At 37.6% G+C, this 62,615-nt stretch overlaps 5 protein-coding genes and 1 long non-coding RNA gene across 9 annotated transcripts; 1 reads left to right on the plus strand and 5 right to left on the minus strand.

Annotated features, from left to right (window-relative positions):
* Nucleotides 1-1,686: 1,686 nt before the first annotated feature.
* LOC121237720 lies at nt 1,687-6,674 on the minus strand. The gene is made up of 2 exons (XR_005934959.1): nt 6,285-6,674; nt 1,687-2,006 (listed from the first exon to the last, which is right to left on the minus strand). It is a non-coding gene; the product is annotated as an uncharacterized LOC121237720 (long non-coding RNA).
* Nucleotides 6,675-11,755: 5,081 nt separating this feature from the next.
* On the minus strand, nt 11,756-14,446 carry LOC121236659 (pentatricopeptide repeat-containing protein At1g71420). The gene has a single exon (XM_041133095.1). The coding sequence runs from the start codon at nt 14,444-14,446 to the stop codon at nt 12,251-12,253; it is 2,196 nt and encodes a 731-aa protein (XP_040989029.1). The 3' UTR covers nt 11,756-12,250.
* Nucleotides 14,447-21,340: 6,894 nt separating this feature from the next.
* Nucleotides 21,341-30,908, plus strand: LOC121236896 (LRR receptor-like serine/threonine-protein kinase FEI 1). Of its 2 annotated transcripts, none has more exons than XM_041133400.1 (13): nt 21,341-21,568; nt 21,962-22,097; nt 23,040-23,111; nt 23,280-23,351; nt 26,599-26,670; nt 27,012-27,083; nt 27,190-27,261; nt 27,591-27,685; nt 28,065-28,232; nt 28,350-28,682; nt 29,564-29,809; nt 29,939-30,072; nt 30,290-30,908. In XM_041133400.1, exons 1-13 carry the CDS (start codon nt 21,472-21,474, stop codon nt 30,506-30,508), a joined length of 1,788 nt encoding a protein of 595 aa, XP_040989334.1. In that variant the 5' UTR covers nt 21,341-21,471; the 3' UTR covers nt 30,509-30,908. The 2 variants fall into 2 exon arrangements, with proteins under 2 accessions (XP_040989334.1, XP_040989335.1); XM_041133401.1 differs by having other exon boundaries at nt 28,350-28,604.
* Nucleotides 30,909-31,372: 464 nt separating this feature from the next.
* Nucleotides 31,373-34,626, minus strand: LOC121236899 (ubiquinol oxidase 2, mitochondrial-like). Of its 2 annotated transcripts, XR_005934830.1 has the most exons (5): nt 34,079-34,626; nt 33,468-33,596; nt 32,725-33,213; nt 32,434-32,579; nt 31,373-31,681 (listed from the first exon to the last, which is right to left on the minus strand). XR_005934830.1 is itself a non-coding variant. In XM_041133402.1 (4 exons), exons 1-4 carry the CDS (start codon nt 34,466-34,468, stop codon nt 32,520-32,522), a joined length of 1,068 nt encoding a protein of 355 aa, XP_040989336.1. In that variant the 5' UTR covers nt 34,469-34,626; the 3' UTR covers nt 32,321-32,519. The 2 variants fall into 2 exon arrangements, 1 of the variants encoding a protein (XP_040989336.1); XM_041133402.1 differs by lacking the exon at nt 31,373-31,681 and having other exon boundaries at nt 32,321-32,579.
* Nucleotides 34,627-36,252: 1,626 nt separating this feature from the next.
* Nucleotides 36,253-42,677, minus strand: LOC121237776 (SH3 domain-containing protein 1-like). Of its 2 annotated transcripts, XM_041134654.1 has the most exons (10): nt 42,448-42,676; nt 41,257-41,370; nt 41,052-41,121; nt 40,816-40,973; nt 40,163-40,264; nt 39,889-40,089; nt 39,550-39,612; nt 39,257-39,409; nt 37,417-37,491; nt 36,253-36,598 (listed from the first exon to the last, which is right to left on the minus strand). In XM_041134654.1, the coding sequence occupies exons 1-10, from the start codon at nt 42,505-42,507 to the stop codon at nt 36,461-36,463; spliced, it is 1,134 nt and encodes a 377-aa protein (XP_040990588.1). In that variant the 5' UTR covers nt 42,508-42,676; the 3' UTR covers nt 36,253-36,460. The 2 variants fall into 2 exon arrangements, with proteins under 2 accessions (XP_040990588.1, XP_040990587.1); XM_041134653.1 differs by having other exon boundaries at nt 40,816-41,121; nt 42,448-42,677.
* A 741-nt stretch (nt 42,678-43,418) lies between these two features.
* LOC121236660 (aspartic proteinase CDR1-like) lies at nt 43,419-44,765 on the minus strand. Its single transcript, XM_041133096.1, has one exon. It carries the CDS (start codon nt 44,763-44,765, stop codon nt 43,419-43,421), a length of 1,347 nt encoding a protein of 448 aa, XP_040989030.1.
* Nucleotides 44,766-62,615: the final 17,850 nt, after the last annotated feature.

The following is a 62,615-nucleotide window of genomic DNA, read 5'->3' on the forward strand; positions in this document are numbered from 1 at the left end:
GCATTGATAAGCGACCCTCTTGGGCCTCTCCAAATTACAAGTTCTCTTTCTGCTACCTGGGCTTGGATCGAGCCCATAGTAACATTCTGTTCACATTGTCATATTTTAATTGGTTATTATGTGGCGGACATGTGACAATTACTGAAAGTTGGATCGACTCCCAAAAATAGTCCAAAAATGTTCAGGATTGATACAAGAAAAGCCAAGATCGAGAGCACGGTTTTTATCTTAGCTTTTGTGTCAATTTTGAGTTTTTGCTGCTCATCGTACTCACATATAATACATTATATTTATCTATTTTTCAATTGGATTGTTCTAACTTACTCCTTACTTTTTATTTGAACATCTACCTTTTTTAAAAAGAAAAATTCTACTCATCATCTACACACCACATACCACATAAATTTTTTTATTTTTTATTTTATTTTATTTCTTACCAAATGTGTTATCTATAGATGACGAGAAGATGAAATTAATTAGTTTATGAAGAATACAATAAAAAAAAAATTAAAAAAAAAAATTAAAAAAAGTATGATATGTAGTATGTGAAGGTAATAAGTAACAAAACTCGGTCGGAAAATATTAAAGTGGGGGAAAAGGAATGTCGACAGTTGTCCCTTTGATCATAACCTAGCAGATTCAAACAAGCCTCCAAAAGTTTCCTTTTTTTGTATATTGTTGGATTTAACACCAATGCTATATAACTGCCTATCAATTTGGATTAACTCTCATTATAATTTTTTTTAATCAATGGTTAATAGAAAATGTCATGTCAAACGTAGTAAGATAAGAGTGAGATAAGTATATAATATATACCATTTTCCCCTTTATTATTATTATTTTTTTATTGGCAACGGGTTTTCAGAACAAAGTCCCGACTAAAAATACACAAAATACTCGTAGGACATTTATATCTACTAGGCTAGCCCCTTCAAACCCAACATCCCTTGTATCATAGTAATGGTCAGGGTTCGAAAGTTGGCAGAGAGGAGAGAGAGGCTGGCTCTTTCTAGAATTCCACTCCTAAAAGTAATAAGAGAGCATTAGTAAGAGGGATGTTCCAGTTGTGACAAGAATATGTTTCAACAACTTGCAGTTGATAGCCAGGGAATTAATATGTATACGAGTACTATCTACTCTAGATGCAATACTCGTTGAAAACCTATTTTCTCATTCATGCCAATGTTTGATTCCTCCAAATGCAGGAAGATTCCTAGCAATCTGATCATTTCTACCATGAAAGTGTGGAGTTGATGTTTCACTAAATTTCCTTGAGTCAAGCTATAACAACCATTGGTGGACTTCATGAGTTAGTCTCCATTGTTGTCTGACATAAATGGACTTCCCCTACTTTGCCCTTTTTTTTTTTTATGTTGAAACTTATTCTCATGAACTAACACCACATTCTTACTTCAGCCTATAAATCTTGAGTAACTGCAACTCAAAATATTGCCAGAGCTTTTCAATCAAGACAACATGGTTTCCTTTGCTCTTCACCTAAAGGTATAGAATTACCGCCTATTGTCAGTCTCTTAATAATAACATAGATGGACTGTGCGGATCCAATTTCAATGCATTGACCAGAGTTACATGGATGCTTTAGTGTAGATACAACATTCCGCTGAAAAATAATATTAGACTACAGTGCTGTAGAGTTGCTTATTAATATTCAGATGTGGAGTTAACTAGATCGAACAAGCTTATAGTCTATATTATTCAATAGCATCTACTGGAAACATGCACTAATCATACTTCAGGCATTTCATAGTCAATATCCACACTACGAAAACATATGCTAAAATACTTTCATGCTTTTGGTTCATTTAACACAAGTTCTGGAAGCACACATGGAGAGCATCTTTTATTGATTTGTTCTTTCAGTTTTGTACCTTTGCCCTCTTTTTCTCCAACAAAAGATATAATCAACTTGAGTCACTTGGAGGCTTTTCCTTTGGATGTTTGGAGGCATAGTGATCACCAAGTTGGTTCTGATTTGCTAGTTGCACCTGAAAATACAATTCACCACAAAAGCATAGCTTACCAAAACAGCACTAACAAGAACTCCAAATATACATGCAAGTTACATGCATAAATATATTATAAACATAATGCTACTACCACAAGCACTGATGGAGTGGATGCATATGATTACACTATAAGTTCACATTTCCCTAATAATGTTGCAACACCTACCATTCCATAAACAGATCACCATTTCTAAGAAACCACCAACATTTCCTGTTTCATCAAGAAAAGAATATCCGGTTTGATGCAAAGGTGGTTTTTCACTAAAAATCAAAACTATGGTTAAAGTGCAATTAAGGACATTAAATATCGTACTCCTTAAGTACACGTGGCAAAAATTTAATGGTATGCCAAATTTTCCCAGTGATCAAACACCAACAACCTTAAATTGAGAAGAACCCAAAATATTTAGGAAAAAAAACTTCAGAAAAGAAAACATGCTTAAACTTTCTGCTAGTAGCCAAGATCAACGATGCATTTTTGCAGGGCAATGGCAATGACAGTGTGATCCGAGGTGCAGATATTGTAGGCCTGGTTTCGTGAGAGTAGCAAGTTTGACCAATTTCTTATAAATCTATCTTATTCCTGAGATAAATCACTGCAGTGAGAGAGAAAGAAGGGGGGGGGGGAGAGCTCCATACTACAAGGGAAACTAGACAGCCTAATTTCTCATTAGTTTCCACTCACTTTCAGTCTCCACATCGCAAGGTGCTTCATCAGTTAGAAATTTATCATACGAAAACTTTCTAGAAAATACTTGTCTTTAATCAGACCATTTAGCAACTTCTGAAAACTTTAGAGATACATTTTTCAACTCAGTGTAGGACTTTCTTGCTCATAACAGATGTATAAATGTCAACGGAATTAATGAAATATGCACTTATTTTTTAATGAAGTGGAATATCACCAAGGTAGGACCCTTCGGACCCAAACCTAGGGAGCAAACCCCAGAATTACGACCCCACCCGCCTAAACCATGAATAAGATAATCCAAGGGAACTCCTAGTGTAGAATTGAGTCCAGGAGATCTGACACGAAATTAATAAAATGAGAAACACGTGAACTCTTTTCCCATATATGTTATGACGTGTAAGAAAGATGCCCAGTTTTTATAACAGTTCCGATTTGAACTGGTCGGGCTGTTGTTGAGGCCTTAACAGACACCAATAGCATTTTACCACATCACATATTCCACATAAACCAAAAGAGGTGCATCACATTGAAATATGAATTCTGTAGAACCAAAACGTGTAAGTCCCAGTCGTTCCTCGCGTTCCTTAACCTCAACCTCATCACCTCACACCTCATCACCTCACTCTTCTCTTGTCATCGTCGCCCACCGCCGCTCTGTCACCCTCCAGTAATTTCGCCTTCGCCCACCATCTCCGACGCCCACATGCAAACTCTTCTAGCATTCCAAACCCAACCGAACCCAAGACTACAAAAGCCGAAAGGCACTCCCTTTCTCGTTGCAATCAAACCTGACCTTGATGGCAACATTTTTTCCATTGCATAATTCTCTACCTCTTTGATCTTCTTTCCCAACTCGGGAGAAAAATCTCAATATTATCAAATGGGGGATCAGATTGCGAGAGCAGAGGAGTTCCAGAAAAAAGTAGAAAAGAAGCTCAACGGTTGGGGTTTGTTCGGTTCCAAATATGAAGACGCCGCCGAACTCTTCGATAAATCTGCCACTTCCTTCAAGCTCGCCAAATCCTATACAATTTTAAATAATATATCATACAATAATTTTGTCTTCCTTTTTTCCTTTGCTTGTTTACGGGTAAAGAATCGGGAGAAAAATAATAGGAATGGAAAGTTTTGATCTTGGTGACAAATTGGTCGTATTTCAAGTTTACTCCCTTAACCCATTAATTTTTTTTGTTGGCGATAGTAATGAACCAATTTTGGACATTAATCATTGATATTCGTTTATTTTTTGGGAAACTTTTGATTTTCCATGCGAGAATCAGGAGAGGGGGCCAGGAGCAATGGAAGCAACGACAAAGAGGGGGGGGGGGGGGCAGAGAGAGTGGTGGAGAGGGGGGCAGAGAGGGTTGCGTTCCTTGTGTGTGTTATGTGCAAGAGGATGAAGAAGGGACAGGGGATGAGTCACTGTGCGTGATCTCTTGCAGTGGGGGCACATGGTAGCTAAGGTGAGAAGCCTATGTGGCACTCACTCATTGGAGGGCTGTTCTTTGGAGATCAACAGCCTGACCGGCCAGAAGATTAACTCTTTTGATAATGCCATATTACACAACTCTTTTGATAATGCCATATTACACAACTTTCCAGAAGGAAGAGCACAATAATCCCCAGTGCCCATTTAGATTTTTAGACAGGGCAGGAAACAATAAAGAAAGGACAAAAAAAAACTATGGAGTGATTTGGATTCAGAGATGAGTTGAGATTGGTTGAGATGGTTTGTGAATAGTAGAATAAAAGTTGAATTATTTATTATATTTTGTGTAGGAATTTGGAAAAGTTGTTTTGGGATTTGAAAAAGTTGAATTGTTTATTATATCTTGTGTGAAAATTTGAAAAAATTGTAATAATGAGATGAGATGAATTAAAATGAGTTGAGGTAAGTTTTGAATGTAAACGAGGCCTATAATAATGAAAAGATGTACATCAAAAAAAGATATCCTGCCCTAACCTAATGACCCACAATATTCTATCATCAAGAACCAATGAGTTCCATCTTTCTGTCATCTAAAAATGTCATTTTCCTTAATCAAGTCGGTAAGGCCACAACTTAACTAGTTTTCATGACTTTCTTGGGTGGGCGGGGGGGGGGGGGGGGGGGGGGGGGGGGGGGGGGGGGGGGGGGGGGGGGGGGGCAGAGAGAGTGGTGGAGAGGGGGCAGAGAGGGTTGCGTTCCTTGTGTGTGTTATGTGCAAGAGGATGAAGAGGGGACGGGGGATGAGTCACTGTGCGTGATCTCTTGCAGCAGTGGGGGCACATGGTAGCTAAGGTGAGAAGCCTATGTGGCACTCACTCATTGGAGGGCTGTTCTTTGGAGATCAACAGCCTGACCGGCCAGAAGATTAACTCTTTTGATAATGCCATATTACACAACTCTTTTGATAATGCCATATTACACAACTTTCCAGAAGGAAGAGCACAATAATCCCCAGTGCCCATTTAGATTTTTAGACAGGGCAGGAAACAATAAAGAAAGGAAAAAAAAAAACTATGGAGTGATTTGGATTCAGAGATGAGTTGAGATTGGTTGAGATGGTTTGTGAATAGTAGAATAAAAGTTGAATTATTTATTATATTTTGTGTAGGAATTTGGAAAGTTGTTTTGGGATTTGAAAAAATTGAATTGTTTATTATATCTTGTGTGAAAATTTGAAAAAATTGTAATAATGAGATGAGATGAATTAAAATGAGTTGAGGTAAGTTTTGAATGTAAACGAGGCCTATAATAATGAAAAGATGTACATCAAAAAAAGATATCCTGCCCTAACCTAATGACCCACAATATTCTATCATCAAGAACCAATGAGTTCCATCTTTCTGTCATCTAAAAATGTCATTTTCCTTAATCAAGTCGGTAAGGCCACAACTTAACTAGTTTTCATGACTTTCTTGTATCCATATATTGTTCCTAACTTGTAATTAGGTGTTATCTTTCGTATACTTCCTGTGTACTTAGGCTACGCAGTCACATGATTCAGTAAAACTTCATTTTACATACGAAAAAGGGCTACAGTTGCTCCAGTAGTTTAACTTTTTATTTTCTTATGATTCGAGGATATAAGCTTTTAAAAAGAGTTGTTTCTTCAAAAGGAATTTCATCGATCTGACTTGGTCGTATCGCAAATCAATAATAATAATAATGGAATACTTCTACGACGAAATTGATAAAATGAACTGCAAAATATTGCAACCAAAGTTTGACTGCTCGAACATAATTTTCGTCTTAATTACCGCCTGTTATGGTCTATTACTTCACCATTCAAGCTTACATATTTCATGCCCGTAGAAACATTTGAGGCAAGCCCCAAGACATGGTGACAAGAGAACAAGCGAAATCACAAGGTCAAACATTTAATTTTTTTTTTTTTTCTTTTCAGCAAAATCTTCTCGTTGTCTAGAAAGCCAAATGGAGAAATCCCTTTTTTCGTAATTTTTTTTTTTTAAATCAACCTCTGAATGAAATTAATGTAAGCCAACCCCATAACAATCAAATCAGATTTTCTTCCCGAATCCCCCAAGTTCTACTTCCACATATTAGAATGAACCAAAGATACCTTACAGATTGGGCAGGTGACTTTAAGGGCAACGGCTCTGGCCTCAAGCTGAGATCCCTTTGCCTTCTGATTCCTCTCCGCATTTCGTTTCTGCGCTTCGATTTTCTGCTTTCCCCTCGTCATCGCCTTCTCGTCCTCCTCCCCCTACTCCTTCGTGTCTCTCTCTCTATCTATCACTCTGATCGAGAATTAGCAGGCCGGAAAAAAAGAAACTTTTCCCGTGTGGCGATGGAACCCACAGTCCTACTCAGTTTTGCCACGTGCACCGCTTTTACACGCGGTGATTTTGTTTAAATGGAATTTTTTGTGGTGTGTACTTTCAACTTTGGGACTTTGATGACCACAAGGTCCACAAGTTCATCGTTTTCTTTTTGGCGGCAGAAAACAAAAATTCTATCTGCAGAAGACAAAAAAAAAACTCTTTCCACATTCTACTTATACGATTCACTGCAACAATTTTTATTATATAAAATAACTGATTTAAGTTCATTTGGCACATAAATACAATCAATTTAACTGATTTTATCTCATATCATCTCATCATCATTTTTTTAAATTTTCATATAAAATATAATATATAATTTATTTTTTTAAATTTTAAAATAATAATAATATTAAAAAATAATATTCTAACAATATTTTATTCAACTCATTTAAAATTATCTCATCTCATTATCCAAACGAGTCATAGCCAATTACATTAGTGAAATACATAAGAAATACACAAATAGTTCTTCTATATACGGTCATTAGATATAACTAGCGTGCAGTCGTCCATGCCACATCAGATTTAAAATGAATTATTCCTCTCTCATCAGCTCGGTCTTTCTCTATCACCAGCTCCAGTAGCTCGGTATGTTCCTCTCATAAGCTCGGTCTCTCTCATCAAATGTCTCCACGTCAGTCACGTTTCAGTTCTTCTATATACAGTCGGTAGATATAACCGGCATACAGTCGTCCATGCCACGTCAGATTTAAAATGAATTCTTCCTCTCTCATCAGCTCTCTCTCATCAGCTCGGTCTCTCCCTCTCATCAGCTCCAGCAGCTCGGCCTCTCCCTCTCCTCAGCTCTCTCTCATCAGCTCGGTCTCTTTCTCATCAAGTATCTCTACGCCAGCCACGTTTGCACGTCGTTTGCACCAGGCGCTTGCAATAAGCGTTTTTAATATACAAAAGTAACTATATGTAGCAGAACTCTTTTAAATAAGCTTTATTGTATTGTTTTAAGAAATTAATATGTTATTTTAATTTAGGTTGTGTTTAATATTTTAAAATTAGCCATAGTTTTACTCAGATAAATATATTAGCCCACAAATTTGATTTCACATAAAATATTTAAAGGGTTTAATTATATTATTTAGTATTAATTTTATAATTAGATTTTGGTAGTAAATTGTAAGTGTTTAATCTTTTATTTTAAACACTTTAAACCTATTATATGAAATAAGTCTTTGAAGGCTTTAAATTAAATATGATTAAGAATATTTTATGAACTGCTATTGTTTAAGAAATTTACGACTTCCTGTTACATTATATGTTAATAGTATTAAATTATGATTTCAATAATAGTTTATATATAGAGGAGTTTTAAATATGATTTAGTTCTTTTTCAAATGAATTTAAGTTATTTTGCTATATTATAATAAGTTAAGAATATAGTTAATGATGATAGTATTTATTAGATTTATGATAACTAAATAATATTAAAGCTATTTATGTAGTATGTATTTAAGTAAATAGAGAATTTTAACAAGTACTTTTAGAAATTTAGTAACGTTTAGTATTATGTATAGGTGACGATTGATATTGGTTAAGCACGGTTGTAGAAAGATTCAAAAAAATTAAAAAATTCAGGTAAGCAAGGTTCCTATACTAGACTTTGCATAAAAAGAAATAAACTGAAAATAACTTTATAAAAAATATGCATGTTATGTTTTAAAAAGAAATGTGAAAATAATATCAGTTATGTGATCTGCATTATTCATGGAAGTTGTAAAAATATAAAATATTTTCTGGCATGATTAGTGTAGATATAAGTAATATTTTGACATGTTGCTTTTTGAATTGTGCAAAAGAGTGAATATGAAGTCTGTAAATTTGCACATGTTATATGAAGATATTTTGAATCAATTTTTGCTTATGTGAAAATAATATGAATATGCTCAACACTTTGTTTGGTATGATATGCATCTAAAAAATTTTTTACATAACTTTCTGATTTTGTATCTGATTTTGTTTCTGATTCTGATACGATAGCTCTAATTCTGTTATATGGTTGGTACCAACATCTCTGTATGAGTGCACCCACTTTGGAAATAAAATGATTTTTTTTACGTGTTATTTCTTATGTGCACACTCAGGTCTCCAAGAATGAACAAGGAAAAATTCACATTTTGATACCGCTTGGTTTGGCCATCGGAGATGGCACAATCCTACCACGGATGTAAAATGTGGTATATGATATAATATGATATGGTGATATGATATAATAAGATGAAGATGTTCAGTCATGTTATAATAAAGTGTATTTGAATATGAACAGTTTGAAAAGTTTGAAAAGTCATTCTAATATTCTGATAACACATTTTTTAGATCTATATATTGGAACTGAAATGATTTGTTTATGCATTCTGAATTATCTAAAAATGCTCATGTTTATATATTAGTGTACGTTCTCTGATTACTAAGTTGTTGATAACTTATCCCTATCTCCACAATATTTTCAAATATTTTGAATGTTTCAACCGATGATTAAGAATCAAAAACATGTATAGAACTACATGAGCATAGTGAATTAAGTATAAAGAGAGTACTTTGGTTATTAGAGAATTATATTCAGTAATTTTGTTTTGCTCTGTCAATTTGATATTTTGGAAGGTTGATATTTATTTTGAGATTTTGTGGTGTTTAGAATAATATATTGGAGTGGTTGATTTAAAACAAAGTTTTATGTGTCTTTGAAAATTTAGAGTCTATGACTATATGATTGAAATATGATTTTATTAAAGTGGCAATAAGTAATTATCCGACCCATGTAGGACTAGGGCATTACAACATTACTCATTACTTAATCTTTTATTAAAATTTTAGAATTTTTCTTTAAATATCTATTTTGATAGATTCCACCAATTTATAAAGTCAAGATTATTTACAAAGAACTCTGAAATTATTTGCGATCTTCTTAAACAAAAATTTACAATATGTTTTTCTTGTCAAGTTATGTTATATATAGTCATTTTTATGTATTCATTACATATTTTATTGATATAATTAGTCAAAATAATTATTTTATATTAAAAAAAAATGATGCAACCAATCACTCAACTCAAGAAATAAGTAAAAATAACTTCAAATAGAGTTTTTATTTTTGGAAAGCATAGTGAATGAGAATGGGCATTTTGGTAATTAACTCTACCTTGTACATGCCAGATTACCGGAGGGATAAATCTCTTCCCACTTGAGAAAAACAGAGGAGAGAGAGAGAGAGAGAGAGAGAGAGAGAGAGAGTCGGGCGGCTGCTCACCAAGGAAAGGCTGGACGTGGCGGTGGGTCTGGGTGGAGATCGACAGCGGCACGGCTGGGGTCGACGGAGACGGAGCCCGAGAGAGCGACGTGCGGTAGAGTATACAGCGGCCACTGAGTATGGAGAAAAGAGAAACGCTGTGCGTCGGAGCTGGGCTGAGAAAACGCAGATCCCAGCTGAGCATCGTCAGCTTGTTCTTGGCTTCGTGGCGGTGCAATATATGGTGCGTGGGGATCCTTTGGTCTGGCGGCTTGATGGTCCGTTGGTGGCTATTTGTTTGTGGTGGCAGTGACAGAGTGGAGGTCGTGGGGTGGAGGTTGAGCAGTTCACGGTCGTTGCGAGTCTCTCTTTCGGTGGTTTTTTGGCATGATGATAACGATGGTTTCCGTTTGACGTGGGGAAGATGTGGGTTGTTGGGTTCAACGATGGTGGTGATGGGTGCGACGGATCTGAGGTGGTTGACGGCGGATTGGTGGTTTGCAGTTGGCAGTGGTGCTTGGTTGTAGCGTTGGGTGTTCGTGGTCCACGTGTGGCTGGCTGGTTCACGAAAAACACTGCAGCGCAAGGTGGTTTGTCGCAATTTTCTTACGGGTTGGGGCGATTCAACATGGACGAGGAACCGCTGTGGTTTGCGTTCACGGTGGAGGAAAGGAGCGCTACTCTGTTTTCTATGGTGTAAAGCAGGGGTTGTTGCGGTAGTTCGGGTATGGGTGGCAGCGTGGTGATTGAGCTACGATGGCGACGTGCGGTCATCTGGCGTGTAAGGGCAGTGACAGCAGAGAGATGTGGAGAGAAAAACCGAGAGGAACGGAACACAGAGGGGGAAAGAGAGACGTTGGAGCTGGGTAGGCTTGGGCGGTAGAAATCTCAAATCACAGATAAGAAAAGAGAGAGGGTGAAACAATTTCGAGAGGGCTGTTGGGCAGAGAGGTAGAGGGAAACCTGGGTGAGTGGCAACTGTGGCATAAATGGGGAGAGAAACAGGGAGAAGCGAGAGACGGAGAGGAGTAAAATTCGTGAGGGAAGAAACTGTTGGGGGGTGGGGAGGGAAAAGAAAGGAAGAAGACTTACCAACAAAACGGCGTCGTTTTCTTTCAAAGGCTATTTTTCTTGTGCCTGGTCTGCTTAGGCCCTGGGCGTGGGGTATTACAAAGAGAAATGCTTCGGGAACTAAAAAATGTTCTGAATGGGATTTGTTTTTTTTTTTTTACCGAATGATTAAAAAAATATTTTTTAATAATGTTGTGAATTTTTTATTTTTTTAAATATTTATGATGATTAAAAAAATACATGAAAAAAAAAGAAAAAAAATTATACTATTCGGGATATTTTTTGGGCCCCAAATTTGGGACCCATAGCAGTACTCTATTACAAATGCTATATAAAATTTTCATTTTATCTCATCATTACAATTTTTTCAAATTTACGTACAAAATATAATAAACAATTCAATTTTTTCAAATCTCAATTCAATTTTTTTAAATTTTAAAACAATAATTATATTAAAAAATAATATTTTAAACTTTTGTCTAAAATAAAAAATTTTCATCTCACTATCCAAACCTAGGTGTTCAAATTCCTCACGCTCCGTTTAAAAATAATAGTCTACTATGATAAATTTAATTTTTTTGGATTCCAAATTTCTCTTACTTTTTTTAAAACAAAAAGCAAAAATTATTTTTAGCTCACTATCCATATATAAAAATTATATTCCTTTAGCAATTATTCCCTACAGCAAATCACTCGAGAAGGAAATACGTTACAAGTATTAATTCTCTGTCAAATTCCTTTTTTGGTATCTCACCTCTTCTTAGGTGATTCCTATTATATGAAAATCTCAAGGGCCCGGGAACAAATGGCACTCCAAACTCTGGCCCCACGGGCAATCAAATCATGTGCGACCTTTTTTTTCTACTTTTGTAATGCAATGCTATGAAGGTGGGCTTGTAAGATGACGTTCTTCCTAATAAATTTAATCATCACTAATCACATCTATTAATTATGTGATGTATGTTAAGTGAATGACACGTGACATCACTTAAAATATGTCACATTTAATAACAATATTCAAGATGAAGGAACAAATATAATGTTGCAGCAGCATGCCGTCTTGCAAGTAATTCTGTCACAGCGAAGAATGTTCCCCAAAATCACGTCAAGATCATTGCCAACAGTTGTGCAATCTGGATGAGCGCAGGACGATGCTTCACAAACAACCTTCAGCAAGAACTCATAGTCATGGTTTCTGCCACTCCATGGACTGAGAATGGAACTGATACGGCAATCATGTCCTGCTTTGGACCAATCACTCGAAGAACCAAAGTTTATCATCGAGGAAGTCACAACATGACTATTTTCCATTAATGCCTATGGAATCGATGAACCATGCAGGCATAAACAAGTGAAAACTTCAAAGATTTGAGTCTGCAAGGCTAGTCGTGGCTACCAGTAGTCGCGGCATGAGCACAATCCATGTTTAAAATGATGAAAGCGGTTTGAGTCTCTGAGAACAATCTCTTTTTGGAGTAGATCTGACGCTAACTTCATGAAATTATGGCAATCAACACAAATTCTGATGTTCTTGTTTATTCTTATTACTTTTCCACCACAACACAATTCGCCATCATTCATTATGGCAAAGGCCAATGCTAGCTTCTCACTGTGATGGTACAGTTGCTCCTCTTTGTGCTCCTCTTCTATGTCATGCAGTGTCAGGCTTGTCTCTGGCACATAACCCATTGCCTTTAACTGCCCAATCAGTCCTTCAAGCTGCCTGCATATCGCCACCCTTTCTGGATGAGATCGGCCTCCAGAGGCAAATTCATGCACGCGATTCCCAATCTCAACCCAGCTTAATCCGGGCTCTTTTCTCACACCAAAGCCTTTCATTTCATTTCTAATTTGGCTAGCCTTATCGAAATTGCTGCCAGAGGAATATATGTTCGACATTTGCACATAGCTTATTGAATTTCCAGGCTCCAACTCCTTCAGTTTATCTCCTGCTAACTTGGCTAACCTTGTCTCACCATGTTTCCTACATGATCCAAGAAGTGCACTCCAAACTACAGAATCAGGCTCCATCGGCATTCTATTTATAAGTCTTTGAGCCTCAAGAACTCTCCCAGCTCGTCCAAAAATGTCTACCATGCAAGCATAGTGATCAAGTTGAGGAACAATGCCATAATTCCCAAACATAGTGTCAAATATTTTGATTCCTTCATCTATGAGCTCAGCATGGCTGCAAGCTGAGAGCAGAGTAACAAAGGTCGTAGGATCAGGTTTGACATTCATTTGTGAAAAGAGTTGCAATGCTTCTCTAGCTTTCCCATGCAAGGCATATGCCTTTAGCATTGAGTTCCAAGAAATCAAATCACGAGACCTAATTTCATTGAAAGCTTTCTCAGACAAAGCAATGGAGCCACACCTAGCATACGCATGGATCAAGGCATTTGCAAGTATAGTGTCACCTTCAAACCCAGCTTTAATGACTAGTGAATGAACTGTCAAGGCATGTCGCTCAGTCACGAGGCCCGCACAAGCTTTCAAGACAATTGAGAAAGTATACCAATCTGGAGCAAAGTCCTCTCGTCGCAACTGACGAAACAAGAAGAGAGCTTCTTCTGGTTTCCGTTCTGCAAATGCCGTTATAATACCAGTCCATGAAACAATATCTCGACTACAACTTGTCTCCATGAACAGCCTATAACTGTCGATAATATCTCCTCGGAGATCTGTGTAAGATTTAACCAATGCAGTTTTTACTTCAATTTCTAAGAGAAACCCAGTCTTGATCACGAGAGAATGCAACTGAAAGCAAAGTATGAGACTCGTATCAACGTCATTCCCAGTGCTACCACACAAGGAAGAAAAGACACTGAGAAGCGTGGCACGATCAAACCCCATTCCCTCACGGTGCATTCTCATAAAAAGACTGATAGCTTCGGGTCCAAGCCCGCGAAACTGAAATCCTGCAATCATTGAATTCCAAGAAATAAGATTCCGGAACTCTATGGTCTTGAACACATTCCAAGCCTCGTCCCTATCATAAATATAAACACCACCACGACCACAACTCTTGCAATACATGGTAACAAGAGCATTCGAAACGTAAACACAAGCATCCAAAGACATTTTCAACGCAAGTGCATGTACCTGCCCACCACGGTCTTTATCCCGCTCCCCACAGGAACTAAGTACACTTGCCAACGCAAACTCATTCGGGCGGCAGTCCCCCAACATTCCTGAAAATAGACGAAAACACTCGTCGGCTCGCCCGTATTGCGCGTACCCAGAAATGAGAGCAGTCCAAGAAATAAGGTTTCTCCTGGGCATTTCATCAAATAGACAGTGAGCATAATTCAAGTAGCCACATTTACAATACATGTTGATGAGATGGTTGGTGACGAAGAGGTCAGGCGGGTTGGCGGGACTGTAGAATAGCAAGTGGCGGTGCAAAGATATGCCTTCTTCGAGGCATTGGTGGCGAGAACATGCGTGGAAGAGAGTGGCATAGACTTGGTGGGAGTGGGGCGGTGCTAGGGTGTAGAACAGTGAGAGAGCTTCTAAGAGGTGGCTGCGTGTGTCGAGCACACGCACCTTCTCGAGCAGATTGTTGGCTCCTGCCTCGAGACCATGCATTGTGGTAATATGGGCCGATCCGAAGTGTCGGAATGAAACATACCACCCGCGAATGGTCGGACGTGGCATCACGGAATCTCACAACAACGATTCTGTCTTCGATTGCAGAGCACTTGTTAATTGGCATATCGCTTTGCTTGGTTGTTTAGAAACCTCGGGAAAAATGATTTCGAAATTTACTTCTGCATTACAGGCATTAAGTTGAGACTTTCTGTAGATTATATGAGAATCTGAATGGAGTTGCCATGGAACATGGAGTGTCGACAAAGGTCGAGCGAGTCAAGGGTTGTCAAGTGCCATGGATTTTCCAATTTTAATGAGAGCTTATAAATTTCGCTAAAGCCGTCGAGCTAATTCCACTTCTAAAAACTTAAAAAAGGGTAAACGATTTACTCAAGGAAAAAGAGACCGAATGATATTTGTAATCTTATTTTGTATTTTTTTTTTTAAAATAGATAAATGTGATATTTACATAAAAAAAAATAATTTTAATGGTTGATCTTAATTTTTGTTATCAAATGACGTTCATGGAATTTACATAGCATTATAAATATATATATATATATATATATATATATATATACACACACTAGGGAATGGCTCTAGGTATGTTAGCTCTTAGGTGTACCTAACATAATGATTTGAATAAAAAATGTGAAAAAATCAGTAGTTTATTTATCTGAAAAAAAATATAAAATTAAAGAAATACAAAAAAATAAGATTAAAAAAAATATAAACTTCAGCAAAGTATGAGTATTTGTCTACATTTATATTGGATTATCTATTTACTCTCTATATAATAATAAAATTTTATTATTTTAAAAAAATTGAAACAAAAAGAAACGAAAATAAGTACACTGTCATAACAAAAATGACATGAAAAAAAGATATCAATTCATGTGTGCTGCGTGGCTATGAATGGCCTTTTAGTAAAACATGATCATTCATTAAATTCTACAATAAGGCTACACGTCAAATGATCAAGGGTTTTAAAGACATTTTGGTAAAACAATATCATTTATTAAATCTATAAATGAGCTACGCGTCAAATGATCAAGGGTTTTAAGGGCCTTTTGGTAAAATAAAACTTAATAGACTTAACGGAAAAATAATAAAAGTTAACAGAAAAAAATAAAAATTACTATTCACAGTTAGATAGCCACTCATTATAATAGAGTAGATATCGTATTGCTAATCTACATTGTTAAGATATATATCGTGGTGCTAATCTACTCTCTTTCTGCTTTTATTGAACATGTTATTTATGTTGATCAGTTATCTTGTACTCAAATTTTAGTTTTCTAGTACCTCTTTGCAATGAAGTCCAAACTTTCTATAAATAATAATAATAATAATAATAATAATAAAATCTATCTATTTTTATTAGTTTAAGCATTTGGAACAAGTGATAATTTTACATGGTATCAGAGCATATGTATTGAGTTCGAATCCTAACTCAATAATCTACATCATTTAATTAAATATTTCATGTTGGATTTACTCATTGAGAAAGAGTTTGACTCACATGTGATGGAGAATATTAAAATAGGCTGACTATTGTTAGGGTAAGTGATAATTTCACATATATAAAATAGGTTGACTATTGTTTATGTTGTTTTTCTTTTTTGTTCTCAGCGAAGTAGAACATTCATAGATAAATTAATGATTACAAGATACAAGATTTAATGGGGTGAGAGTTCTCTACAGTCTTCTCATTTCAACATATTACAACATGAAAAAGAAAAAAAGAGATCTGGAGTCAAAGCCAAAAGTATGGCTCCCACCCATTTTTTGCAAGGGGAGACTGTTTGGTAACCATTTTTATATAATCTAATAAACAAATTATAAAATTGTGACTAGAAGCGGCGGTAAAGGATTGTGTGCTGCAACTTGTTGGTTTAGACTGGTTGAAAGAAACTTTCATGTTCACTTTCACTCGATCCATAGTTAGGAAAAGCATAAACATAGCGTAGCAACCAAAAATTGTGACAAATCACTGGCAGGGGCCGTTAATGGCCGTGGTAGCTTGTACAGACTATGTGCCACATCTAAAGTGAAGAGAACAGTTAAATCTGGAAGATTCGATATCTCTGGTTCTGAAACTACCGCGTGTGGCACGTGGAAGGTGATATTGGAAGATATATCAAGATTCCAAGGCTCATATAGGAGATGAAAATGAGTTTTGGTGTGAGAAAAAGCTCGTCATGCCAAGTAGGAGCAGCTTGTAAGTGTTATTTTGTCGTACAAATGAGTCATAGAGAAATTATTAATATTTTGAAACCAAAGTTGCTGCCATCAAAAACAGGATTGGTCATGTTCTAAGGCTGCTCCATCATGCATGCACATCACTTTTCTTTATGTGACAACAAGTCCATTTGAGCAGGCTAGAGAACTCGAGAGAAGAGATATTAATGTAGGAGAAAAGCTATTAGTAACCGGCTAGGGGAATCGTGGAGAAACCGCATCCCACGTGGTAGAAATGCAAAACGTCACTGTTTTCTCTTTTACCAAAATCACGAATTCATTTTCCCATTTCAGACTTTCATGATTTCATCCCTTCGTCTTCTCCACAAGCACGATTCGCCCATTTCTTCCAGTCATTCCATAGCTCTTCGTTCTCCAAAACCCACAACAGCTCATACCCTTAAAGTAGAGAAGAGCAAGGTGGTGCTGTTGGGCTGGAAGATCCAGCTTGCCTCATTGGTGAGCTTGTGGAGGACCTCGTTGATGTCAGTGCGAGGGGAGAGGTGGTAGCCGCTGTGCTTTCGCAAGCTGTGAAAGATGTTGGTGGTAATGGCCCTCCTCTACCTCTTCCTCATCTTCGTCTTCTCCTTCTTACTATCTGTCCTTCCCACTGCTCCCAATTTCCAACATATCTCTTCATGATCCCAGCATGGTCTTTCATTTGTTGTGCCCCACCACTCGCGATGGGGGAAGGGGAGATGACGTGAACGACTAGAGGAAAAGGAATCGTCGAAGATGGGCAATGTTTGCTGGCAGCAAGGGGCAGGGATGGCCGCTGAAGAAAAGAGGCGATTTCTGAGATTGAGAGTAAGGGATAAGGATGACGTATTGTAGCTTTGATATTTGTGAAAATATGACACATGAAATGGTTCTGGAAAAATCCATTACTCATCTCGTTTGCAGCAAATGAAAGTCGAGTTTTGGGGGAAACTATTGATGAGATTGCGAAATATCGTGGCAGGTATGGGATGGCTTGTCGAGTTATGATGGTGGTTGGAATCAGACTTGGTTGGCCAATGCTGCCAAAGCGAAGAATAGGCATTCAAATGGACAAGGGCGCTGGCCTATGAAGGAAGAACCCGTCATCACCCTACAACCATATCGAGTTGATCTTGTTCGAAAGGAAGAACCTGTGAAGAAAGAGCCCAAGACCCAGTTGGCAACTAGCAAGTCTAAGAAGTCTCAAGCTCTATGTAGTGGTGCTTCATCTTGAGTGGCAGTTTTAGAACTGGCAATTGAATTGGCAGTTTTAGAACCTGTTATGTAGTTGATTTGGGTTGCATTTGTCTTATTTCAAATTATGGTTAGTTCAATCTTCAGTGATATTTTTGTTGGATATTTTTGGTTGAAAAAACTATTAATTCAAGAGTTATATATACAAGACCTCTCTCTGCTTCTTTTCTCCTAGCCACGCCAACGAATCTCTGCTTTTTCTCCTACACGAAGATGAAGATCTATCTTTTTTCTTCAACTTGTGTTATTTCTTCTGTTTGTTGTTTTGTGTTTTTGAAATGAGTTGAAGATAACTACAGTGGACTTGATGTTTTTAACTACAAGAAGAACCTGCATTTTTTTTATTTTTCAGCTAATGTGTCAAGTCAGTTCCCTCTTAGTTTCTTATGCGGATTGTATCTAGAAGAATTATTAATATAGCTACATCAAACCAAGTAATTCTTTCAAAAAACAGATGCCAAAAAAATCAGAAAGAGTTATTCAAAGAGAGGACTTTTGATTAAAATCGGCATCTTCAGGGCATCATTGTAAAGCGGTTCAGTTCGGCTGCCAGACTTTGAGCATCTACTGTAGTTCGTGGCTCCCACGTTCGGAAAGCATTGCTGATGGGAAGAAACAATGGTATTTTCTTTGCTTAGCACCGGCTGACAAGTTTCCTGCTTTATCGAAGTGAACCTAAAGCACCAGCAAAGGAAAGTGATTCTCAAGTTCTTCCCGCAACGAAGAGCATTGCTTAACCGTAGTAAGAACTAGATTATTCATTCAATTAAGACCGATTTCACTTTCACTTATACACGAAGGAAATGGAAATTAGGCTTTAAAGGCAGACTGGACAGGAAGTCGAGCTAGCTAACCTTTCGAGAGGAAGGAAATACCTACACCTAAGGACTTGCTTTTCGGAAGTAACCAAACAGGTGTCATCAATAGAATAGATTATAAAACAATTTATACGGATGGATTTGATTACAACGGAAAGTCATTTAAAAAAATAAAGTTCCAGAGTCATAAATTTTTTTTATAAAAATAAATTTATATACTGACGTAATTTTATATAATATATTATATATATTTTACAACAAAAATAACTCTATATTTTGACGTAATCTATCAAATAATATCAATTTATAAATTTAATTTTATAAAATTTATTTATAGCTTCAAAAAGTAAAAATTAATATATGTTCCAACAATTCCTCTTCCAAGAAATCATGTAACATGTCAAATGTCGATGCCAGTTAATGCATTTTGGCAGGATTAGCTTGCAATGTGAAATGGATGGGACCTGGAAATTGCTAAAAGCTTGACGTCCTCGGAAATTTGGCCTTGATTGAGTAGTGATATACAATATATTATATTTTTATAATATATTTTATAAAAATACTCTTTATTTAAAATGTAATTGTATAATATGTTGTAAAAAATATTATTTACAAATTATTTTCCATTTTCATTAATCCCTCTCGAGTTAAAGAAGATTGTCCTGAAGAGCTGTTTGATTTGACTTAAAAACAAAGTAGTACATGAAACTGATCTTGCTATTGAGGGAGAGCTGGCAAGAAGGGTCCAGCGTCGTAGAAAGTATAGATGGAGGAGGATCTGTACTTCCATGGAGATTGATTGTATTCTTCCATCCTTAGCAATTTTCATAGCTCTTTCCCAACTGTGAGTAAATTTTCCATCTTTAATTGCATAATTGCACATATCCCGCGAGACATAAAAGAGTATGATTCCATTATACATTTTACTTCATTTAATTAAATATATAATAGATTAGGCATACATATATATATATAAGGAGTTTCTATATATCAATCACTATTCACCTCTACACTTCACACCTGATAATTTTTTTTTTGTCTTCGTAGAATGTGAGGTGGGGAGATGAATGGTGACTTATGAAAATAATTATATATATATATATATATATGAAAAGATTAAGAATTCTAATACTTGCTTTATTTTTTTTCCTTTCTCATGTGGAATGAAAAAAATTATTCTTGAATAAAGGAAAAATAATTTTTCAAGCTAAAACAAATCTCAAAATAATTTTATTACATCATAAAACTTTTCACAGAATACAAAATATTTATAATAAAGTTTTATTCCTAAAATATTTTTAATTGACTTTATTATTTTCTTAAAAAATATAGTTCTTAATGGTGTTATTATTTTCATAAAACTAAAAATAAAAACTTATAAAATCTATGGGGCAGAAAACTGCCCATGCTTTTTCAGTTTTTCATTCCTATTTTTCTTTTTTTGTTGAGAAAAAAAAAAAAAAGTGGTCTTGGAGTTGGAGGCAGAGCGGGCACTGGGCACGCCGGCAGAGTTTCGTTCTAGAAAGAGAGGGGCCGGGGGCGTCGGTCGCACGTACGCAAGGTCTCGATTCGTACGTGCGAACCCGTGGATCTAATTGGTGGTGCTGATTCCTCCTCCCCCCCAGCCTTTTAACCAAGCATCTATTCCCCACACCCACGCACAGACGCGCTCACTGTTTCTCTCTTCGGAATCACTCAAACCTCAGATACTTCTTCAGACTGAGGAGTGAGAGGGGGCGGTTTCGTTCTTATCTGCTTTTTACAGTTCAACCTGCACCCCCCCCCCCCCTCTCTCTCTCTCTCTCTCTCTCTCTCTCTCTGCATCTCAGATCGAATCCACCGGTGCGTTCTGATCCTGCAATTTTATGTAACATTTTAGCTCAATTCCAGCTCAAGATTTCACCCCATTTACGCTAGTCGCCAATTCTTTATTTTGATTTTGATTTTTGAAGTTGTAAAGCTGGGTTTGACGTCAGTGTTTTGACTGAGGAAATGCACTGCTCCTTTTTTTTTTTTTTTTTTTTACTTTTGAATTGCTAGATTTTCCTCTTCTTCTTTTTTTCGCTAGAGTATCTCCAGCCCTGATGGAAGTTGGAGTTGTGCGCTTTAGAGCTTAATTGCTCTTAGGCTAAATTGACCAGTTACTACATGATTTTTAATATTTAATTTCTGTTGTGGCTGTTATTTGGAACGTTGGGTAGTTTGATTTTAGGCTTTTTTCCCCTAAAATTGTGAAATTCGTAAGTCTTACTTGTGTTTAGAAGGCTGTAAGAAGTGGGGAGTATGGATAATTGTATTGGTGGCTATAGTGTCCCTATCATTCGGAAGAAGTATTTGTTGCATTGGTATTTTTTATGTGAAAATGCTGTGTTAAAAATCTACTTCTTTTTAGTTTTCAATTTTACCTATAAAAAAAAAAATCTAGAATGGCATTCACTATAGATCTCTTTGTACTATCATATGAATTGGCCTGGCATGGTAGGGGGTGCGGATGATTGATATGAATCGGCAATATTGTTTTCAGTATTATTCTGCTTATCTTCCCGAATAGGTTTCATTGTTGCTATTGTAGCTAACGGTCCCTTTTCTTTTCTTCCACGTGCAGCTTTCTTTCTTTTGCGACTTCTAGATATATCATCACCAAGAGAACTATATGTTCACGGCAGGCATTCTAGAGTTTGGTGCGTTAGATGATTTGTAATAGCTATATTATGCTTGATCAGTGCCACTATGGGCTTCTGTTTGATGGAATGGCGAGGGCTGTGGCTTCTTTGTGTTCTACTGACTATTACCGTAACGAACAAAATTAGAGCCATCAGTCCTGATGGTATGGGGTTTGTGTATTTGTAATTTTTTTTCTTTCTTTTTCCATTTTATAACTTCCGAGTTAATTCTTCACATCTCAAAGTTGCAAAGTAATGATGATTTAATTATTACAATTTCATCTTCATTTAGTCAGAGTTTTGGTGCTTGTACTGGAAATGGTTTACTCTAGATTACTTCTCGTTTTTTATTGTGCCACTTGTCGAGTTTGGTGGAAGCCTCAGGTAGAAGTTATTTTGAATTAAGAGCTCAGTCGTAGTATTTGCTCTCACAATGCAAGTGTCATGCACACACATGATAATGCAGTTATAGACTTCACGAGTTCAAGCATTAGTTGATTTCTAGGTGGATTTATTCACCTTGTTTGTGTCATCTACGTCTGCTTTGTGATTTGTAGGTCAGGCACTTCTAAGTTTCAGGACAGCAGTGGTTAGTTCAGATGGAGTTCTTCTTCATTGGAGACCTGAAGATCCGGACCCATGCAATTGGAAGGGTGTGAAATGTGATCCAAAAACAAAGAGAGTAATATACTTGTGAGTTTTCATAATAATTTCCAAATCTGTATTCTATCTTTTGTTTTATTTTTATTTTCCTCCTCCTTTTTAACACATAATTAGTGATTGTTTTTTTGTTTCTTCTATGTCCAAAGTATGTGCCCTTAAAGCATTGCTTAACCTATCTCTTTTGTCTTTTTGATCAAAGCAATTACTTTGAAGTGCATGTCTACTAAATACAAACATTCTTACTTATAAAAAAATGTCTACTAACTTCTTTACATTTTGCTCTTGATAATCATGAGAAGCAGCTAATGAGCATTGGAGGAGGTGCTTGCAGTTTTAATGTGCTTTCTAGTAAACTCTTCCTTGACCATGTTTTGTATTTCTCTGTTATCAGGGCCAAAAAAGGAACAAGTTTTTTCCCATAGCTTTGTTATGTATCATAAATTCTTAAATCTTATTTTGAGAGTGACTTCATCCAAAGTGATCCAAGCTTGTCCTTTTCCATGTCAAACCTTGGATGTCATTCAAATGTATTTCCTTCATGCCAAGTCATCCAAGGGTGGCGTGGTTAATTCATTTAAACATTGGATGTCAATAACGTCATTTAAGATTGACTTTCCAATTGGTCATTATCTTCAAGGTTTTTAAGGCAAGGCATCGGGTACTACATGATTCCTATAATTGAAGAAACTATTTTTAGGGAGCTGATATTCTTAAACCTCTTTTGGATACCTTTCCTTTCTGCTTTTACTTCTGTAAGAATTTTAGTGGATCATGTAATGCATGATAAATTATGATGCATGAGATGGAAGATGTGAACATGGATACTCTTTTTTTGCCACATATACCTTTTTTCTTTTTTATCAGTAAGATGTGGACATGGATACCTTCTAAGAGATAGTTTAGAAACTGCATATGGAATGTATTGTCTTTGAAATAATGATACTAATTTTTTAATTCTTAATTATCTTCCAGGAGTATTCCTTATCACAAATTGAGTGGATCTCTATCTCCTGATCTTGGGAAGCTCGATCAATTGAAGATTTTGTATGTTTTTTTTGTCAGACCTCACCTTTTCTGCTTTTTAATGATATTTTTAGTTCTTGTAACAAAGCATTGTCAGACCTTGTTTTTGTTTGTTAGGCTATTATGCATGTTTGCTGCATGAAAATGTGTGAATACAGCTGCTGATACTATTATGATATCATGTTGTAGAGCTCTACATAACAACAACTTCTATGGTGCAATTCCTTCAGAGTTGGGAAATTGCTCACAATTACAGCGAATGTAAGTACCATCAATATTTCTCTCTACTAATATCTGCCTATGTTTATAAACTAATATCTTCCCTTTTCCTCCCCTGCCTGTTAGAGAATCGATGTTGTTTAGTTGTTTAATTCATGAACTGAAGATATTTTATCTCAATGTATGTATATACCATGCTTCTAGTTTTAGAATTGCTTGTCTATGTGCTGTTAATGCATCATTGATGTGCTACATCTATAGCATGAATGTAGAAAAGCAGTCTTCTGGATGCCTAGGACTGAGTCTATGGCCTCGTTTGTTTTCACAACTCCTCTCAACTCAACTCATCTAATCATTACAACTTTTCCAAACTCCCACACAAAATAAAATAAATAATTCAATTTTTACAAATTCCAAAACAAAAATAATATTAAAAAAATATATTTTAACAATATTTTATTTAACTTTTAACTTTAATCTCAACTCATCTCATCTGCAAAAACAAACAAGACCTATGAGTGCCATGCCAATCAAGAAGAGGGAATAGTAGTGGACCTAGCGGTTCCTTCCTTGAAAGTGAAAGGGAAATATGTATTTATTAAGAGAAATGATATATACAAGCCCCAAATGCACAAGCCTCGTGCAAGCCTTTTATAAAAAAGTGGATACCACCATGGAAAAGTGTGAAAATTCATTTTTCCTTGATGGGGCCCACATTTTTACAAAAGGCTTATACAAAGCTTGTACATTTGGGACTTGTACCTAGCATTACTCATTAATTAACTTATATGTATCACTAAACTAGCACACTTAGCTGTTGCTCTTGTGTATGTCCTGTATACTTGGGCTCTTGCCTATTCTTATGATCAATAAAATCTTGTTTACCAATACAAAAAAACTTGATAGGTAGTTTCAATTAAATCTGATGCATGTGAGGAAAATTTCCTTGCCAATGGAGGAGCTAGAATTTCTATCGGACTTTTTTGCCGATACGTGTATTTGAAATACGTATAAGCTATTTCTTTTGAAAGGGGGATTATTGTCCATCCCCTCTGGTCTCTTTATTCTATCAGTATAAACTTTGTTTATGAATAAAGAAAATATATATATATATATATATTTTTTTCACTTTTGAAAATGTAAGGTCTAAATTAAGTGGCTAAGGGAATGATTAAAAAGTATAATGAGCGTCGAAGGGTTTTGGTCTGTCCTTGAATTACCTCTAACATCCTTAGCATATACAAAGATGTTCTAATTATTGTAATTTGTAGTTTGATGTGGTGCTTATGGTTGGAGAGGAATGGGAGGTGTTTTGAAGACAAAGCACGCTTGATGGGAGAACTTAGGGAGTTTTTCTCTAATACTGAGTTTGTGGGCTGAGGCTCTTGTATTGAATGGAGATGATTTTCTCTATTTGCTTTAGTTTTTTTTTTTTCAGTTTCTTGAGTGTATGTAGGTATTTCCTCTTGTATACTGCCTATGTACTTGGGCTATGCCTATTCTTGGTAATAAAATCTCTTATTAATTATAAAAAAAAAAAAAATTGTAGCTTGTTAGTCTTGGCTAGTAAAGTGACTTGATGATTAATTGGTCTACCTAGTCTTGTATATTTACTAATGATAATGAAGTATTCTGCCTGGGACCTTCATGTCCTCAAGCCTCAAGGACACCATTGAGAGAACCTTGTCTGATCAATCCTTCCTCAGAACAAGAGGACCAATGCTACTATTTTATAGATCTGCCTAACCCGAAGGTTGTTTGCTTTCAGCTTTATATAGAGCCAACTCAACTTCTGATCCAGTGATTGGAAGTTTGGCAAGAACGGGCTAGGTCAGCCCAAACAAGGGTTTCAGTTCTACTGTTAATCTTTTTAAGCCCAATTTGACTTGGGCCATGTTCGAACACTTGGGCCATGTTCGGACAATTTGATCTCATCCCATCTCAAAACTTTTCATAATTTCTTTTCCAAGCATCACTCACACAAATCATTTTTCAATTTCAAATCGTCAACTTTTTCATTTAATCATTACCTAATCATTAAAATTTTCTCAAATTTTCAAACAAAATACAAAAAACAATACAACTTTTTCAAATTTTAAAACACTCAAGTGGTGAAGGCTTTGGTCCTGGGGTATCACTCCCTTTAAGGTCCAAGTTTCAACACCTCATGGGTGCAAACAATCTTTTGGGGTCACACCCCCGGGTGAAAAGCAGGCAATTTAACCAGTTCCGTGTAGGGAAACTTCCAAGGGTGCGGTGCACGGGACCGGAGTTTATTCTACAGGGGTGTATCTGAAGGGCCTTGTCTTGGAGAGGTTCCCCAACATAAAAAAAAAAATTTAAAAAAATTATATTCAAACAATATTTTAATTTTATAATATGTTTATTCAATTTTTTTTCTCTCATTTTCTAAAATCCAATTAAACATCTTAACTCAAACCATTTCACTACTATTTATAGAATTCTCATCTCATCTCATTACCTAAGCATGCCCGGGTAGGTTTGGGGAGAGATGAAATGAAAATTTTGTGAATAGTAGTAAGATAGTTTGTGAATAGTAGTAAGATAGTTTGAGTTGAGTATTGTTTGGGTTTTGGGAAAGGAGAAAGAAAAAGTTGGATAAAAAATATTATAAAGTTAAAATATTGTAAGAATATAGTTTCACAATATTATTTTTGTTTGGAAATTTGAAAAAATTGGAATTGCTTTTTATTTTTTATTTGAAAGTTTGAAAAATTATAATGATTAGTTAGAAAAAGTTGTAATAATTAGTTTGAAAATTTTGTATTTGAATTATGTTTGAGAATAAGATTGGACGAGATGAAATAAGATCAGGTGAGAATTTTGTGTCTCATCTGAAGCTCCAAACAAGCCCTCTTATCAATTTTGGCCTTAAAAGAATTTTTGGGCCCTTTTTATATTATCATCAAATGGCATCAATTCAATAACTGTATATATTTTTAAAAACCCATTAAGTGGCATCGATTTGCATATTATATTTTAAAAGCTCATAATATACTCACGTCAAAGGTCAGAATTCTGAGAACACTGTTCCACCGCCTGATGAGAGTCAGAATTCAGTTGCAGCTTCTGCCAGCTGAGCCAATGTTTGAAAATTCTGATGTTTGTTGACTCCAGTTGGGGGGCAGATTCTGGGTCAAGTCGGGTGCTGTGTAAATTTGAGCCCCCTAGTTTACATCTCAAGTGGTTACATGAACATCTTTTATTTGATAACTAGGTAGTCCTATTTGTTTCTTATTGAGAGAAAATGCTGATATGTCCTCTACAGATACTTGCAGGGTAATTACTTGAGTGGATCCATTCCCAGTGAATTGGGAGAGCTTCCGGAGCTTGAAACTTTGTGAGTTATTTTTATGTTGACTATTGCTTTTATTTTAACATTTGCTAAGTATAGAATATTTTTTTAACAAGTAATTCAAATTTCATTGAGAGCGGAAAGGGGTGAAGACCAAGGACATAGTGTGTATTTGATGGAAAGTATAGAATATTATTAATTGTGTACTTTTGTTTAATTGCTTGTCTAAACTATTCTTATAGTACAATTCTAAATATGGTTTCCACCTATTAAGAAAACAATATGAAACTTGTAGTAGAACTTAGCTGCAGTAAGCGTTAATTCCAAGATTAAATTTGTGTTTTACGAGTGAATTTCAGTTAAAGTTGTGTCTTCCAATGTTACAGGGATATTTCAAGCAACTCTCTGAGTGGATATATCCCTCGGTTACTTGGGAAGTTGGATAAGCTTATTTATTTGTGAGTGGCTCCTTTGTTCATACTAGTGATTCGTAATGGGTTTTCCTCGAAATATGCTATATTGGAACTAATAATTATTTCTGTGACGTGTTTGGAAATTCTGAAGCAATGTGTCAACTAATTTTCTAATTGGATCGATACCCTTGGATGGTGTGCTAATCAACTTTACAGAAAGCTCGTGAGTATTACTTCCTGATCTCATATATTTACAGTGTTTATTTATTTTTATTATATCATCAAGCAGCTCTCTGGCTTATAATTCAGGAGAAATTGCATGAAGTCCTTCTATATTCTATTGTTTATTTTCCTCTAATTGTTTTCTTTGCTGGAAAAGACAAGTGTTATGAATGAACTTTACAGACTAAATAAAGGAGGGCAACAGATTTCATTGCTACTCTAGTCATGAAATTAACTTTCTGTTTGATCTGTAATGTGCCATAGTCACTGACCAGATGTATTTAGATTGTTAGGGTGCTTATATGGTTCATTTTTAAAATTACCTCGCAGCTTTGTTGGAAATCGTGGTTTGTGTGGTAAGCAAGTCAATGTGACTTGCAAAGATGATGGAGGGCCCGGAACAAATTCTCATTCTTCAACTTCAGGTACATTATTATGCATAGGAACATGATTTTTTGTATTTTGTGTTTCCCTGGAAGCTGGATACAATGGATTTCTTGATCATGGAGCATTCAACTTCCACTTATTAGACATTGAAACCACTTGCGGGAAACTCTTTGCCGAGAGCATGTGCACCCCCGGGATCAGTCGGGACACTGTTCCCGGACACCCGGTGCCAATAAAAAAAAACCTTATTAGACATTGAAACCATACTGTTTGTGTGGTTGTCTTACTGATGTACAGAATTGGTGGAGTCCTGATGGAAAAGTAGTTTTATGTCAAAATATTTATATTTTTGACATCATTATATTCAAAACTGTATAATTTTGATGGCTTAAGCTATCTAGAATTTCCCTTTTGTAGCACAAAGTCAGGGTGCAAGAAAGAAGTATTCTGGGCGGCTGCTTATTAGTGCATCTGCAACAGTGGGTGCACTACTCCTTGTTGCACTTATGTGTTTCTGGGGTTGCTTTCTGTACAAGAAGTTTGGTAAAAATGACGGAAAATGTCTTGCAATGGATGTCAGTGGAGGTACTTTTTCTTGGCTAATGTGCTATTAAATATCTTTTGAGCTGTTTGTTTCATTTGCACCCATGCCTACAAGAGTTTGTAGAATTCAACACTATTTACCAAGTTCTTATTTTTCAGGTGCATCAATAGTAATGTTTCATGGAGACTTGCCATACTCTTCAAAAGACGTCATAAAGAAATTGGAGACTTTGAATGAGGAGCACATCATAGGTTGTGGGGGCTTTGGAACAGTTTATAAGCTTGCAATGGATGACGGCAATATATTTGCGTTGAAAAGAATTGTAAAAATGAATGATGGCTTTGATCGTTTTTTCGAGAGAGAGCTAGAAATTCTTGGCAGTATAAAACACCGGTACCTAGTGAATTTGCGAGGTTATTGCAATTCTCCTACATCAAAATTGTTGATTTATGATTTCCTTCCTGGTGGTAGCCTTGATGAAGCTCTTCATGGTACACGTTTTTTTTTCTATTATGTATCTTCTTTTTTTTTATTAGTAAATAAGTATTATTAATCAACAAATGGGCTTAGCCCCGTACAAATACAGAAAGCATGCCCAGTACCAATAAGTATTATTATGTATCTTCTTTATTTCTGCAACTTCAAAATTGAATTGGTAAACATGCATCATAAAATTGTTGAATTGTCCCAACAGTGGGGATATTATCACGCCCAATTTACATTTCCTCTTGAACAACTAGTAAACTACATAGATGTCATTCGACTTTAAATATTAAGTGATTTGACTTATGGTGGAATGTAACATGCCTGTAATTTATGAGGCATCTGAAGGAAACGAGATAAAGTCCATTCGGGACATGATCTTGGTATTACATTGTTGCTTGATTTACTTATGTTGCCAAGCGTTCTTCATGTTACTTCTTGTAATGGACCAATAAAAAAAATGCTGCTTCTTGTAATGGACGAAATCATAATCATATGTTGACTGTGATTAATGTTCAACCCAATTTAAAAGTGAAAAGGTAATCTTGAAGTTATGGTATCAATGCACATAAATTTGCTGATTATATCCACACGAGTTGCTTTTTGTAGATGTGAATTCAATTGATGTGCATATTTGTGTAGGACGTTGTACAGGTTTATGTGCAACTTATCAATAGACTTCATGCATACCTATTATTTCAGGATAGCCAAAAAAGATCTTCTTGTTTTCTGTCAAATCTAGTTCAAGCCACATTATTCTCATCCATCAGTTTTTTTTTTTTTTTTAAATTTAGTTTCTTTATATTATTGCTGCATTATTATTTTTTTATTACATAAAAGTAAACCCCTTAGCCTGCAAAATAATAATGTATCAGAATGCTTTATACAGAAAGATCTGAGCAGCTTGACTGGGATGCACGATTGAATATCATTTTGGGAGCGGCGAAAGGCCTAGCATACTTGCACCATGATTGTTCACCCAGGATTATACATCGAGATATAAAGTCAAGCAATATTTTGCTTGATGGCAATCTCGAGGCTCGAGTATCTGATTTTGGACTTGCCAAACTATTGGAGGATGAAGAGTCCCATATAACAACTATAGTTGCTGGAACATTTGGTTATCTGGCTCCAGGTATGCAAATGCCTGGCATGCAAATGCTGGCCTGTTGTCCTTTCTAAAGACGTAATATGAATCATATGTTGTTTTCACTTAGAAATTGCACAGTGATCTGTCTATAATTCCGTATATCTCTACTGTCAGAATATATGCAAAGTGGTAGGGCAAAAGAAAAGACTGATGTCTATAGTTTTGGGGTCCTGGTGCTTGAAGTGTTGAGTGGAAAGCGACCAACGGATGCATCATTTATTGAAAAGGGTCTGAACATTGTTGGCTGGGTATGTCTCTCTTGACACTAATTGTGCACAAATCATCCTGGAACTAATGGAGTGACTTCTATCTTTCGATTCTTGGATTTATAAAAAAATGGATTTATTTTTTATTGGCCAAGTCTGTATCAGTGAATATCCCTTTCTATACTCGCCACAATCTTGGGCAATTGCGCTATTCTTCTTGTCAAGCAGCTCTGCTAACCCGCCATTTTCCTCTATGCAGTTGAATTTTCTGGTCACAGAGAATAGGCAAAGAGAGATTGTTGACCCACATTGTGAGGGGATGCAGACAGAAAGCCTTGATGCATTGCTTTCAATCGCCATCCAGTGTGTTTCTTCTAGTCCAGAGGATAGACCCACAATGCACAGGGTGGTCCAGTTGCTTGAATCAGAGGTCATGACCCCATGCCCAAGTGACTTCTACGATTCTAACCCTGAATGAAAGCCTTGTGCAAATATAGAGGTCAGAAGTAAACCAGCAGTTGAAAGGGCGTAAAATCTGCAAAGCTTCATTTGGCCATTATATTAGTCCATTATTTGTGCAGATTTTGATGATTAGAAGGTATGCTGCAGCGTTTGTGTTCTGTTTGACCTCTGTCTGAGCATATTTTTAGTCATCAATGGAAATCAGGGTGCATTGGGCTTCTTACACTGTCCTGGTTTTGCATAATTGCGTTCTTGACTTTTCTTCATTAGAATGGATTTCATCATGATTTATCTATTCCCACCCCCACCCCCCCAGCCCTCTTTTCCCCTTTTCTATTTTGTAACCTTACCATTTGTTATTCTAAATTAAGTGTAAATGACATTTGTATAAATTAAAATTGTTTTTACTTTGCAAATGATTCTTATTTACGCAATTTTTGTTAAACATGTTTCGGATATAATACTCAGTTCTCTGATCTATTCATCTTGTCTTTATGCAGTTGCTAAGTAACCTGCTTTTTTATCCCCTTCTTGCATTCTTGTACTTGATTTTCTTCCCCTTTGCATTCAGAGAGTATGTCTTTGCATTCTCTTCTTTATGGTATGTTTCTTGCATTAAAATTAGTATTTCTGTAATTAGTTTAAATGCCGTGACATGTTATAGGATGACCGGATGAGTATGGATGCCTGGTAATTTTACAATGTTGAGATACCTCGCCAAACCAGATGTGGCTTGAGCTTTATTTATTTTTGGTATTTTTATAAGGGCAGGGGGAGCTCCCTCCTTCGGCTGCGAGGCTAGGTTAGTTAAATCTCTAGTCCCACCACATATAACCTTCTTGTTTTGCATCCGAATGCTTCTACATTATTCTAATATGTATGCTTCGGTGGCCATTGCTGACAGAAAGGGAAGCCGAGTCTGCTGGTCCTATCAAAATAGCTCTTCTTTTGTCCGACTAAAGTGAATAATGTCCATATCCTCAGCTCATGCCAGTGCTTCCAAGTTCCATTCCTCCTGATCTTGAAATTTTCTTTCCCCGGATTTGCAAAAGGGCAATAATACCTCCATCTTTCATCTGTCTGTTGACACCAAGTTTTCTAACCGGCAACTTGTAAGATTTGGTGGTGGATTACTCTCAAGGGCAGCAACTGTTTTTCTTGGGTAGTGGGTTCCACCGTTTGCTGCCTTCTGCATCATTGAGTAGCCGGTTATATATGTTAAAAAAAAAAACGTTTAAATGGACAGGAACATATTATATAAACTTGCGCAAGAGGGAAATTGAGAAGTGGCCAGGAGACCCAGAATTTACATCACCCCTTCAACCTCGGTCAAAATGGAGATGTAACAAACCCAGTATTCACAATAAATCAGTCAGTCGGGAGGTGGGACTGTGAGAGATGGCAGGTGTGTGTTTGTGTCTTGCAGCATTCTCATCCTTATATGGCGAGGGCACCAATGCCATGACTGTGGCTAGGACTTCTCTCAAAGATTCTAATTGCTTCCCATGAGAGAAGAAACCATTATAATCACACCCAGACAGGAAAGACACCTTTGTAGTTGCCCTCTCTTCCCATTTTTTGCTTGTAAATACTTGGGAGTGGTTCCCTTTGCTATAAAAGAGTATTGGGATATAATCAGTCATCTGGAGTAGCTTTATTCCTCAAACAGTTTCAGCATGCTTGGGGGAAAATAAACCAACCAGCCGAGTCGTTGGCAAAACAAGGAGCTCGAAGAAAAGGCCAAAACATTCCAAAAGAGGTTAAAAGTATACTGCTACTGGACAAAATAAGGTTTACCAGTATTACAATGTAATTGATTTTGCTATAGTTCAGCTATAAGGACTTAGTTAATAAAATTGCGGGTATCATACTCTTTGACAGTCCTGTATATTTTTAGTAAGATCACATTGATACAAGAGCATAAGCAGGTAATGTCATCACCTTCAAAACAAACTTATTCAATCAAGAGATTAAAACTTGTGAGTGACTTTCTCACGTACACCAAGCAGCCAAAATTATAAGACTAATTAGTGATATCCAAGTGGAGCAGAAACATCCTTCAACTCGCGTCCATGAAAATGCACGTCCTGCAGTTCCATATTGCAGCAAATTAGAAAATATCATAAGCCATGTACAATAGGCAAAGTGGGAAAAATAAACCTAAATTAACTGGCTAACAATTCTCAAAATACATAAAACAGAGAATAAGATCATCACTCAAATGGTACTTACGGATGCGAAGTGATTGACATCGCGGTGGTGTGCCTCATCTGCTCTTACCACCATGACAACATCACGTAAGGTGGCGTCGGGAGGAAGCTGCCAGTAATCGATGGCAATGGCCGGAGCTGGCACGTTCTTGATGTTACCTTTGTCCAATTCCTCGAGGAACTCAGTGTACGAGTGTATTGCCTCCTCTTCCAGGTAACCGACCACTCGGTGAGCAAATTTGGGAGATATCATATAGCCTAAGAAGTAAGCATTGAAGAAGACAGCTTGGACAGAAATCACCAGTGCACGATCGTACCACCTAGGCTTGGTTACCTCCATGAATGTCATGAGGTGCATGCGCTCATTCTCGGCTTCTTCCAGCAGTGCTTTGATCCAACCACCGCTCTGCTCGAATCGCCTCAGTGACTTGCAATGCAGCATCATGCCTCCAACCATGCCGGGAACAGCTGCCACAGTTTCTAGCATCATTGCCCGGCATCCATATCGCCTCTGTAACACGTAAAAACATGAGTGATGATATATACTAAATGAATAATTTTATTTGTAAGTATTTACACCATTCACGTGACATAATTTGATTTGGAGAATAAAATATAAATCTTATAAATTAAATTATTCAACGCCAAAACAAGGATCAGACTTTGAAGTATCATTCTTAAAACGATGACAATTATATTAGCAGCATGAAGAATACCCATAAACAAAAAGGAAAGAAGAGAAAAGATGGGAAATTGTGTGCATACCTGAAAGAACAGGTCAGTGGGCATCCTGAGGACTTTGACCATCCAATAAGCCAATTTGTCCAATAAGTTCAAAGGCACGTGGTGCTTCTTCAGATCAATCGACAGGTCCGCTTGGTACGTCTCCCATGGCTTCCATCATCAATACACAAACCCACACACATGAATCAATACAAAAATATATTCAAGTTTTCCTATCCACCTCCACAAAACCCGATAAACATCGCATCTAAGAAAACTATTTTTTTTTTTTTTAAATATTCTCAAAATCTATATTAACCAAACATGGCCTTTTCCACCCTGCAGTTCTGAATCCTCGTTCATAAAACCCACCCTTAAGTGAAGGGAAAAAAAACATTTATTTTTTACACAAAATTCACACAGTACAGAAGAAAATATAAAAAATAAAGCATTTTTTGTACTCTTAACATTTCCAGCTAAAAAGGACCCGTTAAAACCTATATATATATATATATATAGATTCGAAGCCACGTTAATTTCAACGGCAATTCTTAACACAAGAATATAAAGTCGTGACTCGGGGAAATTTTGACGCAAAACTCTTTCCAGAAGAAAACTCGAAAAAAAAAAAAAGAACAAGAATGTGTAGGTACCCTAAAGCAGTCCCACTTCCATACGGTGCCGTCCTTGTTCACAACCTTCACAGGCGGCACGCCCCAGTAACTCACAATCTCCTTCTCTTCCTTAGTACTGTCAGCTGCCTGAGCGGCACTCGAAGGATGACTCGCACCACTATTCTGCACCTGCTGCTGCGCTACCGTGCTGCAGCTCCGCACCCCTACAATCCAATTCACGCCAGCATCATTGGCCGGAATACTCCCGCGCAAGAAACCGACTAGCGACGAGTTTCCACCCGAGGCGAAGCCACGGCCGGCGATACTAGTAGTACCGGCAGCGGAATGAGAGAAGAGGCGTGCTCCCAACGAGGCCATCATGGAACCGGAAAGCCGGGTCCCACCCTGACGAATCATCATCGCCACCATCTGTGCCGATCGAACCCCAAGCTTTTTGGAAAGTTTTTACAGGAAAAAGTAGAAGAAATCTTGGCTTTGACTATAGCTTTCTGTCTTCAGCTGTTTGTTCACGACGAACGCGGGCAACAAGGGTTTAGGGGGGGATTTATGGGGGTCATGCAGTGCTATTGAAAGATACGTAACCTGCTTAGGAAAAAAAAAAAAAAAAGATACGTAACCTAACCATGGTTAGGATGTCAGGTTAGCCTCTCATTTTCCATTAATTAGTACATTAATTAATCTCGTTGGCAAGGCGGTGGGAGCTCCTCCATGACCTGTACGCTTCAGAATGTCGACACGTGTTCGCTTCTGCTCCGCAGCCCTCCTCTTTTGACGCACGAAAGTTTCGTGAAGCTTCCCCCCAGTTGCTTTGCTAATGGTCCGAGATTTCATCGGATTGACCCAATTGTCCTCGCGTTTACGCGTTGTCCGTAGAGAGCAAAGGTGGTGAGGGTTGATTGGTAATTAGGGAGAGCGTAGGCGTTACAAGGGTTGATTGGTAATTAGCTGGGAACTTGCAATTTCTTGGGGACAAAGTAATTAAGTTGTTGGATGTTGCGTGCTGCTCAAACTCAATGCTCAAGACGGAAGGTTTTCAGCCTAGTTTACACTTTCCTTAATTTTGAATGGTCAATCTCTCTCTCTCTCTCTCAAAATATGGTATGCGGGGTTTTTGCAGAAGTGAAAAAATAAAAATGAGGTTGAATTTTTTATAAATAGTAATAAATTGAGATATAAAATGAGTTCTATAAGGGTTTGTTTATTTTTAGAGATGAGATGAGATAAAATTAAAGTTAAAAAGTTGAATAAAATATTGTTAGAATATATTTTTTAATATTATTTTTATTTTAAGATTTGAAAAAATTGAATTGTTTATTTTATTTTGTGTGAGGATTTAAGAAAGTTGTAATGATGAAATGAGATGAGATGAGATGTTTCCTGAAAACAAACGAGGCCTAAGACTTACTAAAGATGAGTTTAAATGTATTTGAATGTTAAAATGAGTTGAGAAGTTGTAAAAAATTGTAGATCTCATGTATAAAGAAGTTTTGAGTTAAGATAAGTTTAATAATTTACGATTTAAATATTTGTATATTAGAAGAGGTATGAACTCAGCTGAGCTGAGTGCACTCAAGTAACCAAACGAGCCAGCTTTTTGTATTTTGCTTTTTTTTGGATTAATTTATAAGAGTTATGTTATCTTATAAGTTAGGTGTAACATATTATTTATTGTGAGATTTATTATATTTATAAAATAAATTAAAATACTAACACTTTATATATAAGCTGGAGAATTACACATTAATAATGTGTAAGGTATGTCAATAAAGAAGCTTGCAAATAGATTTATTCATATTATTATTATTATTATTATAAAATAATATATCTCATGCTATTGACATATCAGTAATACATTCTCCACACCAGGCTTGTAAATATAATTATTATTTGATTTGAAAAAAGTTTAAATGTAGTCTCAAATTATGTTTTGTCAATTTTTTTTTTTGTTTATTTTAATAAGAGAAATATCATTTTTCATCACTCAAATGAAATGGCAAACTTATAATCTGTGTGTCCAATTTCAAGACTCATTTATTTATCATCTTGGAATTTTTAATAAAACATATATTTATTTTTAATATATTAACTAAGGATGCGCAGAGAGATACAGTTGGAGAAACAATTGTTACAAATCAAATCTTATTATTTAAGTGATGTGGATGGTACATTTTACAATCTACACATCGACTTGCGAATAGAATAACTCAATCTTGGATACTCGAAAGTCGAGTAATAATACATACATATACATCATTTTTTACAACTACGTTTATGACTCTATTTTAATAGAGAGATTATGTGAAATTTGAAATTTATTTTATTTTTATTTGTGACTAAGTTTGGCATCAAGATGGGGGATTACAATACAAGGGAAAGGAATGCACGATATCTATGACAATGTTAACCTTGTGAACAGGGTTCTGAAGTTGCTTCCATTACCTTGCTTGCCGGTGCTTTCTCCTGCCTTTGCACGTAGGCAGAGGGAAACCATCCAGATATGCCGTTGCATTCTCCTTCAGACCATCCAGTAGGGGCTACCTGGTGACATTCCAAGTATGAAAGAAAGATATAATGAATGAAAATCCAAGATAAAACCAATTCACTATGAAATAAGCTAATCTTATGTTTGTTTTTTCATTTCTGAGAAGTAAATTTGCTCACCCTCAGGTTGCTAGAAACCAAAATTGATGCCAGATGTGTTGTTCACACATTCTTTCCGAGCCAATGGGGATATAGATGAGGCAGACAGATTGTTACCCGAATACATTCAAGTGTCAGACACTAGACCAATGCAGAACTTTGCTTTCAGTCTATAAACAAGCTCGAGGTGACATTCAATGGAGAAAGGATAATGTCTTTATGAGGGTGGTGTAGCGCAAGCAACTCGGGTTACTGGCATGGCAGAAAAATACCTAACATGAATACCAAGCGGACTAGCCCTGCCCCACTTTATTGAGAGATATATTGTGGAGTGCCAGTGAAAAAAACCATATATGAGTCCTGGAAACTGAAGATTTAAGTCTCCCTTCCCCCTCTTTTGGAAACTTATGATTTTGGCTTCGAAACATGTAGCTAGTTGTGACTATGTTCTAATTTACGCCTTTTGTTGTCCTACATAAGTCCATTATTTACCCAGTTAACTAGGAGGATTTCAGGCAAAAATTGGTCATATATGTTGTTGACTTGTTATACTGCATGCTAAAAGGGTAATGGACCTTAGGACCCCGTCAAAAACCATGTATACCGAACAATCTTTGGCCATAAATTCCACACAAAAAGCATAAATGAGTTTTTTGAAGAAAAAAATGTTAGCTATCTAATGAACAGCCCATATTGTTATTGGCAGCGGAGAGTACCTGGCGAACCACAACATAATCATCCACTGAGAGGCTTAACTCTCCATCTGCTTGAGCATCAAAGGAATGTACAGCCTACAAGATGATGGCTAGATTAAAACAAAGCTTGAGATATTAAAAACAACAATGGCAAATTCAGCTGAGAACAGAAAAATCTCAGACATTTGCGAAAATATCTAATGTTAGTAGAGATGAAATTAGTAATGCGAACAATAGTGGGAAAAATTTTCAGATTGGTAAATAGAATTGGAACAGGGAATAAAATTGTTGGGCCAAATTCATTTCTTAAATACTTACAAGTACTCTTGGGTTACAATTTACATGCATGTTTCACCAAGAAATCTCACGTTTACAATGCCACGCATATTTAAAAGTGCGATAGAGTTGCGATTACTGGCATGTTTCATGTAGAGATCTCATGTTCACTAACTTGTAAATATGATCAGCATCACAATCCAAGCATAGCCATTACTTAAGAGCAATTGAGAGGCATAAATGCCTGTTCCAAGAAGAAGAATCACCATAGCCTAATGCTAAGTGATTGTGAGTCTACAAAGAGTGGAACATTGAAGACGCAAAATATAAACCCAAAAGGAGCAGATCAGCATCTGTTCTCTTCTTGCTTTAACTTTTTAGAATCTGAAAATATTAAATGATCAAGGATTTTGGGTTTTCTTAAATCTTGATTGGAGCATCTGGAAACAAGAGACAAGATTAAAGGTGCAACAATCACTATTTTCAAGAAGATATGATATACAAATCCAGTATAGAATCAATACTTTCAAAACCACACCGGGCTCACCAATCAGACTAGTTTAACTGGGAACTAGTCCGACCACTGGTTAGTCATATCATGTAATAACTTCACGACCCAAAAAGGGCTACCTGCCGCTACCATAATTGTTTGTACTTTCAATAACTGTATATACAGCCCCATTTGATCCAACACATAACCAATGTGGATTCCATAGATGCCCATGCAACCCCTTCACCACCCACCTAAGGGTATCATACTATGAGCCAAAGTAAAACGCAAAACCCCATCCAACAAACCATCCAACTTGTACCACATCAACAATGGGTGAGGTGAAGTTTCATTTCGGACCACTGATTGGCATGGTTTCATGGTTGGTTTATGATGACCAGCATCACCGGGTTAGCTGCCGGAATCCAGTGAAAATCAACACTAGTGTTGATGCTCATCCCTAGGTGTGTGGGGGTAGAGTTAAGGTATTTAGTTTTGGTTGTGGGTCAGCAGTTGAGCCAATTATAATGGAACATATGGCTGATATGGGGTTTCAGTGTTGTTTTTGGGGTGTCCAGTGATGGTTTAGGGGCTTTGGTTTTAGATTGAAAGACTTGAAGGGGGACTTGTTTATGGTGGCTTTGTGAGGTCAATGTTTGATGGTAGATAATGGCCATGGTGGTCGGTGTTGTTTTCTGCTGTTCTTTTCAAAGAGTCCAGTATGTTTCTCAATCCACTAAATAATGTAATGACTCATTACCCTCATAGTCGTTGTGACAGTTGCCTGCTCCCCTTATGTGCAAGTCCAGACATTTAAAAGGACTGGCAATTTCCTTAATCTCATGCTTCTATTTTCACGTTAGGAAGAAACTAGAGAAGTTCAATTTTTTAACAAAGGAAAAATTAAATTCTTTTATTTCTTTTCTTTTTACCTATCAAACAAAAATTCCTTTATTTCTTGATTTTTATATATCAGAATTTGGTATCAATGGAAGAGCAACGACTTAAGTTGATTGTGGTAAAAAATAAAGGTAAATGTGAGAAACATATTCTATAGCCAAAGGGGATGAAATCCTGTGAGTTCAAAGCTCTTACCTTTGCAATAAAGAACTTTTTATTTTGAATAATAGGTCCATGACCACCTGATCCATTTGAATCGATATTTTCACGCACATACTGATGATAAACCTCTCTCTGCATTATCTCTGATGGCAATGAAAACTCTTTTGGCTGCTTCTCTAGTGTTATCTAACTCCAATAATAACCATGAAATAAATAGATAGTAAGGGCAACCCTTTGACAAATGACAAAACATAGGATGGCCATTGGAAATACTAATGAACAATGTTATGCAAATGAGTACAAATCCAGGGTGCTTAGTTACAAACCTCGGCATGTAGCTTCTCTAAAATTTCAAGAGCCTTTTGATGATAGGTTCTCTCAGCTTCCATCTGCAAAATTATGTCTTTTGAAGTTCAAAAGTCAAGCATGATTCTCGATCATGTGCAGGAAATTACCATATAATATAAGCACAATATTAGATAAACAAACATCACTGGTTAAATAGGCACCATTCCTATTATCACAAATTTTGGATGTCTACAAATATCTTTACTTATAGCTTGAGAGAACTGGATAGAATGTGCTAGGAATCTATACTTTATAGCAAAATAAATGAAAATTCAACAACTAGTTTTGTTCATGCACAGCAGTAACAACTAGAATACCATGGTAAGAAGCTTCTGGAAAGTTAGTTGTTGCTGCTGAACCTCAACCGACGACAAGGCAGCAGTTGCTTCTTTCCCCAGTGCCATAGTTATAGATTTTAGTTCAGTCAGTCTTGCTTCTGCAAGTTGAAGCCTCGTAGAACTCTCTACAGAAATAGAGGAATCCCTAGACTTCAATCGACGCCTCAATACTTCAGCTTCCTGATGAGAATATATATAAGCAGATATTCAATAAACCTCAAAGTTTACACTTAGAAATTATATAAATGATTACCTGGGATTCAACCTCTTGCCGTAATTTTTCATAACGATGTGCCAAGTGGCGAGCATCTTCCAGAGGAGCTCCTCTTATTTGTGCCCGGAGTGGCTCACATACCTAAAGATTCAGTACCTCTTAAACAATCAGAAACATAATAATAGAAAATAAAGGGCAAAATTGGACAACGTGCCAGAAATAATTTATTACAACATGGTAGAACACAACCTAAGCTATTCTTTGTACTTATCATAATATAGTAATGTCTTACAATGTGAAGTAGACTGTTCAAGATAGTAAAAAACTCTGGTGAATTACACAACTGAAAAAATGGTAGAGAGAGGCTTTAAAACCAAACATGTCAAATTTCAGATGTGAAGGACAACTCACTCTTTCCAATTACTTTCATATACAATGACACATTTGACCATCATATTTGGGAAATTCTACAATTTGGAAGTATTTTTATTCCCTTTGAGAGTCAAATACAGTTCCAAATTGCTAACCAAATGATACCATATGTCCACATGATATATGTATTCTGTTACATTGGTATGTCCTGTCAAATAAATTGCAAGAAATATTTCAATCAATGAGATGGTTCTTGAGAACAATACCTTGTTTAATTACCAAAACTATTCATCATAAAAATGAAGGAAGTGAAGAATTACCTGATTAACAAAGATCCCAAGCAAAGTCTCCTTTTCCTCCTCCATTAAATAATGTGATGTACCAAAGAGAAGAGAAGCTCTCACAAGAGGAGAACAAGTGCTTTCACTGCTTTGATTTTCATCTCCATATTTACAACAATCTTGAGCCAACTTCCTTACTAGAATATTTGGTTTAAATTTTGATGTATCCACCTTGTGAAGGAATAAACATAAGAAAAGAGAACAACTATACTCACCCATCTCCATTTGCTTTGAGCTTATAGAAACAAAAGCTTCAATTCCACGAAGAATATTCCGCTGAAAATGCTGTGCAACATAATATATTTTAAGACACTCAATTATCACTGATGCATTAGTTTACATTGCATCACACGATTCATCCACCCTACTAGGCCAAATAAGTAAATACTGATATGAACAGGCAAAGTCTTATGACTGTACCTTAGCATCTCTCGTAGAATTGTATAGATTTTGAAGTTGTTGGTGACACTGAAGTTCAGCTTCATCATCCATGAAAGCCTCATGACCTAAATGTCCCAATTGTCTCAACACTGCCTGCAACATAATGACCATCAGAATCTTAATTTGTCAGTAACACACCAAAAAAAAAGGGATATCAGATATGCAATATGGGAAGGATACATTATTGAGACATGTAACATAAACGTGCAGCAGTACTTCATGATAACGATAGCAATAATCTAGCCGCTGAAATCCCAATGTCATTTTTGCAAAGTTAAGTGATCAAGGCAATTTTCATTCTATACAAGGAACACAGCTTAACCACTGTTTTCTTAAAGCCTGATGGCACCATTGGGACTGGTTGTGTGGAAAAAAACTCATCGAACACTGTAACAACTCTACCACTATGTTATGCATCACCAACTAAACCCCCAAAAGGAAAAACATTGATGGCCAAAGATCCACCGTAATTGAGCAATACAGAGTGGTCAATGCTCAAAATTATAAACTGATGAAGCTTGACAAGAGAAATGACTCCAGCCGAGTTGCAGGAAATGATTTTTGCATGCCAAAATCACATTTGTTTTTACTTTTTATGATCATAGAATGCTTGGGAATAGCTTTGTAAAGGGGCACAAATCATTTTTCCCTCAAATAGGCCAACAAATGAGAAGTCAAACAGCTTTGTCATCACTGAACTTTTGAACTTCGTTCTTGATCTTCCTTGGAGGGGAATTAGGACCCGGGTGGTACTGAGGGAACAAATAACGATAAAGAATTTTAATTAATTTAGAATGCTCAAGCATTTTGTGAAGAAATATAAAAAATAAAACTCTGGTTTTCACACCCCTGCATTACACTAAAAATTCATTGCCAATGGGGGCATATATTCTGCTTAGTGCACCAAATTCAATACCATCTTCTTTGAGAAACTGTCCCGAGTGTTTTTTTTTTTTTTTTTTTTTTTCCGGTTCTACATTGGCATGCAAATTCACTATAGTTTAACACGATCCGTTGAATTCATAAAGCAGAAAATCTGAAAAACACGTGGAATTCAGTACAGAAACGCATTTAGCAGAGGCCAGGCCACAATCGAAGAGCAAGAGGAAAAGAAAAAATGTTAAAAACTGTAAAGAAAGAAAGCAAGGGGAAGAAGCAGAGGATGATGACCTGCTGTTGTTTGGCAACCTGCTCCCTGAGCTTGCTCGCTTGCTTCCGTATACTCTCCATTATGAATCTATGATTGGAGAAGAGATCAAGCCCGTAATAATTCAGGGGGAGAGGAAGAAACAGTGAGACGAATATGCTGAAAGCGATTGGGAATTAAAGACTTACTAAAGAGTGAGTGTGAGAGTGAGAGTGGATAAAAGTGCGCCTTTCCAGCCTAATGAAAGATAACAATCGGCAACTTACATCACATTGACATGGCGTCTCTTTCTGTCCCTTGTCTTTTATTTATTTATTTATATTTTTTTGGTTCCAACAGAAAACGCACGTGAACTCGCCACGAAAGCTACATGGTCTCGTCCAGTCTTCCTGCCTTTTTCGGTCTAAAAAAGGTTGGGCTTTTAGAGGGTCGGGTTATAAATGAATTTTATTAAAGGAAATTCATAAATCTAACTGATTTTATTTGATATGTGTAACTTTTAATATAAAATAAATTTAATAAAATTAAGCAATTTTTAAATTTATTTTATGAACACTTTTCTATTAAAAATTCTAGGAAGAAAAAGTTTAGAATACTATTAAAATGTTCCTATAATTATTTGTCCCCCCGAAACATCAACTTGCACTATTAAAATATTTTATTGTTAAAATAAATAATTTTTTTATAATTTTCTTTTAGTTTATTGGATTTTTAATTTGGCATAAACTGGTTTTGTCATTTATTCTTCTGCCCATTAATTAAGATCATGATCATCAGGCGTTACATGATATTTACATTAATTGAAGCGATCGATTAACATATCAAATATTAATTAACCAAAGTGATCTAAAGTAAATTAAATGTAAAACCAAAGTTAGTACTGCATATATATTAATTCCAACTGCTTCATAACAGAGACAAATTAAAACATGATCATGATGTTTTTAATTACTGCAAATCCATGCATGCATGCAAATACTCTCAAGTACTACTACTAGTGTTTGGTGCAATCAGTTGGGAAGAATGACAATTCCTTGCCCTCAAGGTCATACCCAACCAAAAAGTTCATCTGAGCCAAGTTCCCAAAGATGGCCAAACTCTCGGATGGCACCATGGTGAAGCAAACCATATTATAATCCTTTTCACCCATTCTTGAAAACGTGTTGAAGGGCTGCAACTTCACATCAGCACCAGCAAAATGAGCTATGATAATGGGGACAACAATATCATTGCCTTCGGACTTGAAACAAAGACTAAATTCATTCCTCGGGTCACTGACACGTTCAGCATCAATTGCTTCCTCCAAGGCCGATACCAAATCTGTATGAAACTCCGGCGGAAGAAAAGTCAGGGTCGTGCCGGAGTCGATAATAATGTTACCCTCCTCATCATGATCTGCAGCAAAACCCTTGTACGCAAACCTTTTGTTTCCGACACTGATGGCCTCTAGAGATAGGAAATAGAACGTGTCGGGTTCTTTTGCAACAAGGGGAGTTGAAACTACACCATTGCCGGAAACCACAGCTTTGCTGCCAAAATTCATCTTGCTTGTGGTGTTTGTATCTGTATAGTTACTGGGAACCAAACAATACGAAAACTTCCCGCCGACGGACTTCTTCAGTTGAGAGACCAGAGAAAGAGAACCACCTCCGAGGCCAATGATGCCGGACCCTGCCTCCCCAAATGTACCGTCGTTGTTGTGTCCGCAACCAAGAACAATCTTGGGTATGGAGACCGGACTACCCGAAGTTGACCCAATTGTCAAAGTTTCAACAGCAAGATCGCCATTAGTGAACGAATTATCTCCATAAGAATAGCTATACTTGCAGGTGCCATCCCCGCAAGAAGCTCTCTCTAGTGTCTGGCAAGGTCTAGACTTGCATGGGACGTTACGGTACGTTGAGGATTGCTCAGGATCAAAGAGAGAAGCGTTTTGCTTGTAGCATTGTTCGCATGGCCTGCACTGTGTCCACGTCAGATCGCTGCCGGTGTCAGCTATACCGAGCACCTCTACTGGTGGGGTTCCGATAGAGATCTTCACGAGGTATTCTCCATCGCTGGCCATGATCTGGGATTGAATGTTTGAGCTGCTGCTCTTGGATTGTAGGGTTGCCTTGAAACGATTGGCACGAGAAACGGAACGACGGAAAGCATTGTGCAGGCGATCGAAATCGGTGTGAGATGGATTGTAAAAGGGAGACAGCGCTGAATCACGCTGTATGAGATCAACGGTAAAACCAGTACCATCGCTAGCTTCTGTGAATGAAAACCCAGAGAGATGGAAGGAATATATTAATGCGAAAGTAGAGAGGAAAGAGTATAATATCAAAGCAGCAGCCATGACTTGAGACTATGATGATGACGAAGACCTTGATCAGTGAAAAATGAAGAAAACAATTGCGTTATCGATTGAATTTATACAACTCGAGATTAAGAAAGAGAATGCAGCCAAAAATTCATCAAGGGCCACCATGCACGTACGTACTAATTATCTATCAGGGTAGAATTACGAAGATGAGACCCTATCAAACATATTTAATTACATTGAAAAATAAATTTACACGATTCCATTCTGAGATTAGTTGGTTAATGGCTGCTTAAATCCATTGATCAGTTTCAGAAGTCTAAAAGGACGTACATTTATTAATGTGTGATTTACATTCAAATTAACTGGCCATACGAAAAGTCAATAGAAGAGGAAGTGTAATAACCTAATTAAGAATGCAGTCCGGCCTTCGACCTCCATCGATAAAGATCTAGAGACCAACGTTATGAAAATCAGTGATTAATTATAAGTACAAGTAGGAATAAATAACGGGACATTTTGTTTATGGTCACGAAGATTTCATAAAAATAAATTTATAAATTAATATAATTTGATATAATACGTCAAATTGTATAATCACTTTTACTATAAAATATATCTGAAAATACGACAATCTATGAATTTTAATTTTATGAAATCTTTTTTAACTCTAGCACCTGTATCGACTCAGCCAACCCCGACAAAATAGAAATGAAGACCATGTTAAAATTGAGTAATACTGAGTATAAGCTATAAATAAACAAGTTACATAAAAGTTATTTATAAAAAAGTGAAATAATAGTTTTTTTATATCTTTTCAAGATGATGTCTACTTTTTTATAAAATTTACATAAAACTTATCAATTTGAAAATTGTAAAAATCACTTCTCGTTAAAATTATGATCGATGTCACCGTTGACGTGCTAAGAACCAATTATGTTTTTTCATGTTAGCCTAATGAAATTAGAAAGAAGTAACCTAAAAACAAACAAATATAATAATTAATAACCATAATGATCAGTGTGAGTACGTACTATATATATATATATATGAGTAGTACTACTCACACCGCTCATTCATACTGCTAGTTATTTTTATAATTTTTTTTATTCATATTTTTTTAATATTTTTTAATATTTTTAAAAAATAAAAAAATACACCAATATACTTAAAATTACTTCTTTAATCATTAAGTAAAAAAATAAACAAAAATTTCTTTTTCCCAATCAGTAGAGCGGTCAAGTTATTGGGCATATCAGTTTTTTCCCATACATATATCTTCCTTATATTTAAAAACATCTATAAAACGCGAACAATAATGAATAGTCCTGTGAACAGTATTCCAGTGTCTGTATTTTTGGTGTCTCATTCCTTTGCATAATTTCTTTTGTCTTTCGGTCACGATTTTAGTTCTTCTTTGTTGAGTCTCAAGCATTTGGTTGGTGCTACTGTTTTGTCATGTCACGGTCGAAAATATCTGGCCTGTTTGAGGCTTCTGCAGAGTTTTCAGCATCTGTAGAGCTTTCAGACTCGGGTGGAGGAAGAAAAAAATTCTCCCATACTGTTTGAGGCTTCTTCTTCTCGCCTCTTGTATGAAATATTCTTCTAATTTTACTTCTGCATCTTGTTTTTCTTTTTGGCATGTTTGTTTTCTTTCTACATCTTCAACAACGAGCTATGCAAATGCTCGTTTGTTTTTTTCTTCTAACCAGGTGAAGCTATGCATGTTTGTTTTCTTTCTTCGTTTCCATTTTTCCCCCGTACGATTTCTTCTTTGTTTCAAATTTTCTTGCTTCGCTTCCTTCGTTTAAAAACCCTATTTGGTTGTAGGTTTTTGGTTTGAAGAGAGAGAGAGAGTTGCCGTGAGCAATGGGTTTGTGCATGGGGGAAGGGGAAGAGCTATGGGTGGTTGGAAGAGCATGCGGTAGTCACCAAAAGAAAGAGAGCTCAGTGGTGGTTGTCCAGTGGCCTAGGTGGCGGTGTACGGCGGATTAAGTGGATAGAAATGGGTAAAACCCATTTTGGTTGGGTTACTATAGGGGATAGAGAGCTGCGCGTGGAGGAGATGGATGGTGGCTGGCTTGGTCGCCGCCATGAGGGGGAGTCGTCGGTGGTGGCGGTGAGGCTGGGTGGCCGTGTATGGCAGCGCAACTGGAGAGAAATGAGTGAAACTCATTTCGGTTGGGTTACCGCAAGAGAGAAAGAGAGAGCCGCGCGTGGGGGAGATCGGTGGTGGCTGCCTTGGTCATCGGCGTGAGGGAGGGTAGCCGGTGGTGGCGGTGAGGCTGGGTGGCCGTGTATGGCAGCGCAACTGGAGAGAAATGAGTGAAACTCATTTCGGTTGTGTTATCGCAAGAGAGAAAGAAAAAGCCGCGCGTGGGGGAGATCGGTGGTGACTGCCTTGGTCATCGGCGTGAGGGAGGGTAGCCGGTGGTGACGGTGAGGCTGGGCGATGCATGGCTGACGGGCTGGGCTGAAGGACAATCAGCGGTGGGGAAGAATCGGGCCAGAGGAGAGAGAAAGAAAGTGAGAAAATAAAAATAAAAATAAAAATAATAAAATTACTATAATATTTATCACTATTATATATAAAAATAAAAAATATAATCATTATAATATTTATCACTGTTATATATAAATAAAAAATCAAATCACTATAATATTTATTACTATTATATATAAAAATAAAAAATAAAATCACTATAATATTTATCACTATTATATATAAAAATAAAATAAAATCACTAAAATATTTATTACTATTATGTAAAAATAAAATTATCGAATAGTCAACAACTCATCATACTTTATACATCTAAACAACTCAAAATACTCTCAATGGTACCCACTAACCCACTCCAAATGGAGAATAGGTAGAACATGCACAGTTGGTTTTATAAATTTATGCATAAAGAAAAAACGTGTCTTCTTATTTGATACAAGTGAATGAACTAAGTTTCTTTATTTTAATATTAATTAGAATGTTATTGTTTTATAAGTTTCTTATTAAACTACATTTGAAATAATTAAGAGCATGTACAATATTTTCCAATCAATACAACAAAATTGGGTAGGCAATAATCCAAATCTTCACACTGAATTAAGCCATATATAGATTAAAGACTAATGAAGTTAAAAAATATTTATCACTATTATGTAAAAATAAAATTATCAAAGAGTCAACAACTCAACATATTTTATACATTCAAACAACTTAAAATACTTTTAATGAGACCCACAAACCCACTCCAAATGGAGAATAGGTAGAACGTGCACAGTTGGTTGTATAAATTTATGCAGAAAGAAAAATCTTGTCTTACTATTTGATACAAATGAATAAGCTAAGTTTCTTTGTTTTAATATTAATTAAAATGTTATTGTATTATGAATTGTCAATATTGTTTTATAAATAGTACTATACCTCTAAATGAACCGTACAAATTTCTTTTATTATCCATTTCCTTCAAAATATTTTAAATATATAATTGATTAGGTACCAATTTCTCAATGAGATGCCAGGCTAATTAATTTTTTTATTTGACTGTTGAGTTGAATGCAGGGATACATCTCATGCAACTCACATATATATATATATATATATATATATATATATATATATATTAAAGTATATACTTATTAAACTACATTTGAAATAATTAAGAACATATACAGTATCTTCCAGTCAATGCAACAAAACTGGGTAGGCAATGATTCAAATCTTCACACTTAATTAAGCCATATATAGATTAAAGACTGATGAAGTTGAAAAATATAAAGTTAAAGTCTAATTATAATTTCTTAAAACCTCTTCTCGTATGAATATGAAACATGCATTAGAGGTAGTTATATATCAGTTTGTTTAGATTGTGAGTCACGTATAAATTGAGCAAAAATGAGAAAATGCTTGCAGTGGAATCACATTCTTCTATAAAAAACCTCTAATACTTAAAAAATGGGCTCATATGATCAGCTCTTCCATGGAGCATTTTTTAAAGATGTCAAAAGAAAATTACCCTTATTTCAAAAGCTATAAGAATATATAGACATTGGAACCATTTACCTCTATCGGCCTAAAGTTTCTGGCATGCAATGTCTAAATTCCTTACCAACTTGATCATTAAGAGTGGAACTTGATGGCAAACTACATTGGAGAAAATTTGAAACAAGTTTGAAGTCGTTGGATTTTCTTGTTTGGTTGTTAATTTTAATATGTTAATGAGGTCTGGTTTTGATATTACATTTATTTAGTCAATTAGAAATTTAAAATTGTTTACTCATAATAATTTCTTTTACATAAGACATTACTCTTTCAAATTATAAATTGGTCCACTTTATATATTGACAAGACTATTATTAGACGCAAACACTATATTTGTATTTGTTCACCATACTTTATATATTCTATATTAACTGCATGCTCCTAAATCTTTGATAATCATGCTTAGTGTAACGCCCCGACCCCGAGAGTCAGGAGAGTTAACTCAAAACACCTGATAATCAACTCCAACATTGCTAATACTCTTCCAAAAGTTTCAAATCTAACGTAAACACTTCAAATTTAATTAACCACACATATTTGTATATAAAATCCTCAATACAGTAATCCTAAAAATTACCAACTTCTCTACATGTCACTTAAACTCACATTTCAACAATATAATTATAAAATTTTTTAATCACCAATATTCATCGAAAGCTTTCTATTCTTAATCCACTATTCTTAAGTCATCTCACTCAATTCTTCATAATCCTGATCCTCAGCTGAAATATCAAAAAATCATCTGAAAATATTGGAGATAAGAGGGGGTGAGTTATCAACAACTCAGTAAGCAGAGAACATATACTAGTATGCAAACATAAGCATTTACAGATTTCAGAATACAGAATAAAACACTTTTTATTTTCAGAATGTAGAACCAGAACATGTTATCAAAAATATCAGAGCGAAAGTTCACAATATTCTTATTCAAAATTCCTTTGGCACAGCATAACTGAAACATCATATCAGAACAGAATTCCATGTTTAACCCTCGTGGTAGGGTTGTGCAAACCTCGGCTGCCAACCGAGCAGAAACAAAATGTGAATCTTCCCCTTATCATTCTCGAAGCCTCGAGTGTGCACATAGGAAAGACCACGCAGAAAACCACTTTATTTCCAAAGGAATTGCACCAAAAACAGAAAAGTTGGTACCAACCCAAACATGCCACAGTTTTACACCCGTAGTAAGGTTAGAACAAAAACAGAATATCATGTCAGAGGTTTCAGAAATCACATCTTATCGTATCAAAGTACAAAATATTTTCAAAACAGAACAGAATCAGTTCACAAAATATAATTTATGCACAAAATTTCATATTCGCTCTTTTTTGCATAGTTAGGAAACAAAATGTCAAAATAAGCTCATGTCTACACTAGTCATGACAGAAAGTACTTTATTCTTAAACAGAATTTCACGAGTCATGCAGAACAAATAACTGAGGTCATTTCATATTTCTTTTCATAACAAAACATACATATTTTTTCAAAAATCAACCTCATCCCATTTTATTTATTTTTATGCAAAGTCTAGCATAGGAATCCCGTTTACCTGGACTTCTTAGATTTTTAGAATTTTCCTCAAAAATGTCGAGTCGACTATAAATCGTCACCTATAAAAATAATCACGTAATTTCCGTAAGTTTTCAATCAATTACGGATTTCGATATTTAAGCCTAAGCTTCTAAAATAACTTATTTTAATTCCTCAAAACTTAAAACCCTCATAATCCCAAAATATATCATCACTTCCTAAAATCACAAATATCCACCATAACCAACATCAAACTCAAAACACAAATATTTAAACCTGAAACAGCCAACAAATCTTATAGCATAAACCAATCACACAAACAACCCATTCTCCAATCCATCTGACCCCTTACTCCTCGAACTCAGTCAGGCATAATCAACTAGTTCACAGTAAAATAAGTTAGTGCAAAAATACATTTAAATCACGAAAATTCTTTGGAAAAATACTTACAATTCTATAATATAATTTTTGAAAGATCACGGAGGTGCAAGAAGTGGCGACACAGCAACAGAACAATGCAAAATGCACTGTGGCCGTGGGTCTCAAAAACTCACTTTTGAACGGGGGCAAACCAAGACTCGAGATTGATAGGGAATGGCTTAGGGATGTTGGTGAAGTCAATGGTGGTGGTAGCTGGCTGTGGGTGGCCTCGTGGGAGGTGTTTGAAAGCCAAAAAAACTCAAAACAGAAATATGGATGGTGGAGTTTCACCGGTGGTAGATCGGAGCTGGGTATGGGTGGGTTAGGTTGCTAGGAGGTCAAGAAAGATGTGGTGAAGAAATGGTGGCCGGAGGTGGCGCGACGGCAGTGCGCGAGCTCAAAGGGAGCCGCGGCTTGATGCCGTGCTTGGGGACTCACAGCGGCGAGGGAGGAGCTGAAAACCAGAAGGGGAGGTTGCCATCCTGTGGCGCCCCCAATCCCCCTTATAAAAATACACAGGGATCGAGACGCCAGGATGATGACAACACGGTCACGCATCCCAACGAAGTGCCAGTGTGTGTACATGCAACAGTGTTCAAATAAAATAACGCAGCGGATAGTCAACTAAGTACCAGAATTTAATTACAATCAAACATCAGTAAAGATTTAAAAAGCAGTTATACAGTCATCCATAAAAATATTTACAATAGTTCTAAATGTACAAACGAGTGATCCCAGATCACTCCTCAGGCGGAGCCGTCTCCTCCGGCTCGCCCTCCTCCTCCTCATCAGCATCAAAATCTGCGACACCACAAAATGGTCTCGCAGGTAAGTATAACCCAAACAACAATGTAATACAAAATGCATTAAATGCAACTAACATGCATGCACATGAAAACATGCATTTTTCCACAAAACATCATTTTCCCCGAAAATGATAAATTTCCAACACACACCAAAATCCCATTTTGGTCCAAATTATTCGTAAAACATTTTCCCAGAAAATGATTTACCCAAAAAATCAACTCGCACTATTTTCCCAGAAAATAGTGCATTAATCCCAAATGCACCATGCATTATTTCCATATGCACCATGGTCTCCCCTATGGACTATCCGCACGTCCTGGCTTCGCAGCGGTGCTCAGTTCCGCGCCCAGCGCGTACGTGGCCAAGCACTCACACTACGCAACGAGCGATGCCCAGTTCCGCGCCCAGCGCGTACGTGGCCAGACATCCTCTAGTCCCCGCCAGCAGAAGGACCACGGAGTCGGCACGAGACCATCTCGTCCGATCCCATTGTCGCCCGGCGACAATCCAGGGGACGTTACTCAGTATATTCCGCTCCCGAGTAACCAGAGGAGCTCCACCGAGTTAATGCCCCATCTCGGCTTGGGGTCGTGATACACACGCACCAAAAATATTAACACATAAAATCATAGCTTTTCAAAGCACATGAACATGAATGCAATACACGAAAACCCAGTTTTCTTTTACAAACATGATCATGCATGAAATGATGAAATGCACATGTACCAACACAACATCCAAACCAACAAATACCAATCCAATCAAATCCAACCAAACAACTCCAATCACAAATCCATCCGACCCCCGAACTCCTCGGACTCAGTCCGGCATGCCAAAAAACACAGTGAAATGGGTTAGTGTAAAAATACATTTAAATTACGAAAGTTCTTTGGAGAAATACTTACAGTGCAATATAATAATTTTCCGAGGATCGCGAAGTTGAAAAAGGCGACGTTTGAGCAACACCACAGTGTAAAATACACTGTGGCCGTGGGTCACAATTACCAACTTTTCAACGAGGACAAACGAAGACCCAAGATTGATAGGGTAGGGCCTAGGGAGGTCGGTGAAGCTAGTGGTGGTGGTGGTTTGCCGTGGGTGGCGGCGCAAGGGGCGGTTTTAGGCCCGAAAAGTGCAAATCGGAGATGGACTTGGTGGGGCTTCACCGGTGACGGATCGGAGCTGGGGTTGGGTCCAATGGGTTGCCAAGAGGCCGGGGATGAAGTGGTAGGAAGATGGTGGCCGGAGGTGGCGCGACGGCGGCGCAATGGAGGAAAATGTGCCGCGGCGTCGTGGGTTTCGTGGGCTTCGTGGAGGCTAACGGCGGCACGAACGGCGGTGATACTGGTGGGGTAGGACGGCCGGCGGCTGGGGAGTCTAATGGGCTGGGCGGTGACGACCACCGCCGGCGGACGGCGGCGCTGGGAGTGGACAAGGGAAACGGGCGGAGGAGAGGAGAGAGAGAGATCGCGCGGGAGAAATAAATCCGAAGGAAAAATAAGAAGAAAAAGAAAAAAAAGAGGAAAAGAAAAGGAGAGGAAAGAAAAAGAGGGAAAAAGAAATGAGGTCCAATCCTCATAACTTGGGTCACAAAAATGATCCAACGGAAACGATTTTAAAACCACAAGTTAAATAAAATAATTTAAACGTAATGGTAAAGTCAAATTAAAATAATTAAATCCCACGGTAATTAATTTAAATATTAAAAGCAATTTAAATGCATAATAATAAATAAATATTTGGAAAGCACATAAAAATAATTTTCACCAAATAAAAATCATAGAAATAAACTCACTAAAATCCAACCAATTTTAAAATAAGAGAAATTATTTTAATTACATAAAAATAATTCCTTCAGTAAAAATACACTAAAATACGGGGTGTTACATCCTCCCCCCTTAAAAAAAATTTCGTCCACGAAATTGGCAAGGTCAAATATTGTACCAAGACAAGATCAAGATTCAACCAAGAGAATACTTAGAACATACCGTCAAAATCAATCAAACAAGTATGGATATTGCTCCCTCATGTCGGCCTCTCTCTCCCAAGAGAAATCTTGAGCCAACGGATCACCCCACGCCACTTTCACCATAGGTATTACCTTGGACCTTAACTCTTGCTCTTTCCAATCTACGATCTGGGTCGGGGCAACTTCATAAGTAAGATTGGGCCGCAGTTGAATGCGTTCGGGATCCACAAAACGTGGCTCTTGCTGTCCAAAACTCTTCTTCAATGAGGACACATGAAACACATCATGAACATCTCCAAAATAATCTAGCAAGGCAACTCTATAAGCAACAAGCCCAACCTTCTCTACGATCTGAAAAGGGCCAATATATCTTGGACTAAGCTTTCCTTTCTTACCAAAACGCTTAACCCCTTTCATAGGAGAGACTTTAAGATAAACCCAATCTCCTTCTTCAAAGGATAAGTCTCTTCTTCTTGTATCCGCGTAACTTTTCTGGCGACTTTGCGCTTCAGTCATCTTCTTCCTGATAAACTGAACTTGATCCTTCATTTCTTGAATTAACTCAGGCCCAAACAATTTGTTCTCGCCAACTTCATCCCAACATAAAGGCGATCTGCACTTCCGTCCATATAAGGCTTCATACGGGGCCATCAGGATGGAGGAATGAAAACTGTTATTATAAGAGAACTCAATAAGTGGTAAGTGATTCTCCCAACTTCCCTGGAATTCCATGACACAAGACCGCAACATATCCTCCAGAGTCTGAATAGTACGCTCTGATTGGCCGTCTGTTTGGGGGTGATACGCCGAACTAAACTTCAATTTAGTGCCTAATGCCGCCTGCAAACTCTTCCAGAAATGGGACGTGAATCGCGGGTCCCGATCTGACACAATACTCTTGGGTATTCCATGCAAACGCACTATCTCCTTGACATATAACCGAGTCAACTTACCCAACGAGTCAGTATTATTAACAGGCAAGAAATGGGCACTCTTGGTCAACCGATCCACAATCACCCAAATGGAGTTCTTCCCACTAGGAGTCCTCGGCAACCCCACCACAAAATCCATAGAAATATCATCCCACTTCCATTCCGGAATAGGGAGAGGTTGGAGTCTACCAGCAGGTCTCTGATGTTCAGCCTTCACCTGTCGGCATGTGTCACATTTCTCAATAAACAGGGCGATGTCCGACTTCATTCCTTCCCACCAGAAATTCTTCTTTAAATCCCTATACATCTTTGTGCTTCCTGGATGAACCGAATAAGGAGCTGCATGAGCTTCTGCTAAAATTCGCTCTTTAAATTCAGAGTCTCGGGGAATCACTCTACGATCCCGAAACCTAAGAATGCCATCCTTATCCAAGCTGTAATGCAAGGGTCCTCTAGACTTTCTGACTCTTTTCCTGATAGCCAACAGATTAGGGTCCTTTCTTTGAAGAGTCTTTAATTCATCAAAATCCACTACTCGGACATCCAAGACTGAAGATAATAATTCTTCTTGCTGTGAACTCTCGATAAGAAGTCTCCTCATTCCACAAAGGAGAGAGTCCACATCTGAAGATTCCGCTTCATCCACTTGTTGTGACTTCCTACTCAAGGCATCAGCGACTAAATTTGCCTTTCCTGGATGATACTTGATTTCACACTGATAGTCGCTAATTAGCTCTAACCACCGTCTCTGCCTCATGTTTAGATTCTTCTGAGTAAACAAATGCTTCAAGCTCTTATGATCAGTATAAACTTCACAGGCTTCGCCATACAGATAATGCCGCCAGATCTTAAGCGCAAAGACTATTGCTGCCAACTCCAAATCATGCGTGGGATAATTCCTTTCATGAATCTTCAGCTGACGAGATGCATAAGCAACAACCCGTCCCTCTTGCATAAGAACGCATCCCAACCCGAATTTGGATGCATCACTGAAAATCACAAATGACTTGTGTGGCTCCGGAAGTGCCAAAATAGGTGCCGTTGTCAATCTTCTCTTCAACTCTTGAAAACTTCTCTCACATTTGTCAGACCATACAAACTCAGTATTTTTCCTAGTCAAGGCAGTGAGAGGTCCTGATAGCCGAGAAAAACCTTCCACAAATCTTCGATAGTAACCGGCAAGTCCCAAGAAACTTCGTATCTCACGAACTGTTGAAGGGCGAGGCCACGACAAAACAGCTTCTACTTTACTAGGATCTACAGCCACCCCTTCTTGAGAAATCACATGTCCAAGAAACTTAACTTCTTCTAACCAGAATTCACACTTGCTCAGCTTAGCGTACAATTGATGTTCTCTTAATTTCCCAAGTGCCAGGCGAAGGTGACAAGCATGCTCTTCCAAATCTCCAGAATAAATCAAAATGTCGTCGAGAAACACCACCACTAAAGAATCCAAGAAAGGCCGAAACACCCTATTCATTAAATCCATAAAAGCAGCAGGGGCATTAGCTAACCCAAAAGACATCACCTTAAATTCATAATGCCCATACCTCGTCCTGAAAGCAGTCTTGGGCACGTCCTTATCTCTTATTCTCAACTGATAGTACCCTGACCTCAAATCAATCTTCGAAAAGATAGCCGCTCCCTGAAGTTGGTCAAACAAATCATCAATTCTTGGTAGAGGATACTTGTTCTTAATAGTCACTTTGTTAAGCTCCCGATAATCTATACACATTCGGAGAGTACCATCTTTCTTCTTGACAAACAACACGGGCGCTCCCCACGGAGAAGTACTAGGCTGAATAAATCCCTTGTCAACCAGTTCTTGCAATTGAGTCTTCAACTCTTTTAATTCAGCCGGTGCCATGCGATAAGGTGCTTTATGCACAGGAGCCGCACCAGGTTCCAAATCAATAACAAACTCCATATCGCGAACGGGAGGCAATCCGGGCAAATCATCTACAAACACATCAGGAAACTCGCCCACAACTGGAATGTCTACTAACGACTTCTTCTCAGATGACGTAGACTCAACTTGGACCAAAAAAGCATCTGCTCCACGAGCTATATCTCTCCTAGCTTGAATTGCTGATATAATTGTTGGTTTTGCCTTCAACTTACTTCCCGCGAATTCCACATAATCATCATCCGAGAGTTGAAAACCAATTACCCGACTTCTACAATCAATATTTGCTGAATATCGATATAGCCAGTCCATTCCCAGAATTATATCAAATCCCAGCAACTTGAATACAATCAAATCTGCATCCAGTGTCCTCCCTCCAAAATCCAAAGGACAGCCCAAAGCAACTTTAGAGCATCACACCATCTCACCATTTGGAAGTGCCACTACTAGAGTTTGCGATAAAGGCTCCGTAACCAGATTACACATCCGTGCAAAAGTGGCAGACACAAAAGATCGAGACGCCCCAGAATCAAACAAAGTACATGCATAGAAATCATATAGGCGAACTCTACCTGAAGCAAACACATCCACCAGACAATCCCAAATAATCCAACCATAACAAATATTAAATCAAATTAAAAATAATTAAATGCATACCAGTAATAACCCCAGCATCGTGGGTCTCTGGAGCTCCGTAATCCACATCACCAGGGGTCACTGCATAAACCCGAGCTTGTACCAACTGTCTCTGGTTGCCCCTTCCACCTCGTCGACCTCCTCGCGCTCCTCGCGCTTCTTGCCCTCCTTGAACTTGACCAGGACACTCCCGAGCAAAGTGACCCGGCTGGCCACATCTAAAACACTGAATTCCTCTCTGGCCACACTCACCCTCATGGGCTCTATTGCACCTGTTACAAACTGGAGCTCGACCTCCAGCACGAACACCGGTGGTCGTCTGCGGACGGGCACTAGTCCTTTGCACGAACTTATGAGGCGACCCAGAACTACTCCCTTCGCCAAGGTAACTCCGCCTTTTCTGACCCGGAGGGGAACCTGCTCCAAAACTGTTTTCCCGCTCTGCAATGCTGGCTAAATCCACTAACTCTTGAAAGTCCTTAATCCGAAGGCAGGCCACTTGTTTACGTACCTCATGGCGCAAACCCTCCAGGAAGCGCTCGACCCGCAACTCCTCCGTAGAAATGAGGTGAGGAGCGAACCGTCCAAGCTCCATAAACTTTCTTGCATATTGCTCCACAGTCATGCCACCTTGGACCAAATTATTGAACTCCCGAGCCTTTTGCCTTCTCACTGAAGCAGGAAAGAACCGGTCATCGAACTCTTTCTTGAAACGCTGCCAAGACACAGCAGCCAAGGAACCCAACTCCATTTCTAATAATGTCCGCTTGGTCTCCCACCAATTTGCCGCTTCACCTTGCAGCATATAACTTCCATATAATACCATCTGAGCTTCCGTGCATCCACAAACTTCAAATGTTCTTTCCAAATCTTGAATCCACCTCCTAGCACGCATTGGGTCCTCCTCCCCAATGAAGGCAGGGGTCCTATGCGTTAGGAAGCGCTCATAGGGACACCCCACTTGGGCTCCTCTACTTGAATCTCCCTGCGGCGGTCGGAAATTCTGTTGAAGAAATTCTGTCATTCTATTTAATGCTCTTGCCATAGCATAATTTCCATCCCCTCTAGGTAACTCATCTTCAGGCACCTCAGCTTGCCTTCTTGGTCTCACCATAATCCTGTCATAGAACATTCTCCAACCCCGCTTGAATCCAGATAATTTATACTCAACCAAAATAATAAACAATAATTAAAACGATAAATAAAATAATTTAAATAACAACAATTAACATAAAATGACATAGCAACCATAATATAAAATAAATAACTTCTTTTTTTTTTTTTTAAAAAATAATAAAAATAATTTTCTGGTACTATCCTAAAGGACATGTGGTTTTACCCAGAGCCGAACTGCTCTGATACCACCTGTGGCGCCCCCAATCCCCCTTATAAAAATACACAGGGATCGAGACGCCAGGATGGTGACAACACGGTCATGCATCCCAACGAAGTGCCAGTGTGTGTACATGCAACAGTGTTCAAATAAAATAACGCAGCGGATAGTCAACTAAGTACCAGAATTTAATTACAATCAAACATCAGTAAAGATTTAAAAAGCAGTTATACAGTCATCCATAAAAATATTTACAATAGTTCTAAATGTACAAACGAGTGATCCCAGATCACTCCTCAGGCGGAGCCGTCTCCTCCGGCTCGCCCTCCTCCTCCTCATCAGCATCAAAATCTGCGACACCACAAAATGGTCTCGCAGGTAAGTATAACCCAAACAACAATGTAATACAAAATGCATTAAATGCAACTAACATGCATGCACATGAAAACATGTATTTTTCCACAAAACATCATTTTCCCCGAAAATGATAAATTTCCAACACACACCAAAATCCCATTTTGGTCCAAATTATTCGTAAAACATTTTCCCAGAAAATGATTTACCCAAAAAATCAACTCGCACTATTTTCTCAGAAAATAGTGCATTAATCCTAAATGCACCATGCATTATTTCCATATGCACCATGGTCTCCCCTATGGACCATCCGCACGTCCTGGCTTCGCAGCGGTGCTCAGTTCCGCGCCCAGCGCGTACGTGGCCAAGCACTCACACTACGCAACGAGCGATGCCCAGTTCCGCGCCCAGCGCGTACGTGGCCAGACATCCTCTAGTCCCCGCCAGCAGAAGGACCACGGAGTCGGCACGAGACCATCTCGTCCGATCCCATTGTCGCCCGGCGACAATCCAGGGGACGTTACTCAGTATATTCCGCTCCCGAGTAACCAGAGGAGCTCCACCGAGTTAATGTCCCATCTCGGCTTGGGGTCGTGATACACACGCACCAAAAATATTAACACATAAAATCATAGCTTTTCAAAGCACATGAACATGAATGCAATACACGAAAACCCAGTTTTCTTTTACAAACATGATCATGCATGAAATGATGAAATGCACATGTACCAACACAACATCCAAACCAACAAATACCAATCCAATCAAATCCAACCAAACAACTCCAATCACAAATCCATCCGACCCCCGAACTCCTCGGACTCAGTCCGGCATGCCAAAAAACACAGTGAAATGGGTTAGTGCAAAAATACATTTAAATTACGAAAGTTCTTTGGAGAAATACTTACAGTGCAATATAATAATTTTCCGAGGATCGCGAAGTTGAAAAAGGCGACGTTTGAGCAACACCACAGTGTAAAATACACTGTGGCCGTGGGTCACAATTACCAACTTTTCAACGAGGACAAACGAAGACCCAAGATTGATAGGGTAGGGCCTAGGGAGGTCGGTGAAGCTAGTGGTGGTGGTGGTTTGCCGTGGGTGGCGGCGCAAGGGGCGGTTTTAGGCCCGAAAAGTGCAAATCGGAGATGGACTTGGTGGGGCTTCACCGGTGACGGATCGGAGCTGGGGTTGGGTCCAATGGGTTGCCAAGAGGCCGGGGATGAAGTGGTAGGAAGATGGTGGCCGGAGGTGGCGCGACGGCGGCGCAATGGAGGAAAATGTGTCGCGGCGTCGTGGGTTTCGTGGGCTTCGTGGAGGCTAACGGCGGCACGAACGGCGGTGATACTGGTGGGGTAGGACGGCCGGCGGCTGGGGAGTCTAATGGGCTGGGCGGTGACGACCACCGCCGGCGGACGGCGGCGCTGGGAGTGGACAAGGGAAACGGGCGGAGGAGAGGAGAGAGAGAGATCGCGCGGGAGAAATAAATCCGAAGGAAAAATAAGAAGAAAAAGAAAAAAAAGAGGAAAAGAAAAGGAGAGGAAAGAAAAAGAGGGAAAAAGAAATGAGGTCCAATCCTCATAACTTGGGTCACAAAAATGATCCAACGGAAACGATTTTAAAACCACAAGTTAAATAAAATAATTTAAACGTAATGGTAAAGTCAAATTGAAATAATTAAATCCCACGGTAATTAATTTAAATATTAAAAGCAATTTAAATGCATAATAATAAATAAATATTTGGAAAGCACATAAAAATAATTTTCACCAAATAAAAATCATAGAAATAAACTCACTAAAATCCAACCAATTTTAAAATAAGAGAAATTATTTTAATTACATAAAAATAATTCCTTCAGTAAAAATACACTAAAATACGGGGTGTTACACATCCTGAAAGGAAGAGAAAGGGAGGGGCAGTGCCGACCACGGCGGCGCGCAGCGGTGGAGGCTAGAGGAAGACACATGGACGGGGATGGGGGGCTGTGCGCGCGCGGAGAGAGGAGATAGAGAGGAGGAAAGAAATGGGGGGGGGGAAGAAAAGAGGAAAAAAAATAGGAAAAAAAAGTGAGGGAAAGAAATGAGGTTCAATCCTCACGTCTTGGGTCACAAAATGATCCAACGAAAATTATTTCAAAACAATAAATTTAAATAAAATAATTTAAACACAAAGACTACGTAAAATAAAATAATTAAATCCAACAACACAATAATTTTAAAACCCACAAACAAATAATTTAAATTAAAGAACAATGTAAATAAAAAATAATATTTAATATTAAGAAAGCACACCAAAATAGATTTCACAACTTAAAAATTATGAATTAAACCAACGAGAAACCCAATAAATTTTAAAACAAGAGAACCAATATTTAAATTAATTAAAATAATCATTTAGTTAAAATACACTAAAATATGGGGCATCACACTTAGATTCCAAATTCATTCCATGCAGGAACATTTACCATATATCCAAAATATCGCAACATTATGTTCAAGCAAAAAATGGATTATACAATTGGGTGCAGATTTAGATCAACTCCAAAAACAGCACCACAAAAATTTCAATGTTCTCTCCATAAATGTTATGAATGAGGAGAACACGCCACCTCTAGATACATAACCTCCAAAACTTTACTTTCCAAACTTGCTTAAACCTATAGTTTGTTTAAACTTATTATTGTTTCAATTAGTAGTTTTTAATTAGAATGAGCTATATTATCCTCATAGACATTATTATTAAGTTTCCTTCTTCTACACCAAATGTTTATATTTTAGAGCAATTTAATACAAGGCAAACGTGCCTCGCATGTAATTTCATTGCTAGTGTGTATGTATATCTCCTTATACTTAAAAGCGCCTATCGCCCCATGAACAGCGAGATGAACAGTAACCGTTTTCTTCCTCCCCTCACGTCTCTCTCTACCTCACAGCAAAATCCCCACTTCCCCCTACGTCCCTCTCTACAAATTCACCACAAAATCACCACATACACGTCCCTCTCTACCTCACAGCAAAATCCCCACTTCCCCTTACGTTCCTCTCTGCAAATTTATCACAAAATCACCACATATATGTCCCTCTCTACCTCATAGCAAAATCACTACAAAATCACCATACAAATCACAGAATTACCAAACAAATTTCCACATAAATCACCACACAAATCACAAATCAACAGATCCGTGAAGAGAGAAGGGGAGCTGGGGCTTCGGCTGGAGGAAGAGGAGGGGTCGTTGGCGAAGGACGATGCTGGTGGTGGTGGTGCGGTGGCGTAGGGGTGGCCAACGGCGGCACTATGAGGAGAAACCCGTGCGTCGAGACCCATTTCGAGTTGGTCGCGTGCGGCTGAGGGAGGACCTGCCAAGGGGCTTCGAGGGTGGGGTTTGCTCGCCGGTGTAAGGGGAAGCCGATGAGGTGGTCGGTTACGCCGAAGGGTGGCACACGGCGGCGTTGGGCTACTTGAGGGATGAGATCAGGTGAGAGAGAGAGAGAGGGAAGACGCGCGAGGAAGGGAGGAGCTGCCAAGGGACTTCAACGGTGGGGTTTGGTCGCCGGCGTGAGGGGAAGCCGGTGACGTGGTCGGTGACACCTCACGGTGGCGCATGGCTGCTTGAGAGAGGAGATCGTGTGAGAGAGAGGGCGGACGCGGCTGAGCGGAAGGAGAGAGAGGGAGAGAGAGAAAGTGAGGGGAAAATGATCGTTTTCGGATTTAAATCCAGCCATTCATCATAATCTCTAAATTTGATCCAATGGTAAAAATTTAAATACTGATTAAATTAATTTAAAATAATTAATTAATATATAAATATCATATCATAAATAAATTATCAAATTTAATTTATAAAATATTAAAATTTTTGAGATTTAAATTCAATCATTCATCATAAATATCTAAATTTGATCTAATAATAAAAATTTAAATACTGATTTCAATTAATTTAAAATAGATAATTAA

This window comes from Juglans microcarpa x Juglans regia, chromosome 6S (genome assembly GCF_004785595.1).
Source record: "Juglans microcarpa x Juglans regia isolate MS1-56 chromosome 6S, Jm3101_v1.0, whole genome shotgun sequence".
In the NCBI taxonomy this organism is placed as follows: Eukaryota; Viridiplantae; Streptophyta; class Magnoliopsida; order Fagales; family Juglandaceae; genus Juglans; species Juglans microcarpa x Juglans regia.

What these genes read in the sequence shown, in the direction of transcription:
- LOC121236659 (XM_041133095.1), bottom strand. Translation starts at nt 14,446, where the DNA reads ATGCATGGTCTCGAGGCAGGAGCCAACAATCTGCTCGAGAAGGTGCGT.
- LOC121236896 (XM_041133400.1), top strand. Translation starts at nt 21,472, where the DNA reads ATGGGCTTCTGTTTGATGGAATGGCGAGGGCTGTGGCTTCTTTGTGTT. An exon ending in ATTTGGTTATCTGGCTCCAG is followed by an intron (nt 29,810 to 29,938) that starts GTATGCAAATGC and finishes CTCTACTGTCAG; the next exon opens with AATATATGCAAAGTGGTAGG. An exon ending in GTCTGAACATTGTTGGCTGG is followed by an intron (nt 30,073 to 30,289) that starts GTATGTCTCTCT and finishes TCCTCTATGCAG; the next exon opens with TTGAATTTTCTGGTCACAGA.
- LOC121236899 (XM_041133402.1), bottom strand. Translation starts at nt 34,468, where the DNA reads ATGGTGGCGATGATGATTCGTCAGGGTGGGACCCGGCTTTCCGGTTCC. An exon ending in GGAAGTGGGACTGCTTTAGG is followed by an intron (nt 33,597 to 34,078) that starts GTACCTACACAT and finishes TGATGATGGAAG; the next exon opens with CCATGGGAGACGTACCAAGC. An exon ending in CCACTGACCTGTTCTTTCAG is followed by an intron (nt 33,214 to 33,467) that starts GTATGCACACAA and finishes TACGTGTTACAG; the next exon opens with AGGCGATATGGATGCCGGGC.
- LOC121237776 (XM_041134653.1), bottom strand. Translation starts at nt 42,507, where the DNA reads ATGGAGAGTATACGGAAGCAAGCGAGCAAGCTCAGGGAGCAGGTTGCC. An exon ending in ATTCTACGAGAGATGCTAAG is followed by an intron (nt 41,122 to 41,256) that starts GTACAGTCATAA and finishes TATGTTGCACAG; the next exon opens with CATTTTCAGCGGAATATTCT. An exon ending in TCCAGAAGCTTCTTACCATG is followed by an intron (nt 39,613 to 39,888) that starts GTATTCTAGTTG and finishes ATAATTTTGCAG; the next exon opens with ATGGAAGCTGAGAGAACCTA.
- LOC121236660 (XM_041133096.1), bottom strand. Translation starts at nt 44,765, where the DNA reads ATGGCTGCTGCTTTGATATTATACTCTTTCCTCTCTACTTTCGCATTA.